General features: G+C 37.7%; 6 protein-coding genes and 1 long non-coding RNA gene across 10 annotated transcripts in view; 3 read left to right on the top strand and 4 right to left on the bottom strand.

The window, feature by feature from the left end:
• Positions 1-3643, bottom strand: part of LOC131332111 (novel plant SNARE 11-like) — a 10808-nt gene extending 7165 nt beyond the window's left edge. Inside the window, exons 1-5 of the mRNA XM_058366181.1 lie at positions 3125-3643; positions 2346-2438; positions 1532-1625; positions 1388-1425; positions 1073-1161 (exon numbers count right to left, since the gene is read on the bottom strand). Of these exons, the coding sequence (XP_058222164.1) occupies positions 1073-1161; positions 1388-1425; positions 1532-1625; positions 2346-2438; positions 3125-3192 (382 nt within the window). The 5' untranslated portion in view covers positions 3193-3643. The remainder of the gene's footprint in view (positions 1-1072; positions 1162-1387; positions 1426-1531; positions 1626-2345; positions 2439-3124) is intronic.
• A 14269-nt stretch (positions 3644-17912) lies between these two features.
• Positions 17913-29571, top strand: LOC131332110 (SNF2 domain-containing protein CLASSY 4-like). Its single transcript, XM_058366179.1, has 4 exons — positions 17913-19701; positions 20293-20517; positions 26678-26836; positions 27341-29571. Exons 1-4 carry the CDS (start codon positions 18130-18132, stop codon positions 29273-29275), a joined length of 3891 nt encoding a protein of 1296 aa, XP_058222162.1. The 5' UTR covers positions 17913-18129; the 3' UTR covers positions 29276-29571.
• A 3158-nt stretch (positions 29572-32729) lies between these two features.
• On the top strand, positions 32730-35557 carry LOC131332109 (large ribosomal subunit protein eL43). 2 transcript variants are annotated; one of them, XM_058366178.1, is made up of 5 exons: positions 32730-32865; positions 34522-34561; positions 34820-34908; positions 35037-35119; positions 35221-35557. In XM_058366178.1, the coding sequence occupies exons 1-5, from the start codon at positions 32863-32865 to the stop codon at positions 35282-35284; spliced, it is 279 nt and encodes a 92-aa protein (XP_058222161.1). In that variant the 5' UTR covers positions 32730-32862; the 3' UTR covers positions 35285-35557. The 2 variants fall into 2 exon arrangements, with proteins under 2 accessions (XP_058222161.1, XP_058222160.1); XM_058366177.1 differs by lacking the exon at positions 32730-32865 and having other exon boundaries at positions 34516-34561.
• Positions 35558-37023: 1466 nt separating this feature from the next.
• LOC131332107 (casein kinase II subunit beta-3-like) lies at positions 37024-43923 on the bottom strand. 2 transcript variants are annotated; one of them, XM_058366175.1, is made up of 5 exons: positions 43049-43923; positions 40842-41060; positions 39067-39176; positions 38811-38976; positions 37024-37641 (listed from the first exon to the last, which is right to left on the bottom strand). In XM_058366175.1, the coding sequence occupies exons 1-5, from the start codon at positions 43305-43307 to the stop codon at positions 37511-37513; spliced, it is 885 nt and encodes a 294-aa protein (XP_058222158.1). In that variant the 5' UTR covers positions 43308-43923; the 3' UTR covers positions 37024-37510. The 2 variants fall into 2 exon arrangements, with proteins under 2 accessions (XP_058222158.1, XP_058222159.1); XM_058366176.1 differs by having other exon boundaries at positions 37627-37688; positions 38739-38976.
• A 1033-nt stretch (positions 43924-44956) lies between these two features.
• LOC131332106 (NAD-capped RNA hydrolase DXO1) lies at positions 44957-52815 on the bottom strand. The gene is made up of 13 exons (XM_058366174.1): positions 52335-52815; positions 50590-50822; positions 50134-50199; positions 49928-50006; positions 49695-49774; positions 49557-49580; positions 49173-49297; positions 48279-48495; positions 48136-48189; positions 47076-47122; positions 46785-46869; positions 45493-45556; positions 44957-45347 (listed from the first exon to the last, which is right to left on the bottom strand). The coding sequence occupies exons 1-13, from the start codon at positions 52720-52722 to the stop codon at positions 45244-45246; spliced, it is 1566 nt and encodes a 521-aa protein (XP_058222157.1). The 5' UTR covers positions 52723-52815; the 3' UTR covers positions 44957-45243.
• A 6456-nt stretch (positions 52816-59271) lies between these two features.
• LOC131332105 (uncharacterized) lies at positions 59272-61452 on the top strand. The gene is made up of 4 exons (XR_009201594.1): positions 59272-59401; positions 59499-59698; positions 60379-60450; positions 61092-61452. It is a non-coding gene; the product is annotated as an uncharacterized LOC131332105 (long non-coding RNA).
• Positions 61453-63442: 1990 nt separating this feature from the next.
• Positions 63443-69300, bottom strand: LOC131332104 (calcineurin B-like protein 1). 2 transcript variants are annotated; one of them, XM_058366173.1, is made up of 9 exons: positions 69081-69300; positions 66900-67025; positions 66540-66622; positions 65587-65646; positions 64772-64880; positions 64620-64672; positions 64430-64510; positions 63822-63934; positions 63443-63733 (listed from the first exon to the last, which is right to left on the bottom strand). In XM_058366173.1, exons 2-9 carry the CDS (start codon positions 66976-66978, stop codon positions 63670-63672), a joined length of 642 nt encoding a protein of 213 aa, XP_058222156.1. In that variant the 5' UTR covers positions 66979-67025; positions 69081-69300; the 3' UTR covers positions 63443-63669. The 2 variants fall into 2 exon arrangements, with proteins under 2 accessions (XP_058222156.1, XP_058222155.1); XM_058366172.1 differs by having other exon boundaries at positions 66900-67030; positions 69081-69242.
• Between the last annotated feature and the right edge of the window lie 705 nt (positions 69301-70005).

The following is a 70005-nucleotide window of genomic DNA, read 5'->3' as shown; positions in this document are numbered from 1 at the left end:
GCCAAAACGTTATTTTTTGCAGGAGCACAACTGGAAATTGAACGGTTCCAATAACTGCAGGCCTACTGGAGATGCCAGGATGAGATGCAAAATCTCAAGTGCCTGATGGTCCCGCTTGACACTTCATCTGGTATTGCTTCTACTATTTACTTTCCAAACTTTGCTCACACAGTTACCCGTGCAAGTTTGTTTAGTGCCTCTTCTTTTTACCTTTTTGGTCTTTGGATAATAGATTCTATAGCTACCAACCAAACAACAGGCTATTCCAGTCTCTCCTGCCATTACTCTACTTGCTCTATGAAGGATGAATAAAGTGTACCTAATGGTTTCTTTTGTATTTTATTATTTGCTCCCCTGTATATCACTTCTCTTTGTTTTACAAACTCCAAAATTTCTACTAATGGCTAACCTACTTTCTCTTAATGATCTTACCAGTTCCTTGACTTGCTCAGTGAGTCTTTTCCATGCATATAATGAATTCAAAGAAAAAACAACAGGGAGAAAGAATGCAATGTACAGCACATTGTCGTCACTGACTCACAGGTACAATTTGGATGCAGTTTCTCCTCCTCTTGCCCAGAATTGTTATCTGGTCAGTAGCACTGAGGACATCATTTTGTTTTAGAAAAGCTTTGTTAGTTCAGCTCAACAATGTCACTTCGTTTCTGATGAAAGTAGCATTATTCCTTTAGCTTATTCATTACAATGTGAGTCTTCTTATGAAAGCTAGAGTTCAGTTCGTATGCCCATTGTGAGATCAAAGGATCGGTTAGCAGACATATTCAGTAATGGACACAGAAGCAAAGGCCTTTCACCCCATAGTATGGGAGAAGGGAGGGGTACCTATGCATCAACTGAAAAGGGAATGTATTTTATGCGGTCAGTAGCAGCCAGCAGGAACCTCCGACTAGGAGAGACGTATCCCATTTTAGTAGTTATTGGTTATGCCACAAGTTGAAGCTCAGTAGCTTATGAACAAAAGTTTATTAACTAGCGTAAATGGTATGCACAACTTAAGAGCAGCATACATGTTAAGGAAAATTGCATATTATTAAGAAGGCCATATGCTTACATGAAGCTAGCAAGCCATTGTCCTCAGCCAACCCTTCGCCAGGCCCTTCAAACAGATCAACTCGCTTGTTGTCAAGATTGCTTGCATATCTATACCACCATCCAAAAAAATATGAAAACATGACCACACAAATATACAAAATACAACAAAGAATAACAGCATAAGCTCCAAAAAAATTGAAGAGTAAACATCTTAAAAATTCTTTATTTAACATTAAAAATCATGAACAAAAAGATATACAAGTTCATTAACTTCAGAAAGATGTATTTGGATTGACAAGATTCAAAAACATGAGCATATATTATGTCAACTTACTGCTTTTTCAGAGCAACATATGAATTCAACTCTTTGACCTGCAAAGAAACAAACACAACAAACCGTTACTGCACCAAGAAGGCTATAGGCGCAAGTATGCAGCTCAAGTACAAAACCCAAATAGAAGTTCAGAAATGAGCCAACCATTGATTGTTTTTTCTCATTCAGCATCTTGTTCGTGTCCGGATCATTTTTGTACTCCAAATCCTTCACCTCTCTATCAAACTCTTTAATAAGCCTGGAAAAACAACCAGCATTGTGTCTCTGAATGATTTAACGAAGATAAAGAGGAAATAATACTCAAGAAACATGATATAATCCATATAGGATGGTTGGTCCATCATGTTTAGCTGAAACCTTCAAGCATCAAAAGGCCCAAATTATTACGCCAAGAGAAAAAGAAAATTGCTTCTACTGAATTTGTTGATGGTTTATAGCACTAGATATTATTGACAAAGAGAAAAAAAAAAAAAAAGATCTATACTTATTGACATTTTATCGATCATTCTAGCCTCAAGGCATAGGAACTGGAAATCCTTTTTTTTTCTTTCGGTACATTGAAACTGGAAATCCAAAAACACTAAACTTCTTTTTCTTTTTCTTTTTGAAACGAAAACACTAAACTTCTTGCTAATACAAACTTATGAGAACCCTGATTCTTAACAGTTGCTCTTCTGTTGTCCAATCTGGTCAAATGAATCGACGTCATAATTCAGGTAGAATAATGTAGAAAATAAACATTACCTCAATAGTTATGTGCAAAATTTTAATTTTCAAATATGCTTATCTTCTCTTCCATGCCTATGCACCATTTCAACCGCCCGCCGCCACCCAAAATAAAAAATAAAAAAATTTGTCGACTTGTGGCACATTCCCTCAATAAATGTCCATGCAATATGCAAGTGGGGGAGGGGCGATTGGTGGTTGGAATGGTGGTTGTCATCAAAAGATCAAGTACCTCTTGCACTCCCGCATCTTCCCCGTGAGTTCTTCTAACTGCCTACTCTGCCTGTTGGAGTCCTTAATCTTCTCCAATTTCTGAAATCCATTTCTGCATAAAAACAAATGACATTGTTCAGCACACGTATCTAACCATTAAATCCCAAGTTTCACAAGGTACATAAGAGCTCTGATAAACACCAGCATACACATTCAATCCCAAATTCTACTTAGTTAACGAAATCCCAAATATCAACACAAATGATAGAGGTTTAGCAATAAGTTAATTGCGAACTAGAGTGGAAGACGGATTGGAGGTAGAACTGTGGAAGATAGCTTTTTTTATGTTCCTTTTTTTATAACTCAGGAAGTCCAGGCCAGCTTACGCGCAACTCGACTGATACGGGGGACCCAATCCCACCTTTGACCAGGGGGGGGGGTCTGATTAAAGCTGGATTGGCCCATAAGAGTTAATAGCACCTGAGGGTTTCAAACCTAATGCCTTAGGAGGTTTTAAGTCCCAAGTTTTGACCATCGGGCCAACCCCTCCTTAACCGTATGATTTAAAAATCGCTCCTTGCAAATAGTAATTCAAAATCCATCTTAAGTTATCAAATCTAAATTCAAGCTACTCTCATTCAATGACAATGTCAAATCTCTATCTCTAAAACGGATCCTTATCCTCCTATCTTCCATTGATTGAAAAAACAAACACAACCACCGGACCGAATTACGATGAAACTAAAAAAACACCGCATTCACATAACACAAGATAACAGCTGAGATGAAAATGCTTACGATAGAGCACGGAAAATATCTGCGATCTGCCCGTCGATCTCCGCCAGCTCCTCGCTCATCGACGCCATCCCTTCAAAACCCGACCGAATCGAGAATCGGAGACCGAGGAATTTGAAATCTCAACCAACTCGCAACCAAATTCCACCCTCAAATCTGCAATGCGGTGCAAAAGAAGGTGAAAACGAATCGGAATTTGGAATTCCCGATCGGATCGGGGCAATGCAGGTCAGGTGTTCGTGGATCTGATCGAAAGGCCAGGGGTTCTTCGTCCGTAGATTTCGGGGGGCTGGATACTGCGGCCTGCAGAAGAAGGATTGCTCTTGATTTACAGAGACATTGTTTGGATTTTTTTTTTTTAATTTTTTTTTTTGAAGAGAGGTTTGAGATTTTGTGGGAGGAGGGTATTTGAGATGTTTAAATAATTTACCGATATTCCAGCCGTTTAAACCGGGAGCTGTGAATGACTGTGAGTGTGGGGTCAACGACGTTTCCTTTCTCGGAGTTGGGATTGGCTGTAGCCAGTTGTGAATTTTAGAAAAACTTCAATTTTATACTACCTAAAGTTTTCTTTCCTCTCAAGTGATGGCATTCCTTTTCGCTTAATAACTCCTCCTTTGCGGCGAGGATTCTCTCTCTCGATTTCATATTTGAGAGTTTCTTTGCGCTTTTTTTTTTTTTTTCCCTATCGACTCATCCTTCGTCATTGAGGTGACGTTTCAGGTTCCGACAATGAAGTTGTTGATGGTCTTTTGACGAAACAAGGTAGCGATGGTAGATTCGATGACGAATCAGATCAATTGGACTGCTCGCCATAAGTTTATGGACGTGATTATTGAGGATATCCAAATCCAATGTCTCAATTGAAGAGTTTGAGTTTTTCTTTTATGGTTAGGAGTGCCAATGGGGCACTGGCAGCTCTACAGCCAACCTAAGGTGGTCACATGATCACCCCAAATTTTTGTATATATTATACATGCAAAATTTATAGGTTAGTTCATCATTTTTTGTAATTTAACCTCTCTTTTCTTTATTTTTAATATTTTGAAAGAATCTTGGAGGGCCTCATTATCTTTTTTTTTAGACAAATGGTCTCCAAAATGAAATGATGGTCACGAAAGTAAACTTGAGACCAAATCTCTAAAAAAAACGTTGGATCCCCCTTATGGGATAAATTACAAAATCTCTCCTCCATATGTTACATCCATTCTCTATTTTGGAGATGGGTTGGAGATGCTCTGAATGAGTTAGGGTTCCCTGCTTACTTATTTTTTTTCTCCTTTTAATATGACTATCAATTATGCATAGTGTGATTGTGGACTTAGGATTAATTTGATGTAATTTCAACGCTTGTAATCTTCTACCGATTTGTAATTAACAATAATAGATCAAGCTTGTCTTCAGTTTTTTTTTTTTTTTTTTTTAAATGCACCATTTTTATTCACGATGGGTATGCCTGCTGCTTAATTGGATGATTTGAAGTGTTTATGACGCAGTAATCATGTGTACTCTATTAGTATTTTGTTAAATCATTACAAGATAAGACAATTGCTACAGTTAGTAGTAATTGTTAAAACATTGTAAGATAAGGTACTTAGTCGCTACGGTTCTTCATGAGTTGTACCTTTAATCTCATTTTTTTAACAAATACAGCACTAGGGACAACAAACACTCCATATATATACTAATATATATAAATCTCTCCACCCACCTTATTGAGCAGATTGACCGGTCCGACACCAGAGCTGACTTCACGCAACTTTTCTTGTGTTTGTTTTGTTGAATTTTGCTTTTCTTTAGTTGTCTTTTGTTTTGTTGTTTATAGCTAGGCCCAATGGAACAATTTGTATCTGATTTTATCAATATAAATTGTGTTTCCGTTTCCCTCGAAAAAAGGGGGAAAAAAATCCCTCTAGAGGTTGTGTTTGCTCTCTTATGTTTTTTCTTCTTATGTAAATATAAAACAAGATCTAACCCCATGTATTTGTTCCCCAAACAATTTACCAATGTTCAATTCTTGAAGTTGAACCGCAAGAAAGTAATTTCTCGTCAATTCCCTAGTCCCGAGGTGGATAGTCTGCCTTTGACCGAACCTAGGAGGGAATTAGTTGGAGTGCACATAAACTAACCCAATATAAAATAATGAAATAAAACAAGTTCTATGCACCAGTTGCTGATAACGATTTTTCATCATAAGTTGGTGTTTGAGCTAACTTGGACGTCTACACTCAAAACTCTTAAGCAGTAACTAGCTAGAAGGGCGAAATTATGGTAGTCTGGTGAACAAAAATTGTTCACGAGATATTTGACGAAAATATTCACTCGTTGGCCTATACTTGACGCATATTCCTCCCCCTTTTCTCTTGGTTTGGGGTAGACTAGAAGTCTATATCACGACACGTGCAAAGTAATATCTGGTGGGTCAAGAGGCTCGGGACGCCCTGCATTACAAAAAGAATAAGTTATAAATTCAAGATAACTGGCAAAATGGTATGATTGTCTGGATTATTGTTTCGCCGGATGCATCACGTTCGAGAAAATATAAGAAACAGAAAAGTTTTCAATGAAATTCAAAGAAGAATATGGGAATATAACACATGCCATTACATAATTAGACATCTATTGGGGAACAATAACAAATAATCATACATTACACCAAATTACCGATTTGGCAAAATTCAGACGAGCTCGGAATAGGCCCAAATTTGGTAGGCTGACTTATTTTCGTACTCCGGTCAAGGCTCACCACCCTAAGTTTGTGAGCCCATGTGTTTTTCGGCCTAATTCATTCATTTAGGCTTTCAGTTGCGTTATTTTACCGTTTTGGGAAAGTTTTGTTTCGTTAACTCTTAGACCGTAATTCATTTTTAGTTGATTTTTTTCGGGAAAGTCTTGTTTTTCTTTCCCATTTTCAATTTTAGGACAAGTCCTAAATTCTGAGACTTTTTATTTTCCAAGTTTATTGTAATGACCCGAATCTCGGGCCAAATTTTTTTTTTCCCGAATAAAATTAAATATTTTATTGAAGTAATTTTTGTAGATATAATTGATTTTGTTAATTGATAAATCTAAACCTAGACTTTCTAAGAAACCCTAGCCCTACTTCATAATCCTAAAAATCTAGGATAAGATTATATTAGATTTTATTAGGATAAGATTAGATTGGATTTTGTTTAGATATTATAAGATTATGATCTTATCCTCTAGAATCCACCGGATTTTGTAGGATTGTTTGTATGAATAGTCTTCCCTCCACTCCCCTCCACACACCACACCACTTGGTGCTTTTCCAATTTTAGAGTTTTTAGAGAAAGAGGAAGGAGAGAGAGAAAATTCGGTAAGGGAGGGAGAAAGAGAAGAGGAAAAAAAAAATAGTTTGAGAGTTTATTTTATAAATAGATAGTGATGTCTTGGATGGTGGATATTGGTGGGCTAGTGGTGTATTTAGTTCAAATGTGAATTTTTTTTTTTAAGGCATTGATTCATGGACAAAATGGCCGGTCATATTTGAAGTAATCCGGAGAGTATACGATATGTTTCCCACTTCCAGAATCCTTTCTTCACTCTCGTTTTTGTACTCCTTTTGTTTATCTCGTGATATTTATTCAATCTTGTGGATATCATTGGAAAGTGAAATAATTGGTATCGAATATGATGTTGTTCGCTGAGTACTATAGAACTGTTTAGTACAGGGATCGAGTGAATTCATGCACCAATAACCTATCCAATATCCAGGATGGGTCGAGGATGACTCGGTGAGGAAGGTATTGGGGGAGGGTCACTGGTCATGTACTAAGGAGGACATGGTATGAGGTCCCTTGTGATTGTTGCTTCGACTTGGTGGTCGATTATTGTAACGCCCCGATTTTCAGGAATAAAATCGGAGGCTTTAAATATTATTTTTTGAAAATTATTTAAATTAAATTCAAAATCCAAAACGGATAATTCATCCTAAAGATTCATCTATTACAAACCATAGTAGAAATACTGAAATTAGTCTTTGTAGTAATAAACTAAACAAAATAATCGAGCCGTCTTCTAAGTTTGATACGGATTCCAAGCATATTCTGGCTCGACTCCCACCTCTGGATTCTCCTCTGCATAAAACTGCTCACCTTCGTGATTCTGTGTCTCTTCCTGATTTTCTGCAACATCTGGCACGGAAGCCAAACAATTCGTACCTGAGTGATAGAGTTCACCACGTAGTATAATCCAACCCAACTACCCCCTTACTTTACATTTAGCAAGCAACAAGATAATAATAATAATGCGAAAAGCAGAATAAGGATTTACAAACACCAATTTATTACTATTCATTATCCTAATGTGAAATCTAAAATCTCTCCGCGAAATCTTTCCTCCCCCAACCGCTAGCCATGCTCGGTCCCATGAGGTCACTTCCCTTTGCTGTCGCAGATACACCTAAATTATATACCGAGTGTGCACCCCAATAACTACAACAAGGGGAAAGCTTATCATGCCTGAATCACAACTAGGGTTCGCCTATCTTATATACCACTTCACCATCATCACTGGACACACGTCAGTTTATCAATTCATCACTGGACACTCACCAGTTTCAATTTCATCACAAATCTCAACATCACGCTTGCAGGCAATCTAGAAATAAAACTTTCCAATTCATCCATTACTTAGTACCGTCTAGGTGAATTCTATTCGCATACCACCCCATGTCTCTAGGGTCTAATCTAGCATTCAAATCAAGTAATAGTGCAATATCCAATTAAAACGAATAATAATTAAAACAATTAGTAAGCATTGCAGTCACGCAACCTTTTATGAATGGGCCGTTGCCCTTAATCTCGTATGGCCAAGATGATAATAAGTAAGAACTTTTTAAAAGAATAAAAAAAATATTTTTTTTAAGCTCCTATTAATTATTTTCAAGTAATTAGATTTATTAAAAACTAATTAAATACATTAATTAGGTAAAAATATTAGAATAATTAATATGACTTTAATAAGAGTCCTAAAGGTCCTATGCAACCAGTTGAGTGTCAAAAGTTGGGTTCGGAGGGTCGCGGAATTAATTTAAATAAAGACATTAAATAAAGTGGCCGGAATTGAAGTAAATAGATAATAAATAATCTAATAAATAAAATATGTTGAGATTAACAAATTTTCATCTTCGGAATGTAATGAGTCTAAATAAAATTACTCGGGCATTAATAATATGGTTTATAAGGTCGTAAGGAATTTTTGATTGAAAACGCTATAGAAATAACAATAAATGGTAAATTAAATAAAAAAAATTAATTTAACAAGATATAATCTTTGAGATACAAGGAGTCTAGAAAAAATTAGTTTGGGTGTTAAAACGTTGTTTGGAATGTCGCAAAGATTTTTCGTTAGTAAACTTTGATAGATAACTAATAAATAATTCAATAAATAGATAATTAAATAAAAAAAATATGATCTTAACTAGTTATGATATTTGAGGTGTGAAAAGTCTAGGAATAATAGTCTGGGCGTCAAAAACGATGTTCGGAAGGTCGAAAAGTCGTTTCAAACCAAAACAGAACCTGTCGCAAGGTTTGACCGAGTCAACCTTGCGGCTAAGCAGCGAACCGCAAACTCAGGCCTGGTTCTTGCGGCCCGAAGGTTGCGGCCCCAAGGTCGCGTCCAGAATCTGTTTTTTTGTCTTTTCGTCATGGTTTCGATGCATGGGTTCGTTCGGGCTATTGGGTTACGCATAAAAACACTTAGTAAACGTAAATGAGTGTTTGTTAAGTGTTTGGAATGGATTATAATACCTTGAATCGGATCGAATTGATTTAAAACCGAAACTTGAATTTTTTGGGAAGATGACTTCGGTTTCTTTGATCGGGGAACCTTGGGATCGAATTGGACGATGTTTGGTGATGCTAGGAGTTGTGGGAAGAGTTTGGAACGATCGAATTGGGTTTCGGTCGGGTCTTGGTACAAAATCCACTTTTCTCTCTCTTTCTTTCTCTCTCTAAAACTCCATGGATTGGAGTTTGATTTTCTCCGATTTTCCTCTCTCTTCTGGACTGGTTGGGTGTGGGGAATATTGTGGTATGCCCTAGGGTCGGAGTGATGGGGTATTTATGGACGAATTTTGAAGAGGGTGACGAAATTGAATTTAAATAAAACTCTACCTCTTGGGCTTTGAGTAGGAACGAGATAGGGACGAATTTAAGTCAGGGAGGGAGCAGTAACTGAGTAGGAGAGGGAGAGGTGGAAGGAATTCGTATTTATGCATGCATCCAATTTGTAACAAAAGAAATAAAATAAAAATAAGGTAATTAGGATAAATTAATTATAATTGTATATATTTAATAATAAAGAGAATTTTATTATTAAGAATAAAGCTTTTTAAATACTATTATTATTGATAAAAATTACAAGTTGTTACAATTATCGCTTATTGATTCCACTTAAACATGAGCTTTGTTATTCTGTTATATCGTATATATACTTCCCGGATAATTTTTTTTTCAGGTATGGAGCTAGATTAGTGAAAATTGAATCGAAGCATATAAGGATTAATTTGGAGAGGTTTTTGAAGAGTTAGATAATTTTGGAGCATTTAGAAGATTATTTAAAATGCGGCTTAAGTTTATTTTTGTGATGTAATTTATTTATGGAGAAAATAGGGGCCTATAAGTGTTTTGAAATACAATGTATTTTGGAGTTTATTTTTAGAAAATAGCGGGGCGTTACATTTATTTTTAGGGTTTCTAGGGTTTCGGCCTATATAAGAAATTGTAACCTAGAGTTTAGGTAACTTTTTATCAATAATATTGCAGAGTTTCTCCCTTTCTTCATTGTGCGCAAGGTTTGATCATTACTACGAGTTGTTTATCTTGTTTGAATTGGTACACTAACTAGTCTCTCATGAATTTCGCTGCGTCAGGCAGATTGAATTTTCCGATTGGACCCTGAAGGACAACATCTAACGAGTGACAGAAATTAACGTAGCCAATTAAGTTAATACTGTGTGCCGAATGAAATGATTCTCAAATAATTTACATCCATTAAGAATGACTAATTAGTGTTGTATTGGGGTGGGTTGAATCTTCTCTTCTTCTTTTTTTTACAAAAAGGGAGAGGTATTGCATTGATAAAACCCAACGGAACTTACACAATGAAATTCATTACAAATAATTTGGACAAAGCCAAACTAATCATCTAACTGATACAAAACGAGAAAGAACGAGGCGATTGATGACTTTCATCCCCAGCCCAGGCATGGCCTGACGCACATTCTGCTGAATGGAAAATTCATATATCCTATAGCAGTCTCAAAAAGAGATACATTGCTAGCCAAGAAAAAAAAAACAACAAGAACTCAGACGATCAGATGAACTTCAACTAGAAATGAACACACTAATGAATTTCTAGCAAACCACCAATAGATGCATATTAATCTTCTCAAGCCCGAACAGTAAACAAATCACCCAAAGATGAACTTTATTATTCTCACAATGAGAGACAAAACTCCCCCAGATCTTGCTCTCAATCCAACCGCCCAAAAACCGCAGAATGGATCACAACCCTCACTGCCTCCACCGCTGCTACAAGGGCTTTGGGGACGGATTACATGTGGATAAACGACTCCGGTGACGGCAAAGCCCGCCGAATAGAGAGGGTCAGATCTGAGGAAGGAGCAAACGAAAAGAAAAAAACTACAGGAAAGAGAGAAAAGAAAGAGGAGAGCGAACGGATGGAGGAGGAAGAGCCCAGGTGGGTTGAATCTCAATTGGTGTTTATAGTGTTCCCTTGGTTTTTCCTTAAGGAAATTGACTTCTACACTCTCTTTTTTACCACATACACTCCCTTTTTTGTCATTATTCATGTGAATTTACCTTTTTACCCTTTCATAAGTTCATTTTTTCACACATTAAGGGGCAATAGAGTAAATTCACACCAAATAAATACAAAAAAAGTAGTGTATGTGGTAAAAATGGGAGTGTAGAAGTCAATTTCCTTTCCTTAATCCTTCAGTATAGTCCTTTTCTCCCGCTCTCAATTTTCGTTACGCGCTTGCACTTCCAATTTTTGCTCTCATGAAATTTTAGTACTTTGAAATATTTTTCAAAGATATTTTCACGCTTGCAATCACGCACGCACATATTATGTGACTTAGGTTTCTTCTACGATAGTCAAAAGTAGGTGCCAAACCATAAGTATCTTTCAGTTTGGACCATGCATCAGAATATGGAACGAAGGAATTGAGTTCAATTAAATGGACTTTTAGATGTTGACGTGGCCTTAAAAAACGGTTTGTTTTTAAGCCGTTGGCCAATTGGCCTGACTTTTTATCTTTTTGTTCTAAAGCCTTTAACAGACAAAATGCATCACATGGAAATGTTCGGTTTGGGACTTTTTTTTTGCACGGTTCCCAAAAAAATTTTTTCATAATTATTACTCTCATTTTTCTTTCTATATCTCTCCTTCCAAATCTAAAATCTCCAACCAAACAAGGAGAGGTCTTCGGTTTGTACAGTAATTAACGAGGGGTAGTGATACCGGATTTTCCAAATGTGACGGAAGAAAAGTAAAAAAAAATGATAAAAGGGATAATCGGTCACCATCCATTGTTAATATCGAAGGGTTGCAGATTTCACCACCAAATGATTAACGGGGATACAGGGCATTAGGATCGCTCGTCATTCTAAGGAATCAACCTAAGAGATATATAAATGAAATAAGAAGTAAACTTCTCACTAGCCAAAATGCTATTTCAACTCAAACACACTCTCTAACGATTTCATTCATAGCAAACGATATAAATACTAAATAGGACCTGTTGGAACAACTATCCAAGAATAGGAAAATACACTCATATTTTCAAGACAAATTAAAAAAGACTTGACCATGGACTAATTGAAATATGTGTTTGATTCTTGAAACTTAAAAAACACTTGAAAACTTAAAAAGACTCTTCGATCGACGCAATGACTTCAATGACTTTGACCGGCATCAATAGTGACCTTTTAGTCACATAATCCTTTAAGATGTCGTGTGCTCCCGCTATCAATTCTATGTTGCTCTCGCATTCTTAATTCTCTTTCTCGAAAATTTTAGTCGTTTAGTATGTATTTTAAATACACTTTTACGCTCGCACTAGCCATTATGCACCCGCACCTCACACGAATTAAGTAAATTTGACGGCCTGTCAATGTTGTCACTACCTTACTCTAAAAACTTTAGGTCACCATTTTAAATTGTTTTTGAGGTAATGTTTGGGAGCAATATCCGCCTTTGAACATGTATTTTTAAAGGATCCTACCACCGTTTTTATTTTTCGGATTTACAAAAAAAAAAAAACTGTTTTTATTTCTATTGGGCCTATGTAGGCAATTTCAGGGCCTCTTTTGGACTACTTGTTGTGGCCCTTTGAAAATAGTGCAATTTTTGAAGTCCTCATATTACATTACTATCCATAATTTGGAGGACGTATAGGATTTTTCAAAATCCGGTATGTTTAGGTAGTAAAATACGACAAGAATCCTTTTTAAGACACAACACTCCCAAAGTACTACTTTTCTACAACTATGTGTACACCAAACAAATGGTCCAAGTCATTTAACTTATTAAAATATTTTAAATTATTTGTGTAAAAAATTAGTTCAATCGAATATCGTTAAGAGCTAGATCGATTCGTTTGATTTTCAAGCAATGAATTCGCAAGGACCAAGAATCGAATGAATTGATCGAGCTGGTTTTTTTGTAAGGGACCTCCTAACGATATTTTAAACGCATCGAATGGCCAGATCATTTTTGTGAGACCTCGAGATAAGTCACACACAAACAATTTTGAGTACCAAATTGTTCCAAGAATTGAGAGAGAGCAAAATTATTATTATTATTATTATTATTATTTTTTGAAAATGTCAATTTCATTTCATAACAAGCCCGAAAGCGATACAAGAATGAATCAAAATTACCAAAATTTCGACACAGGCACCCCCTGCAAAAGCAAGACCGACGAAACGCCTAGATTAGGAACCAATCTAGGTCTAGGTAGTAGATAATCCCAAAGGACCCCAGCTCAAACTCGAGAAAGCGCAAATGAAATTTGGACACCGAAAAACTCCCAGCTATAGAAACTCCAATCGCGCCTGAAGCTACCGGCATAACCCAGAAACGTAAAGAGGCCCTAATCGCAGCTGAAAACTCCGGCCAAACACCCAAACCCTAACTAACAGAGCTTATTCATCCACCACCAACACCCACCGGATCTAGAATCTAGACCGATACAAACCGCACAGGGGAGACCCCCCGGTAGAAAAACCAGGCCAAAACAGCCGGCAAAGAGGAAAACAAAAGAAAACCCTAAAACCCATCCTCACATTTATTAACTATCCAACGTCCGCCGCTTGCCAGACCACCATACGCTGTCTCCTCAGCTCCAATCTGTATCGAAATTGCCGAACAACACGGACGAAACTTTGTCACTAGAGCCAGACCACCGGATAGGAAAACGGAAACACCAGAAGAACGGACAGGAGGGAAAGCGGAGAAGAAACGGTGAATAGAGATCTAGGTGAACAATTTGTAAGCCGTTGCCAATAATCGGAACCATTTACTTTTTTAGAGTTCGCCAAGAACATCGACCACGTTGAATGAGCGGCTGCTCTTTGCTAGGATATCGAAATGCATTTAGCGCTAGATAATTGTGTCAAATAAGTTGCAATCCGGTATTGCACATTTTTTTTTCCACAATCTTATTACATTTTGATAGTGTATCAAACAGCATCCGATCAAAATGATTTTCGTTGAGGTCGATGTTCTCGGTGAGCTCTAAAAAAATGAACGGTTTCGATTATTGTTTTGGATAGAGAAAAACTGAAATAGAATTTGGGTCCCTCCCTCATCAACAACATGGACGTTGGAGTTGTCGGAAGAAATCACTCGGCGCTTTTTTTCTTAACATGAAAGGATAAGATAGTAGTTTCACTTACAATTCGCACTTGGGTGGCTAATGAATGCTTGAAATTTCTGCTTGACCACAAAAAAAAAAATCTATATATAAAAAGAAATACTCCTAGTGGTAACATATAAACAGATAAATTTTGTCAATATGATTATGCTTAGGTTATTTTTATTTTTTGAGAAAATAAATTAGTTGTGCGTTTCGAGTTTATAATTAAATGGTGGACCTTTTTGTTTTTAACTAATAGTATACTTTACTATGAGAAGTTGAGAACTCATACTGTAAAACATAAATTGGGCCTTACTAAGAAAAAATAAAAATTAGATGAGCCTAAAGCAAAAGCTTAGACATATGCTTCAGCCGGCCATGATTTTTGTGACCAAATCCACAATACGGAATCTTACTGACACTTTTTTTTCGTATATCAATTTCCAAAATTTTTAACTCTTTTCCAAAAAAAAAAAAAACAAAATTTTTAACTCTACAAATGTTGATTTTCTTTTTGGAAAATGATTTTCGCACTCCTTTTTTTATGATGGCGTTTTAAAACTTGTCTTTTAGTGTAAAAATTGTACATAGTAAGATACACTAAAAGACAAATTTTGGAATGCCACCATAAAAAATCAAAGTGCCAAAATCATTTTCCTTTATTTATTTTTATAGGCAACTAGTTTTACAAAAAAGTTTTACTTTGGTTCTTGTAAAACTAGTTGTGTTGTAAATTGTAATGAACTTAATACATTACACTAGATACTAATTAAGTCTAATTATTGGAAAATAATCAAAAGACAGAATTTTTTGCCCCCTTTTTTCAAAATTTTAATGTTCGGTATGATTTTATACTTAAAGATTCCTAAAAGAGATTAAATTATATTCACTGCCTGTGTAAACTCTACTTTTTCACCACCGTCCTATTAAGGGCCCCGCCGAGTGTCTATTGTTGTAATCTGAACCGTTCGTATTTTAAGACCCGTAATATAATATTATCATACAAAAAATCAACTTGATCAGAAGTCGATAGATATATCAAAATTTAAATTTTGGTTTATAAAATGGACGATCTAATTTTTGTCAGTAACAATAAAAATAAACTATCCATTTTACGAAGCAAAATTCAATTTTTGATACTTCTATCAATGTCCAATCAACTTTATTTTTTGAATGGCTACACTATTATGTGGGGTCTACAAGATGAACGGTTCAAATCAACAATAAATATACAGTAGGACCGAAAAAGATGATGGTGGAAAAGTGGAGGTTTCCACCGCTGGTGGAAATAATTTAATTTCTTCCTAAAATTTATGTAAAACTAGCAAAGGCGATTATTATTTTTAAAATAAAGACAGCAGCACATAATCCAAAAAGATGATTAAGCTAGAACACCCTTATTCATTTATACTCCTACTAGCTAGTTATTTGGATTTAAAAAACAAAACAAAATCTAGCTGGATATCAAATAAATACCAGTAAATAGGGCCAAAGTAAATGAAAATCCTCACTTATTAGGATTGACCTGGCAAGTAAATAGTACTAAAACTTGTAAATTAATTCTATTACTACAAAAATCAATGGGTGCATTAATAGTGGGAGGTGAAACTTCGTCTTCCTCTTTCTTGCACTAGGCCGACAAGGGAAAAAGGGCAGAAGATCTCACAAGATTTCATGAATCCATTCTAGTGTGGCTGAAGAATCTGAAAGGATCTCATTAAATTCCCTGGCTCACCCATTTTAATTAAGGGAAATGATATTGACACTCCAAAAATTGATGCAGGCACTCCAAAAAACAAAAGGAAGTGGCTTTGGAGTTACACTGATTTTGGAGTGCCTGCATCAATTTTTGAAGTGCCAATATCATTTCCCTTTAATTAATGACCATTTAATTATTTGCAGGGCATAAAACAAATTACTATATTAATTATACATCTTCTTCTTCTTCTTTTATTTTGTAAGTTACTTATTTTAATTATCTTTCCCTCGTAGTAGTAAGGTATAAACCCTTTCCAATTGGACCACCATCTGTCCCATTTGTCATCTAATACCAATTTCAAAATTTCTTGCTTATTACTCCTGCTCTCCAAAATGCTACTACTAGCATCCAATTCTATTGACAATTCAGAACAAACAGCCATTTTCCAAAATGCTTTTCTAACATCCGAAAACAATTTTAATAATGAAGTGAACATTATTCGATTTTCGTTATTAATGTGACCCATTCTTCACGGCGTTTAAGCTTTTGAGCGTTATACATAGACCCAAAAATCAGTGACGGAGCTATTTTTGGACGTACCAGTGGGGGGCCTGGTGGCACAGGCCCCTACCTTCATCTCACCTTTTTTTTTTTCTCTTCAGATTTTGCATTTATCTTTTATAGATTGATTTCATAAACTAATATTTGTTTAATCGCATTAATAAATAAATTTTGTATATCATTGCACTCAACTTTTTACTTTAAAACATCCTAACAATTACATCACACTCACTAAATGAGATGTACAATGAAAAAGATAGCCTTCACCTACCATTTGAAAAACTCTAATCGTAGTGTCCAAATTCAATAGCAATTAAACATGGGCTATATGCATTGTACTTTATAATTATTTACATTTTATTTTATAGTAGTCTTGTTTGTTGTCTTTGTCGATGGAACTAATAACGTAATACAAATTTGGAGGTTTAAAGATAAAATTTGAAAATAAAATTCATTCTAATTGGATTAGATTGCTAATAATAACATTTTATTTTTATGTATTGAATTGCTCTTAGGCTTGATATTATGAGACAATTAAACCAATTAATTAGTTTATTTTGATACTTTATGTAATTACTAATTTTCTTAGTAAACATGATAGCATTTTTATAATTTTTTTGTAGCACAAACTTTATTCTATTATTTCACATGGCTTATTGCAATTATTTTTCTCGCTGTTGTGTGTTTAAAAGGTGTCCTAATTGTCGTTAATTCTTAGCTCCGCCACTGGCAATAAATGGATACAAAGTTTTGAATCTCTTAAAAAAGAAAATTTATATACATGTATATATATACATAATTAGGTGTAGTTTATAATAAGTTAATTATATTTTGAGACAATGTCTTATTCGTTTTTAGTTTTTCACAAACAATTAATAAAGCTAAAAAAAAGAAATAACATTTTGAATTCGTCTTGATGAGCGAAATAAAAAAAGTAAAACTACGGACAGAACTTTGAAAAACCATATGTTAGAATTTTTTAAGTATTTTTTTAATATTGGTATTTTTTTAATTCTAAATTATAATTTTGTACTTTTTAAATTCCTTTCGTGAATACAAATCGAAAAACAAAAAAATTGACCTAAAATTAACAAAAGCTTTAAAAAGACCAAGAAAACGGTCAAAGTGCTTCTTCTTTCCAAAAGGGCCACCACATTTTAAACTCTTCAATGCCTAATGAAAACGAATCCAGCACCCAAAAAAATAAAAGGGAAAGTACTTAGGCCCGTTCCAGAACATCTTCTTAAAAAATAAATATTTATTTCACATTTTCAAACTCAAAAATAATAAAAATTAAAATTAAAATTTCGAATTTTTTTGCACCGTATTAAAGATCTCAATGAGATCTATCAAACAAGATCTATATTGATAAGAAAATAATTTGAATAAGCACATAATTTTTAAGCTTAAAATTGCCTACTTAAAAAATAAAAATTTATTTTCCTTTCCGGAACGGAACCTTAGCATATGGCCTAATATATAAAATAAAAGAGAATTAATTAATTAAGACCTACTTTATTAGTATTTTTAGCTATCCTTTACTATTATATTTCCTAATTCCACTTGTCAGTAGACTTCTAAAACTCTTCCGATTCCTTTTCCTTTGTTGGGTGGTTAATCAATGCTTCTTCGCGCCTTGCATTCTTATTGCGTAATCTCTCTCTCTCTCTCTCTCTCTCTCTCTCTCTCTCTCTTGCCGCCGCTTTCAATCTCCTCCTTCCCGGAAAATTCCCAGTCCGGTGACCTCTCTCTCCCTCTCTCTGTAGATACACACACACACACACACACACGTATATACACACTTTTACAGACACAGAGCTCTCTATCTCTCTACAGATGGATTACAGTAAATTGACTCTGGCGAAGAGAACTCGGCTCCAAGAACAAGTATTTTTCCAGCAGTACAACGAGGAGAAGAAGAAGAAGAAGGCCGCGGAGAATCAGAAGGCCGCGGAGAAGCAGAAGGAGCCGGAGTCCTCGGCCGGCGATCGAGGGAGCAGATACGGAGATTCCGGCGACGGGGCCGCGGCTGACGGCGGCGATTCCAGGTACGTGGCTGATTCAGGTCAATTCCAAGCCAACGTTGGGAATGTGGGTTTTCAGGAGGGTTCTGGTTCTGTTTTTCATAAGGAACGGATGGAAAAGAATCATGGGGTTTTGATTGATGAGGAGAGAGAGAATCAGGGGAATGTGGGTAGGGTTGAATCGGAGAAAACGTGTGAGTCTAGGAAAAAGATAAGAACTGAGAAGTTGAAGAGAAACAGTAAAGTGGTTGAAACGTTTGATGATGATGATGATGATGATGATGATGTTGTATTCTTGCGGGTGGATTATAGTAAGGCAAAGGTTGGAGTTGAACGAGGTGCGGCGGGTTCAAGTTGTGATGGTGGTTCTAAGGGTTTGAAGGGGACGACGGGTGAGAGTACGGAATCCAACGCCAGTGGTTCGGCGGAGTCGGTTTCTGGCCCGGGGGACTCGGAGGAGTCGGAGAGTGAGGAGGAAAGCGAGGGTTCCAGTGACCAGGATTATCTTGGTTCTGGTGATGATGATTTGGATGCTTCAAGTTCATGTAGCGATTTCGCGGAGGAGGATGATGAGCCAGGTGTTCGGAATGGAAAGGGGAAGGAAAAAGCGGCTGGAATGGGGAGAGAGGAGAGGGTTAAAGCCGGATTGAAGAGGTGTCGGGGAAAATCGCCGGAGGTTGTCTTTTTGCGGCAATCGGGTGTGGAAGGAGAGGCAGAAGATAGGGTTCGATTCAAGAGGAGACAAGAGGAATCGCCCGAAGTTGTTTTTCTAGGGCAATCACGCGGAGATGGAGGAGAATTGAATGGTGATGATGTGAGGAAGCGTGGGTTTGTTGAGGGGGATGGAGAGGAGGAATCAACGGAGAGCCGAGGAAGAGGTAGACCCCTCGGGAAAAAGAATTATAGTTTAGTTGATGGGGAAAGAGATGGGTCTGGTGGGTTTAAGAGAAAGAGATATTCTGGGTTGGATATTTTGGTCGGTTGTGACGAAGAACAAGATGGGAAGGAAGAAGAGAGTGAAGGGCCAAAAAGTGTAGCGGAACGACTTCGTTTGCGGCCGCGACGTGGGAACAAAGAGGAGCTTGGGGGCGTTAGTTGCCCTTTTACTCTTACCGATGAGGATGAGGATCTCGAATCCTCCTCATCTGGGGAGGATGAGGACACAAACGAGATCAGTGATAGGAGTGAGAAAAGCAAAGGGAAGGTCGGGAGGCCGCCGGGTAAGGGAAGGCGCGATCATGGGGATTCTACTGCTCCAATGTCGGTCAACGTTGATGAAGATATCTGCTGCAAAGATGGCGAACCCGTGGGGAAAGCTCGTGAGAAAGCAAAAGAGAAGGTCGGGAGGCCTGCTAAGAGAAGGCCTTCAATACCTGTGGCGAAGGTGGAAATTACTCTGCCTAGTTGAATTTCATTTTTATAAACCAAATTAGAAAGCTTAGAGCTCGTACCTATTAGATTTGAATTATTTGTTTGTAACGTTTTTCAAAACTGACTATTTACAAAAGTTGATTTCAAGAATCGGAACTCAAAAGCATAGAAAATGATATCTCTCAAAATAGGCTTAAGCAGCTTTAAAAGATGTTTTTTTTTACTCAAAAGTATAAACAGAAGTTAGTGGCATATACACTGCCATAACTTCAGAGGTGCCAAAATGTAAAAACACTCCCAAAAGCTAACACCAACACATACGTAGTATTTGATTCGCTAGAATGATATTGGAAAGGAATGGAAGTGCTATTCATTGGGTATTCATTGTCTCCTTTTGCAATGCACTTCTGCCATTTTTTAGCATAGTATTTGTCGGAATCAACATTCCAAGTGAATGACTATTCCATTCCAACTTGATTCTAGTTCTAGTCTACCAAACACTGCCTAAATTCTTTTCTGAAGAATGGTAGTAGTATCTCTTTTAACAGACATGTCTTAGATATTAAGAACTTGAATTGAAAGATATGTTCGGTGTTTGTTGAAGATCCTTGCAGATTCCATTTTGCAGAAGGGTGATGTGCTTGTGGAGGAGTTGGTTTCCTCAAAGGCTCCTGATATGGAACCAACACTACCACTCAAGTTCAGGTTTTTAGACGAGGAACTGATTACTCCAGAGAAATCGCCTTCGGATACAGAAGCGGATAAACTTTTTGCAGAGATGGATTTCGTTCTTGCAGCTTGTGCGATTGGTGACTCAGATTCTTCCATGGTAGGTCACATTAAAAGTTAAAAGGCACAGGAATTATGTTTGCTTTCCCAGCTTGACTTAGTTCTATGAATTTTGTCTATTTAAAGTACTTTTCTGTTTCCTATCTTGTTTCTTATGCAATTGTTTTTGCAGTTAGTAAGTGTTTAGGTTATCTATCAACTTTCTGTGATTATTCTCATGCTTTATGTAAACTTCCAATTTGTGTTGTAGCCCCCGGCCATTTCTTATTTTATATCCTGGTAAACATACATTCCATGGAATATTTGATGACTTTCAAGTCATTTGTATTCTTGCAATTGCAATATGTAGACCAGTGCTTTGTGTTCTATGCTATTTTATATTTATCTTCCTCAGTTCTTGTTTTTAAATGACTGATTTTGGTGACTTATAAATGCATACATAAGTTGGTGCAAAGAATCTGTTTATATCGGGAAAATGACGGCCAATGACGTGTTTTGATAATTAATACCCTCCAAGGACATTTTCAGCATTAAGAAATGTTCTTAGCTTGTCCTTGGCGGGTATTAATTATCAAAACACGTCATGGGCCGTCATTTTCCCGTTTATATCTGGAGTGGATCCTAGAATAAAAATCCCTTACTTATCCTGGAGGTGAATGACAAAAAGGACATTGTTGAATCAAATTGGAAGCAAGGATGAAACTCAGATCAACTTAGTTAGAGTATGCTATATGTAAGGGTTAATGACATTCCAATCCAAAAAAGACCATCTATTGAATATTTAATTCCAGCCAATCAAATTTATCAACACTTTTTAAAGATACTAATAAGTTTCATCTCCCGTAAATCTACCACGGGTGGCTGTCATATGGCTATAAAATGGCACATTGAATTATTGACTCTGATGAAGCTGTAGAACAATTGCATTGTGGAGGCCTAATAGTTTGGGGAATTTCATTAGACCATCCACTTGTCATATGTTTTTGTCCATGACCAAGACCACAGATGCCCAAGACAACCTTAAGATACTCTTTTCAACTTGTTGGCCAATCTGTTATTCACAAGGATAGTCTCCAGTGGTTTTAAGATATTGATCACTGTTTATGTCGCTAGTATTGCTTTAGGAAACTTCTTGGAAATTGCTTGTCTTGATTGTGAATTTTTGTGGTCATGGAATGGCCTTCGGTCCACATTAGACTCACTGATGGGATTCTTGGGTTTCGTTGCTTGAAGCTTGGAGGTAGAGTTTATTCACAGTCTTGTGCTAGCTTTGGATGCTTCTTGGTGTGTGAAACAGATGCCATGTGCCTCTTAGATGCGTGTCTCAGCCCACGTCTTTGTCTCTTTGATATGGGCTATATTTGTAATGCCCCAGACCTGCATTGTTCGTTAATGTCTGCTTTGGGACACCCTCACCTCTTTAAAACAGATTGTACTGTGTCGGTTTAGATCTCACAAGGCACACGAATTTTCACTTACCAAGGACGTGGGACTGGTTTAAGGATTTGGTAAGAAACTTCACCCCACCTCATAATTCCTGCCCTACCTCAAGAAATTTTGGCTTTCAGATCTAGGTCACCACACTTCACCACCTCGTAAAGCGCTGCTCATTCCCGTGTAGCACCCAGTCAACTATGTCAAGCTCCTCAAACTCATCCCATTTGAACCGGCCCAAGTACATCACTTATTGAATCTGTTCTGACTTGACTCCACATGGGAATCCCTCAAGCATGTCTCCATTCGTCCAAGAACATCTCCTTGTGGGAACTATCCATTGTTTCATGTTGATGCTAGCCCTGATACCATTGCAGCACCCTAGCACTGCATTGTGCTGATTGTCTGCTTGGGCTGCACCACTTGTGACTTCAGAATGCACCATACATTGCAGGTTCAAAAACTTACATTTGGGTTCATGAACTTTCACTCACCACAGTGTGGGACATGTTCATGGACTTGGTAATCACTGTCATCGAACCTCTTATGTCTTGGCTAAATGCCTTTCCACAATGTCTACAATATGTTCTCACTTTCTCCACTCACAAAGCTCTCTGTCAATGGTGGCTTTGACCATTCTATTGCCTCTTATTTTTCTTCTATGCCACCATCTTCCTTTTGCTCCTATAGAAGGAAAATTAGCTCTAGTACATGTGCAAATATGATGGGTTTCACCAGCAGTCTTGCAATTCCTGAACATCTAGTACTTTGCCACCTTTCATTAGAGATTATATAATTTCCATCTTTCAATGATGTCCATTTGGATTCTCAGTTTGGTTTCATTTAGGTTGTGAATTGTGATCTACGCATTTGACCACAAACTGTTATATTCTATATTTCCCTTCTGATTGCTTTGACTCCTTGAGCACGACAAGCAGACTCCTTTAGCTATAACAATGCTATATTTTGATCTCTCTCTCTCTCTGGCTTTGAGTTTCACTCAAGTTTGTCCTCATCTCATCTTTGTAGGGAACGAAGCTTGAACCACATACTCTTTTGCTATATGTAAGAGATACCACCAGAGATGCATCATGTTGTGATGATGATGACAGTGTCATGTTTCAGAGCAGTTTATGTGGTTGTAAAATAGGACTTGTACAAGTATATAACATTGCCACAAGTTTTGTTGAAATCAGCATGGTAAGGCATTTTTAATAACTTCTCGTGGCTTCTAACATGCGTCACATTCATCGGTAATTCTTCTACCGTAGCTAGGCCAGGCGTCCCATGTGAGTTGACTCAAGCATATGAGCATGCCTTAAGGGCAAGGGTACTCTGTGCTGAGTTTTCTGCATGCGTTAATTGCATGGATATACTTGCTAGCATATGTGTGCTTTGTCATGAAATCTAGGCACTTCTGGACTTGGCTATCATCCTAATTTTAGGAAATTTTCTTGATCTTTCAGTTGCTTTGATTGCACATACCGTATATTTATAAGTAGTGGAAATAAATTCCCACTATGATAGGGCATGCTTCAATCTACATATTTCCAGGAGAGGGCATAAGTACAGTTAATGTACAATGTCGACTATGATTTTTTTTTTTTGATTCTTCACAACGTCGACTATGATTGATAGAAGCATCAAACATATCCCGAACTTCTTGCCTCCACCGGTCAGCTAATGGAACTTGTCTATTTTACGAGGCCTTTCTCTGAGATAGTGGTCAACTGTTAGGTGTTTTGTGTTTTGTGTTTTCAGAACTTATTGACTCTGCCAGGTGGTGGACGATTAATGCATTCGCATGGCATGGAGAAGACAGGTAGAGTAGGTTATGGTCATCTATTATAAGTGTAGCCCAACATGTGCAATACGTTACATACTTTATTTGTCCTAAACAGTGTTTGGGGGAGAAAGAATATAAGTTGGAACCCATTAGTTTGTGCCATGGGGTAAGGAGTGGTGTGTAAAAGAGGTTGACTTTTGTTTTGCTATAGCTTTGTGGGAGAAAAAAATAGTGAGGAACAATAAAGTCCATGGGACAAATGGCATCACCGGAAATTAATAAAGATGTTGGGAGTTGGGACATACCCACAACAATCATCGTGGCAAGACAGAAAGAGGCGCTCCTTCATGCAACCTAACCAATTCATAAAGGCAATCATGCTTCAACAAAATATAGAAGATTTATGGGAAAGACCTTCTACTCCTTGATGCTTAGAAAAGGTTTCTAATGTGGAGATATTTCTTCGGTTTTGTCTTGAATGATTCAAGTTTCATTCTGAGAATGGAAATTGGTGGAAGTTGTACTCCCTCCATCCCTTTTTAAGAGTCTCACTTCGTAAATTCAACTTTTTATGGAGACATCATCATTAGACTCTAAAGTGGTAACATTTCATACTTACCCTCTATGGATGCATTATCATTATACTTTATCCGCTAACTTTCCAAAATAGTATCTACTTTTATGGGCAAAATGGAAAAAATATCAACTTTTGCCCATTAACTTTACAAAATGGACACTTATTAAGGGACAACCCAAAATGGAATAACGTGCTCTTTTTTTTGCTCCGGCATGGAATAATGGACTCTTAAAAAGGGATGGAGGGAGTATCTCGCATAGGTATACTTATTCCTGTACCCGCCAACCTTAAAATGGCACTAGTCATGGCTTGAAGTGTGACAACATAAGGACTAAAGCAAAGCTGCTGTTTTCCAAGTCATCCGCTACTTGGTCGCTTTCGCACATATTTTGAACAAACCAATTCCCAAAGAATTACAGAAGTATTCACTTTTATTTGCACTCAAAGGTTACATCAATCCTCAGATAAAATAACAGACCTCACATGTATGTCCTCCCATGAGACACTCGGATGGAAATCCCCAAGCATGTTCTTTGTCCTTGAAGAAATTTTGTGTTGCATGTATGGTTAAATAAGTCCCTTTTTAATATGTGACCTCATGAGACCGGACAGTTGTAAGTTTTGGATTTTTGCAGGGAACATGTCTCTTAATATGGAATGTGTCTTTCTTGGATAATCGTTTGTCGTTTCTCTTTTGGTAAACGTACACACCGAGCCAAAAATATTCCATTTACTTAATACAAGTCTATGGCAACAACCCAAATCGTCTCTGTAATAGTTTAGCTTATGACATCAATTGGGTACATGCATGCGGGATCTAAGGCATGGCATGCGGTCGTGGCAAGCTTCCCTTTCCCTCCCCTGTTTTGGCTAAGGGCTTAAACTAGATACAAGTATGTCGTATTTCTTTGGTCATCCCTAGAATAGAATGACCCCTTGTTATGTTCTCTTGAGCCCACAATCATGTGCATGGTCTCTGCATTGTTCCTTCCAACATATCCACGATCTCTATCGCCAGCTCAGGATGTGGGACAAAAGACGGGTTCACCTGGGTCGAGGCCATGACATATATCATGCAAGTAGCCCTTCAAATGTGGTAACACAATGTCGTTGCGCCTTAAATGTGAGAAATCAATCATAACACTAATTGCATGAGTTGATATTTCTTATTATGATATCCCAAAAATTACTTGTATAAACACAATATCAATGTGTGGAGTATGAAGGCTTATTTGCCTTGTCCTTCTGTGACCCTTGTTATCGTAATTTACCCCCCACGGACATTAATGAGACCCTTGATTTCATAATATCTACACGAGAAGATCATGTATGTTTCCTTGTTGGTGACTGATTACTTAATTAGGCCCTGATTCCAAGAAGTGAGTTTTTATGTTCAAATATTAGCTCATATGTTTCTGTCAGTGCTAGTTATCCAGGGCTACACCTGTTTGTCTGATCATTTGCCGGTATGTCCACTGTTTATTGCTGAACAGAAAATGTCCTGAAACTTTGTTAGATGGGCTATTTCTCGTCATGTGTAGTCATATTAGGCATTGATTTCAGCATATACGTCTTCAGTTTTTATAGAACTTTCCCTGCTAGAATTCCTTGTGGGAAAGACATGTTGATGTTCTTCCGTACTCTACCCCTTCATTCAAAATTTACTTTCTCATGGTCTCCATTTTTCTCCCCATGTTACTTCCGTTGTTGGTAGTTTTCTTACTTTGAAGATACTCTTTCACATTTTCATGGGGTTTTTTTTGTGTTCCCAGTTTCATGTTTTGACCCTTCATAGCAAGTTAACTTGCATGGGCCCCTTTTTCCTGTTATGAGTTTCTCCCTCATGACAGAAAATTAGTTTTCCCTGGTGGTTTAGGTGCTTACATGCAAAATAGAGGTGCTGAATATTTTTAGGGCAGCTGACTGAAGCTGTTGTCAGCTACCGACGTGTATCTAAAGGTCCTAAACTGTCATTAGTTTTCTTAGTTGGGTAAACAGCAGTTTTGTGACAACTCCAGCATTGCAAAATTTCTTCATCTGCATTTTCACTCTTAAGTACAATTAGTATGATGGCAATGTTGGTCATGGTGTGAAATTTGTTTCTTATGAGGCCTGAATGTGTTTACTTCTTCCCCTGTTCTCTCTCTCTCTTTACTGTGGTTTCCTTGAGCCTTCTACTTTATATGCCATTGACCTGCTTGAACTTATGATTCACAGAAAACTCCTTTCTTGGGTTCTTATATGCGAATGGCCCATCCATAACATCTTATTAGTCCTACATAATCTCATGACTGACTATTCATTTGTGAAGTTCTTAGTTGCCATTCATTCTTCATGTCGTACTTACATGTGTCTCTTTTACTTTCGCCTTGAATTTTAACTATTGCCATTGATGATTTGTAGGTTGACAATGAGGATAATTTTACTGAAGAGACTGAAAGTGATCCAGCAACCTGTTGCCGTCAAGGGAAGCATCAGCTTGTTCTTGATGAACAAATTGGCCTTAAATGCAAATTCTGCTCTTTTGTGAAGTTGGAGATTAAGCACATTTTGCCTTCTTTTGTAAGTAGTCTGCTTTATCATTTCAAAGTTTGGTTACTCGCAAAATGTGGTGTATTGGCAATGAACTCAGTTTGAATTTTCTATGAGTTCAATAAGATGGTACATTGTTTAATTTCAACCTAAAAATTCGGTCAGTTTTACTGCACCAGCTAGGTTGGTTGGTTGGTTGAAGTGGAATTGCGGCTTTTAGTTGGTTGAGTTGCAGTTTTTATTCACCAGCTAGGTTTTGAAAGTGGTGGGATTGCAGCTTTATGTTTGTAGTCTTCATCTGGATAGTGGAGGATTTTTCTAATGTTGCATTCTTGTATCTCCTTCATGTTCGATTGAATGACTTGGTTATAGAAGCAGAAGGGAATTATAGAAGTGAAAGTGCTAGGGGAGCAGGCTTTTAATCTTCAACTCCCCTCGATAGTATAGAAATCTGAGCTCACAGTTCTTAACTCCCTAGAATTCTTTCAAAAAAACACACTTCGCTTATATGTATAAACTTTTTTTTCCATGCAGAGTAAGCATCCGCTGGGAAGGCCGGACAAGAATTACTGGAACAGCAGTGACCATTTCAATTTCGACAAGCTGCAGTTCCAAGACTCTGCATCTACATGCAATTCTAAAGGCCACATTTGTGCTGAAGGCACAGTGTGGGACACAATTCCTGGGACTAAAACGAGTATGTATGCACATCAGCGGGAAGGTTTAGAGTTCATTTGGAAGAATATAGGCGGGAGCATTTACCTTGAAGAATTGAAGAACAGTGCATGTGATGGTGGAAGCGGATGCATCATCTCCCATGCCCCGGGCACAGGTAAAACCCGTCTTGCCATAGTTTTTCTCCAGACATTCATGAAATTATATCCAGAATGCCGGCCTGTAATTGTCGCTCCAAGAAGCATGCTTCTCACATGGGAAGAAGAGTTCAAGAAGTGGAAGGTTGGGATTCCCTTCCACAATCTGAATCAACCGGAGTTTTCTGGGCGGGAAAATGAAGCAGCCTTAAATCTGCTAAATAAAGCCGGACGCCAAGGAAAAAATATGAATTCAGTTCGTCTGGTGAAATTGTATTCATGGAGAAAGGGTCAGAGTGTCCTGGGGATTAGCTATAGGCTATTTGAGAAGCTTGCTGAAGATGGAATTGTTTCCACAAATGACGAAGGAGGTAGTAAAACGAAAAGAAAATTTAAACGATATGCCGAAGCTGAGATGGTTAGGAAAATGCTTCTCGAACTTCCAGGGCTTTTGGTACTTGACGAGGGCCACACTCCTCGCAATGACCAAAGCTTAATGTGGCGAGCCCTTTCGGGAGTGGAAACCCAAAGGCGAATCCTCTTATCTGGGACTCCATTTCAGAATAACTTCGATGAACTCTTTAACACGCTCTGTCTAGTTAGACCGAAGTTTTGTGACAGAATTGTCACCGGAATTAAGGGAGATTCCCGAAGGAATAGAGGGAGGGAGGGGAGGAAAGGTAGAGGGAAATGGGCTTCTCTGACCAAATCAATTGGAAAGGATGCGGGTGATAAACTCAACGAACTCAGAGCCCTGATTGACCCTTTTGTGCATGTGCATAAAGGTATGATACTTAAGGAGAATCTGCCAGGGTTGAGGGATGCTATGGTCTTCTTAAATCCAACTGAGTTTCAGAAAACTCTAATTGGAGTTATTCAAGGTCGGCCCAACGTATTCAATCGGGACCACCTAGCATCTTTGATTTCTGTCCACCCTTCCCTCTTGCTAGGACATGCCTTATCTGATGAAGAAGGGCTCTCCATTGATACAAACGAGCTAGAAACGCTTCGGTTTGATTCTAAAGCCGGTGTGAAGACCAATTTTCTAATGGAACTAATCCGCCTTAGTATGGCGGTGAAAGAAAAGGTTTTGGTCTTCAGCCAGTTCATTGAACCACTGACTATCATCAGAGAGCAGTTGAAATCGAGTTTTGGTTGGACAGAAGGAAAAGATTTGTTGTATATGGACGGGAAGATTGAGGCAAGACATCGCCAGTCGTCGATTTCTTTGCTGAATGATCCGGATAGTCAGGTTCAGGTACTTCTGGCATCAATAAGGGCTTGCTCTGAAGGCATAAGTCTGGTTGGGGCATCAAGAGTAGTCTTGCTTGATGTTTTATGGAACCCCTCGGTGGAAAGGCAAGCCATAAGCCGTGCATACAGGATAGGGCAGAAGAAAGTGGTGTATATCTACCGTTTGATCACGTCAGGAACAATGGAGGGTGAGAAGTGTGCAAGGCAGGCCGAGAAGGACAGGTTATCTGAGTTGGTATTCTCTTCTGCGGATGGAAAACTTCATAGGAAGGAAACCATCTCACGTGCAGTCAATGATGATAAGATACTGGAAGAGATGGTTCAGCATGAGAAGATCAGCTATATGTTTGAGAAAATACTCAACCAACCGGAAGAATCCAATTTGATCCACACTTGTGGTTAGTTTCTGAGAAATATCCCAGCATTCTGTTTCGGGGTTATTGATAATCTGCATAGGTGGTGTTTTGAAGCCTGAAATTTATGGCACTGATGCAGAAATCGGTGCGGTTTACAACGGTTGAGCATTTCTTACATCTCTCTATCGCAAATGGGTGATTCTTTGTAAGAATTTTTTGATGATATCTTGTGAATAACACTATGATTTATAGATTTTACAAGGATTTGGAGCATGTTCATAGATGAAGTTTTTCTGGGAATATTGAAACTTCTAATATGAAAACATCATTCTTTGCTTGTCAATAATGTTCTCTGGATCTCACTAGGGGTGCACACGGTCCGGATTGGTCCGGTTCTCTAAAAAATCAGTAACTAGACCATTTTAAACGGTTCTAGAAAATTGGGAACTAAAACCTAACCAATATATGCATGGAACCTAACCAGAACCAAATCGCAAGACTGGTTCGGTTTTTGTTCGGTTTCGGTTCTATCCAATAAGCATCCAAACACTTATTCACAAAATATAAACTCATAAAATTAAAAAAATAGAAAGATAATATGTGGAATAGAAAGGAAGGAAGAAAATAAAAACTTTCCAAACAAATGAGATTTCATCTCTTAATAAATTAAGTTTAGCAAGGAAAAGATTAACCTACCAAATTCAAATAAATATTTAATTACACACACATATGTATTTCTATATTTATCTTGGTTTTAAACGGTCCGGTTCGGTTCGGTTCTAACCACAGTTCATTAATTGAGAATCAGTAACCAAACCAAAATCAATGGTTTTTATTTTTTTGGAACCATAACCTGAGCATAGAACTGCAGAACCGAACCAAATAGGACGGTTCGGTCTGGATCGGATCAGTTTTGCGGTTCGGACGGTTTTCTTGAACCAAATAGGACGGTTCGGTCTGGATTAGATCTCATGGCAACTATTGCTCTCTCTCTCTCTCACACACACACACACACACACACACAGAGGCGCACCCATTATTCCTTTTGCTTGTTTTGAATGACAATCATCAGGAGAGAGTGGTTGACTATATGAACAAGAGCGAGTTCAGCAATAGCAACCATACTTGTATATTTGTCCATCTAGAAAAGATGCAATATTGGAATTTCAAATGAAGGCAGCCATCCCTTGGTCGAGAGGAAATGTAATTGGCAGTATATGCGATCCGGCTCTACCAAAAGCGAGGGATTACAATCGTCGTATCTCTCTGCATAACGTTATGGGGCTGGCATTCAGAGGAAGAGACCATAACATAACTTCGTGACATTCAAAAAAAAATTCAGTCTTAACATGTAAAACAAAGCTCTATGGGCAATTTGGGGCTAGCGATGCATGGCTGGCTCACGGTGGTCTCCTGGCATTGCGGCGGTGCGCTGGTGTGGCCGATTTGATCTGGGCTTACTGTTTTCAGTGGTGCTCAAAACTTCAAAGGGTGATTTCGAGTTGCTGTTTTTTGGCCATTTTGGTTGGCATCGGCGCTGGTCATCGGCTACGGATCTGGTGGTTTTGATTGCGGCCTATTTCGGGTTTCAGGTGGTGATTGTTTGCTTGGGTACGGTGGTAGGCAGTGTTTTGGGCTATGGCGTCTGGTGGCTGTGTTTTGGCTAGGTTTAGGGTTAGGTTTGGGGTTTGGGCCAGGTTTGGCTCCTCTTGGGTTTGGCCCATTGATGTGCGTTATTGTTTGATTTGGGCATTTTTGGCCTTTTGCTCTTAATTATATTGATCAGGGTTTTTAGACGGAGATTGGGCTTCGGCCTTAGGGGAGCTTCGTCCCATTGGGTGGTTTTGAATTGGCTTCTTGTCAATTTAGGTATTGGGTCTTGGATTGGACTAATTGTTCTTCCGAACAAGGTGTTATTTTCTTCCTCTTATGAGTCTTGTAACAATTTCAAGATTAATATAAAAAAAAACCTGTTCAAAAAAATTGTAAATTGTACCATGTGTAAATGTTGTTGTGTTCTCAAACATTCCAAACCTTGGGCCACTGGAGGGTTTTGCCCGGTTGTTAATTTCAGGACCCCGGAAATAATCGAGGTGCGCGCAATCTAGTCCGGACATCCTGTTATTAAAAAAAGAGAGAGTAAATGTTAGTAGTATTGTTTTGAGTTGTCTGCTATTCTTGTTAGTGTATAGGTTGGTTGTACTCTGCTGTTTTTGTAAGGTCTGTTGTATCTTTTTTGAGCTCCATTGCTTTTGTCCAGGTGTGAGAACAACTGAACATGTTGTAAAGCCAGGAGTTGTTCCTGGGCTTTTGGTTTTTGGTTTGAGCTTGAATATAAAGAAGTAGTACTTATCAAAAATAAATAAAAATAAGACCAATGGTTTCTTGACACGCCAATTAACCGTTGCATCAGTAGGAAACTCAACGTATTTTTAAATCTCCGAATTTATCGATGCTTGAGTTTTAGCTTATTTTACAGTAATTTCCTTAGCAATGTACATTAGCAAAAAGTCCCTGGCCCATTTTATTTTATTTTATTTTGCATATAGAACTATGTGGGGATTTAGGAAAGATTCTAGGAACATATTTTGTTATTCTTGTTTTTAAGAAAACTAATTGTGGTCGTATAAACCATCATCAATAGATTTTGAGAATCTATATCTACATTTAGAAAGTAGTACAAATTTGGTGACTTTTTGAAATGTGCGAAATGCCATGGCTCCTATAGCCAACCTTTTACATTTGGCTCTAGGTAATGCATTTATGCAAAGAAAATCGTGTTCAAAAAGAAACATCACATGTTTAATTAAGCCAATCACGCTAAAAAGATATTTTTTGCACTCTATTCTTTTCATAAATGCACTAAACAATGTGTCTTCTACAGTTGTAATACTTCAAAAAAAAAAAAAATTACACGCTACACAATTTTCAATGCACATGAGAAGAGAAATTTTGGCGGTGTTCATAAGGAAAAATAGAGTGTAAAAATTATTTCCTTTATTATTTATTTGAAAGGAAAAAAACTCACTCTGAAGGAATAGCAATACAATAAAAAAATATTACTCCTCTATGTAGAGAAGAGTTAGCTTTCAACGGTTGATTACTCACTCCGTTCCGAATAACGTCTGGTCCACGTAACGAAAACTTAAAATAAATACATTTCAAAAAAATGTTCAAAATTATATCTATAAATTAGAAGAACTCATCTATATTTAGTAACTTTCCACAAAAAAGTTTGATTTGTTTCAATAAAATTATACTCTTTCCATCTCAAATTATTTGTTCGGTCTTCAAAACGACAACTTAAGAATAATACATTTTTTAAATAAAAAATTCAATCTTTTTTTACAAATTAAAAGAACTCATTGATATTTAGTAAGTTGCTAAAAAAATTTCGAATTTTTCTTGCAAAAATTGTATTATCTATTTTTTTAAGTTTCCGTTTTGCGGACGGGAGGATGGATGGAATAATTACTTTAGTCTTCATCATTGCCCGGTTGCATCCGGACCATGTCTCCTTAACGAACCAAACCCGACCCGAACTATTCTCTATAAAAGCCCCCGACGAAGCAAATTTAGGGTTTCATCGTAGTCTCCCTCCGCCAGCCGCTGCAGCTTCCATTGCCAGATCAACATGGTACTCTCTCTCTCTCTCTCTCTCTCTCTCTCTCTCTGGATTTCTGCGTGCGTAGATGTGTATGTGGATATCCTTGAATATCCTTATAGATTGATAGCAAAAGTTTGACGACTGTGATTTGTTTGATCAGAAAGTCCATAAGAAAATGAACTTCCTTTTTAGTTTTTTCGTTTACTGGTTCGACGTGGTATAGCAATTGGAAGATGGAGAGGAGTATTCTAGTTGTATTTTTGAAGTGAATATTTAAGTGTATTAAAACGTGATTTGTCGGAGAGATTTGTCTGGCAAATGAAGCTTTTGTTCACTAGAGAATTCCACTTCTAAGCCAAGTGGGATTTGAACTCGTGCCTTTTCTGTTGGCTTTCCTTTTTGGTTTATGATTGGGGCTACGGGGACGGGGGAGGTCTCTTCGTTTTGGACATTTTGGTGACTTGTTTCGTGTAAAGTCCACTGTGAAGAAATCAACTGGTTTTTTTTTCCTGATTGGTGATAAGAATTAAATTTGTAAGTTGTTCGAACCAAGAGATGAGTAAATTGTGTTCTGATGTTGGGAGCGGGAGAAAGAGTTGCTGTGAGATACTGAGATATTAGTTGTACTTGCAAATTTACAATATGCACCTGCTGTGGTAGTCAGTGGTACCATTTCATGAACATGTGATGTCTGCAACCTGAACAAACGTCATGAAATTGTTTGTCTGTTTGAACTTTATAAAGGTGCTGATATTGCAAGTTTCTAGTTGTATGCAGTTTATTGTCCCTAGAGAAAATATCGAAAATTTCTTTCTGCACGTGTGAAATCAACTAAAAGGAGTTGAAACCATTTTTTTTTTCCAGGTTGTGAAATCATTGTGTGAATGAGTGAAATAAACTATGTATTTCTTAGGTGTCCTATCTTCCCCGTTTTTACATGATGAAAAGTAATAAGCTTGCATGCAGTCATAATTTTCTAATCCATACATGTTTGTGTGGAGTTTTCCAGTATTTTGCACTGTTCTTTCTAAATCTTCATTATTTCGTTCTTTTTTCTCACGTAGAAGATTCTCTTTCTTTACTGGTAAAAATCTTTGTGTTGCTAGTGTGAATTGTTTCATGCTAGGATGTCATTGACTGCTTTTCATGATGGTAGCAGCTCCAAAGTTCCTTGTATAATTTATTGGGTTTTTGTGTGTGGTTAACCTCTTAGAGCATCCGTAATGGGAATAATCAAAATCAATAACCAAAATGTGCCACGTCAGCATTTGATTATCCATTTAGTGCATAATCAAACTTAACAAACTTTACCTCCACATTGGTTATTTTTGCATTCCTATAAAAAAAAACCCCCACAATACGCAATGCACCTATGTCCAATTACAGAGGAGTTCTAATCACGCACCCGACCACACCAAATTATTCTTCTCGATGAGACGATTTTAATGTGGGGTGTTTTTTAGTTTTGAATTTGATTATTGGGTTTGATTATTGAGTTTTGGTTATTGGTAAAAGTTGTTAAGTTTGGTTATGGAATGGGTAGAATTTGGTTATTTGCTAAAAGACTTGTAACTTTAATTATTACAATGTGAGGTATTTTTTTAGCATTGTTGTTAAGTTTGTTTATCCATATCAATTTGCTTATTACAATGTGGATGCTCTTACGAATGGATTTCTTTTATGCAGACTAAGCGAACAAAGAAGGCTGGTATTGTTGGGAAGTACGGTAAGTGATCATAGATTGCTCTAAGTCTTTGCTTGGAAAATTTTATGCTCCATTTATCATGATTTAAAATAATCAAGTTACTGCAAGTTTGCAACTCTAATTTGCTCTTGGATTCTTGTAATGTCATCACAGTTCTATGTTTTTTTTTTTTGTAGGGTAACAGTATGCCTTTATATGTCATTTTCAATTTCCTCTCACTTTTGGTGCTTCCTTTCATGGTGTCATACTGAGTTTTCCTATTTCTCATTAATTGTATAGGTACCCGTTATGGGGCTAGTTTGCGAAAGCAGATCAAGAAGATGGAGGTTAGTCAACACAGCAAATACTTCTGCGAGTTCTGTGGGAAGGTATGTCTATTCTGAGTCACATCAACTGATTCATTATATTACTGCCATTGCTGCTGTTTTTTTTTGTTATATGCATGTCCTTTGGTTTGAAGTGTGGTGGTGCTAATCAAATAGTCAACTGTCTGCAGTATGCTGTGAAGAGAAAGGCAGTGGGGATTTGGGGCTGCAAGGATTGCGGCAAAGTCAAAGCAGGCGGTGCATATACATTGAAGTAATTTTCTTTTCTTTCTTTTGCTTTTACTTACCTGAACTAATTTTCCCTCTGTTTTCGTTATTGGGAACTAATGCCTTTTTGTTTTATTTTTGCTATAGCACCGCTAGTGCTGTGACAGTCCGAAGCACAATCAGGAGGCTGCGGGAACAGACTGAGAGTTGAGCTCTGGCATTAGCTTTTTCAATGTTGACTGAGGAGAAAGATAGTCTTGATGTTCCATTGTCGTTCAAGTTTTTGATGTTCCATCCAGTTTAGTGAAAAGCTGTGGAAATTGTTGGAATTATGTTTTGTTTGAGATAATTGCAGTTTTTCTATTGTTACTAAGTGTTGTGGTTGGCTTCAGAACCATTTGAATTTCCCTTTTACACTCCATTAAATTAGAATTGTCTGATTTGACAAGGTTTATTCTATGACATATATATTGCCTTGGATTAATGTGGATTGTGTTATAGGGTTCTGTCATCTTCTCTTGAAGGTGAAAATCTAACGAGATTGGCAGATGGAAGAGATATTTTGTTTATGTGGTTTCCAAATTATCCCAGGGTATCAGCATATGCATAATCATCACTACTGTTGTGATTAGTCCACTGTTTTAACAAAGAAATATGAACCGCCAATGAACTCGAACTCGGAAGCTGACAGATATGGCGTCTTTAACATTATCTTTTAATGGCGAGCAACTGTTAGTGAGGATGGTAAAAGGCAAGATGGCGTTTTAAAAGTACAAGGGTGTCTATTTTTGTTGGTTTGTTGTAGGGGATTTTATACATTGCGGTTATTTGGAAATTTTGATGGGCAGGTGGAGATGGGATTGAAAATGACGGGAGAGGCCAATGTGTTCTTGTCCAATTTGAAGTTCAGATTCTGATGCAACTTACTTGCAGGAAAATGGAATTCTTCTCCTTTCCTCCTACGTTCTTTGTATGCACACACACACACACAGAGATATATATATAGCAGATCCTTGTTCAAATGTTTCGAACTAAACGTTTCTCTATATGTGCACGTACATAGTAGATTCACGTTGTGTTAAGATGATAAGAACTAACTAAACGTCACGATGTTGCATACAGGATGCATGCCACAATTTGGTGATAATAAAAAGTTGAAAAGTTAGTCACTGCAGACATCTAAAGAAAATGTATCTAATTCGCCAATGAAGCAGATAATTTTGTAATTTCATACAGATTTTGGTGCAAAGAAAACGAAACAAGAGTAAAGATGTGACACATTTTAATCTCTGCGTATCACACAAAGGACAGTTCGGAGCGAGAGAACACACGATCCTGCTAATAGGAGTAACAATCTATTGGGCAGTGGTTGAAGGGCTAGTAATGCCAAATAAAGTTAAAACATCATACACAATTCATACCCACAGATGTACGAGTTAGCAACTTCCAAAAAACATACATGAGAAAGGGATAGAACTGGAATGATGCCAAAGAATGCTCAAGAATGAAAACCCCTTCCCATATCACATATGTTTCAAACACCATGAATGGGAGCCAAAACAAATGTCCATACAAAATCCATATGAAAAAAAAAATACTCAACAAATGTCTTCCCCATAGCCATTAATAGGATACCAGCATCCATTTGAAAAAAAAAAAAATAGTTCCACAAAAATCCAAAACCACCCATAGCCATTAATAGGAGGATACGGAGACACAATAACAGCTAAACCATTCTCTTAATACTCTGATTAACAAAATTCTTAATCTGAATAACATTGAAGCAAAAAAATCATACTATAATTGACGAGAAAACCAAGAAGAAGATGACATGGTTATGCAGATAAGGCAAACCTCTTCTCCTGATGCTAAGATGAAGTAATAGCGAAATTTCTCATCCGAGGTAAACTTATACCGCAGAAAAAAGAGGTTTTACATGCACCACATGAATTTAAGATTCAGCCAAACTGTCAATATATTCCTGAATTCTGAAACTTATGAATTACAACAAAGTTGTTGATCTGGAACTGGAAATGGTGACACTATTCATAAAAAAAAAATTTAAATCAAGAATACAAGTTGACACACCTACGAAAGCGCAACACATCCATGGAAATTGAGCGGCTACATTAAACTGCCATTGATCCAAATGTAGCGGCAATAGAAACTACAACGAGGTTATAAAATACACATTAGACCAACAAAAAAATGTAAAATAAAAAGATAAAAGAGGCAACTTAGCCTTTTCCCTCGGATACTTTCCATATTTAAAAGAGGAACCTAGTTTGTGATAGGTTGGGGAACCTCTGAACTCTGCTTTGTCAAAATCACTAATTCCCAAAATGAAGAGAATTAGTAACGTACATGCTATGAAAGGAACTTCCACCCGATCAGCAGCCAGGAAATTCAGCCCCAAAGCCAGCTGGGAACTCCAGAATCATGGCTTGTGCAGTTTGAAACCAAATACTCTTGGAACATAGCTTTGTGACGCCTTTTGTGGGTTGAGGTGCCCATAAGTCATCAGAAACAGGTGAGCAAATGTAGTTCCAAAATAGGCTCCATCAATGTCTAGGTACAGTTAGAGAAACAATGACTGGAGTACGGAAAGTAAAACTCTGGAAAGCGGTGAAAACTGTCGGTCATGAGCTTGATATTGTTGAGTCTTAAGAGACTGATAAGTGATAACACTTTATATGGAAGACAAATCATTGGTTCAATGTGTTTGAACTATCCAGTAGCAGACATTAGATAGAGTCATAGACCACACAAGACATCAGAATGATACATAAACAGCCCGTGTTGAGAAAAAAGTACAAACCACTGCTGGGAAGTAATTTGGCAACAAGACAGCAATAGGTTTCATATTTACCCATGTTGAGATAAAAGCAAGTACAAACTATATTCCACGAAGTAATTATGATATAAAAATTTGCTAAATTTACTATGGTTAATAACCTTGTCCCTATCAAAAGAGCTAAACTGAGTGCGCTTTCCACTTAATAAGTGAACCTTTCAAACACTTTTTCTCCAAATTACTGCTACCAACCAATCATAAGGGAAGCCAGTAAATATTACTTCATCAATTGTGCTCATATGTACCCAATAAATCCAGAAAATGTCCCATTTTGCGCGTCTCTGTTTCCACAATGGGATGTCCCAAAGTGCAATTCCAGTTTGGAAATTCAAAGTGTAAACAATTTCTTTTCAGATTTCTCTCTACTGATCGGTTATGAGTCATTTAATACGAGGGGCAGTGTTTGTTGAAGGTATAAGTAATAAAGTTGCCCCTCTCTCTAACAACTTAAGCTTTTAGATGAGTTGGTGGTTAACAATTTAATATGGTATCAGAGCAGGTAATAGATCCAGTGTTCGAACCTCACCACCTACCTAATGTTAAAATATTTACACGTGTTTAGCCCGCTTATAAAGGAGAGTCTGGCTACACGTGAGGGGGCATGTTGAAGGTATAAGTAATAAAGTTGCCCCTCTCTCTAACAGCTTAAGCTTTTAGATGAGTTGGTGATTAACAATCTAATAGTGTTAAAAATAAATACCTTCTAATTTGAATTTGAGCACGTTAAAATGCCTTGTCCCATTTAAAAGAGAATAAAATTGTAAAACGGACAGAGTAAAAGAGTACAAGAGCTCAAGAAAAGATTAACAACCAGCACATTTCAAACAACTCCCACGTGTCAGCAGTACCTTGACAACCTGTGCATAATTTATATAAAGGATACTGTTTTGGAACCTAGATCGGGGACTGTAGATATCTTCACACTTGGGACAATAGATTTTTATGGTACTTTGCCGAGGAATGTCTGATTGACCAACAGGAAGGCAGGGTTGCCCACAGCAATAAACTCTCGGGCATCGCCCAAACTCGGCATTTTTGTACTTCTCTAGCTGTCAGAAATTTAACCAATGGACTTAAAACATCTAATTGAAGCATAAAACTACGAAAACAAAATCGTGAAATTATAGAAGGGATCCCACCATAGCAGCCATTCCTTTGGTTGTCAGTATGTATCGAACGTGAATTAGACCATAGAGCATCTCTGCTGCTGATTCAACTAATTCATTCTGTTCCTCTGTAAATGAATCACCTACGCATTCCAGCCAATCAAATTTCATTCAAAGATCCAACGACAGAAGGAATAATTAAGTCTGACATCTACATAAGATTTAAAGACTTGCGTTCATAAAAGATACATCAAATTACCAAAAGGAATAAAGGAGATTAGATTTCACTCACGACATAAAAAAAACAAAAACCAAACAAAACTTAGACAACTGGCTGAGAATAAATCTTGCTTTTGGCTGCATCGAAGTTTTTAGGATGACATGATACCCACCTATAAGCCCCAATAATTTGTCGGTCTAAAAGATCCTCTGTGTGTGTGTGTGTGTGGTGGTGGTAAGACCTGCATACAAAAGGGGAAGAAGATATGAGGGGAGTGCTCTCCTGAGGGATCTAAACTGCCCTGATTCCAACAGCACTACTAAAGATATGAGGGGTAGTTTTGATCATTAAGGTTTTTCCTGACCTAGAAAAAACAAAGTTGCAATGAAAACATGGAAAATGATATATGAAAACTATGAGAGACGGATGGTTATATATTCGTCCATAGTGTCCTATATTCACGGGAGGAACTTTTTCCACTCAACTGAAAAGAACATAAACATTATAAAATTTGCAGAACACTAACTTTAGGCTAATTTATCTAACGTGTCACCTCGAAACAAGCATGAATCATAGAGGCTGCCCTATCTTAAATTTTCTATTTTTGTAAATTCTCCCTCTCCTGTTTTTATTTATTTATTCTTCCTTTCCTTCTTTTATGGATATACAAAACCAAGAAGAAAAAGTAAAACCAGTAGCCAAATCTTCGAACAAGTGCATTGCGCTCTTTGGGCATGCAATAAACAAATCTGTCATTATTCATAGTGAACACAGATGTTGCTATCTTGCAAGGAACCATTATACTGTGAACAAAACAGTGTAGATGAACATTGTGAAACTGGTGATAAGGCTACTCCTGACAAACAAATGGGAGAAGAAATGCAAAAGAAATTTACACCGTATGATCACAAAAAAAAAAAAACGCACTTGCCATCAAGCTTAAAATGGTGAGGATGCAACTAATCACCACAGGTCCACAGATCTTTGAACTGTAGGCCAAATTTTGTGAAGCATGCAAGGCTTATGGTTAGAGATAGGAGGAGCGTTATACTTCCACGACATGCCTGATAGGGAGACATTCTAATCAAACATTTTTATGAACTTGTTTTCCATGAAATGGTTTCGGGGGGGGGGTGGGGGTGTGGTTGTTTTCTCTCTGAAGATAATAAAATTTTATTGACTGTGCAAAAAAAGAGGCAACATCCAATCAAATAGTCAGTTTTGCGTAAGACAAAACCAAGATGGACACAGATCTCCCAACTACACGGACGGTCCTGCCCCTTGCACTGCCTTCTAGGCCAAAGAATTGGCCACCCCCTATTAGCTGCCTCCAAGTTAGTCAGGAAAGCAATCCGTCTTTTCTATTTATTGTTACGAAAAAGAATAGTGTATTTTTAATGCAGATTCCTCCGTTTAAGCACGCATCTGATCTTTTCAATTCCAGATTTTAGTGTGAGACTTTAGAACATACAGACAATAAAAAGTACCATAGACGGGTTTCAAAACAAAAAGTAACACGAAAAACTCAGTAGCATAACAATGCTACTTGCATGAAAAGCATGAAATGATTTTATAAACTTAAGCTTACCATGAGAAGATTCGACATCCAGAATCAAATCGAGTGCATAATCATAATAAGGAACTTGACTGCTTAACCCACAGAGGTTAAAATCATCCTGGATGTAATCATCATCAACTTCACTAAAAAACTCATTCCCACGCAAATTACAGAACCATGCGATCCACGAAGTATCATCCCCCTCAGAACCACTAACATCTGACTCCTCACTGTCCGTTTCAGATTCCTCTGCAATTAATTCAAATTGGATGTCTGTCAGTGAACATGAAAACAACTAATATTTAGGCCCCATTCCGGAAACCTTCTTAAAAAATAAGTACTTATTTTGCCACTTCTCATTCAAAAATAAGAAGGGTCATTCCACAAAACACAAATAAAAAGTTCCTTTCACATTTTCAAACTCAAAAATAATGTAAATGAAAAAAAAAATTCAATTTTTTTTTGCACCGTATTAAAGATCTCAATGAGATTTATCAAACAAGATCCATAATGATAGGAAAATTATTTGCGTAAACACATGATTTTTGAGCTTGAAGTTGCCTTGTAAAAAAAAAAGACTGTTGCTATGATAATGGGCGCCGGCGGAGGGAAATTGTACCGGCGGCCGCGCCGGGCCGTCTCCGGCCACCGGACGGCCGATCCGAGCCGTCCAAAAATTCTAAAAAAAAAAACCAAGGGGGCTTACGCGGAAATCAACGGCATCCGAGGTGTGTAAGGTACAATTTCCCTCCCGCCGCCCATTGGTACCTATATAAATTCTACCAAAATAATTACCATCCTTCTTATTTTCCGGAACAACCCTTCTTATTCAACAAAAAATAAGTTCTTTTTTTGTTTCTGGAACCCAGCCTTAATAGATTAGAAAAAAACAACAAAGAGAACACATAACAAGAAATAATATTTTCCACAAAGAACACATTTGGTCTAAACTGGTGATAAGCCAGCAAACCACTTAATGTTTCACATGAACAGAACAATCAAACTTCAACTTAAAAAGGTGATACACCTAAACTGGTGGAGTGATAATGTGAATCAGAATTCATGAGGTGTGGGTTTATGGCGTGTGATTAAATATGAACCTAAAGCACATCGTAGTCAAACTTTGAAGAGGATTATAAAAGTAAACTAAAGGCTGCCTTGAGATATATTCCTACATGGGTTGATCAAAATAAGAGCCAACCATCTTTTGTGGTGATAGTAAGTAAGCATAATGCCAATCCAAGAATTGAAAACTTTCTGAGCAGAAGTCCATGTGTGAACTGCAGACAACTTACTCTTAGTCTTTCAACAATAAAGCACACCAAAAGTTCCTTCTCCATCAAAACTTTTTGAAAATTTCCTCTCTTACCCCACGAACCCAGTTTAACCAAATTTCGATGAAAGAACTCCATGCTACAATCCTTAACCTTTTTACAAAATTCCAAGCTTATCCCAAAAAGCTTCTTTCTTCAAATTTGGTGAAATTCTTAACTTGTCCTTGAATTTATAAAAAATAAGGTTCACATTAGTGAAAGGCTCGGATCTCATCTTTGGCCTTCTTTCATCAAAATGACTTTTGAAGAAACATCATGTGAGTGGTAGGAGTTGCCCTTACCACATAATGCTTGCAATTTACTAAAACTCAAAACCGGATTGTTAAGAACCAACATTTCAACCGCAGCAAGAATGCAAAAAACTGATCACATATCAACAAACAAACTTCTCACTGCAACTTGACCTTAGTCACATAATCCTTCAAAAAGACCCTCGCTTGCGCTCTCAATACTCGCGCTGTGAATCCTTGCACTCACAAATTTTAGTTGTTTAGAAGGTTTTTGAAAGACACTTTCATGCCCGCGCACCCGCATTATGTGACTTAGAACTTACTACCACGCCTGCGCACCGCATTATGTAACTTAGAACTTGACTACGACCTAACAAAAATGTACACTGATAAACACGTATACACGTAGGAAGAACGAGAAAGAGATGCGAAAATGCATAACTGAATGCTAGCAACCTACTGAAACTCAAACGAAATAGTCAGGAGCCAAGATTTCGAAAAAAATCTAAGCCACATCATCAGACCCTTCTCAGTGTAACTTGAATGGTGCCTAAACAAAGATATACCCACATACAGATATACATACATATAAATTCGTCTGTATATATATGTGTATACATAGAGAGAGAGAGAGAGAGAGAGAGAGAGAGAGAGAGAGAGAGAGAGGAATGACCATCCGAGCGTTTGTTTTCGGGCTTTAAAGGCGCAGGGCGAGGGTCCCTACGATCGGGCGGCGGCTTAGCAGCGGCTAACATAGACTGTGCCAAGAGGCGATCTTTGTCTTTGGCGTTGTTGTTCAAAGCCCTAGATGACGTGGACGGGGACGATCGCTCCAGCTGCTTGTCAAGGGCATCGTTGATCCGCTTCCGATCCACCTGACCTTTCTCCGACCTCGATCCACCACCGCCACCGACTCCTCTCTCTCTGTGCATTCTTGCCCCTCTCTCTCTCTCTCTCTCTCTCTCTAGAGCCGTCAGTTTACCTTTTTTCTGCCAGCCCCGGGGGGAAAAATCAATGCCCTTTCCCCAACAAATAGGCACGAAAAGACCAAAAGAACCCTAGATTTTAGCCCAAAAGATCTAGTATATGCGTGGCCAAATTCAGGGCTTCGAGGCGGATTATGTAAATATAGCTATACTTTTATATTTATATGGAGAGAGAGGGAGATAGGAGAGGTTGAAGTTAGGGTTTTGGAGGGTGGGTTGAGGACGGAGGAGAGAGAGCCAACCGTTTCTCTCTCTCTCTCTCTGGTTTTATGTTCTTCAAATCAACAAAACCTAGAGAGCGAGAGAGGATGTACGGTTTGTACCGGAGAAGTTTGGCTGGCGATTAACCGGCGGGAGATATGGGAAAACATTTGGTCTGTTCTGCTTGGACTCTTACCATAGGTGTTTGGACACGTGGAGGGGGATGAGTGGTTGCCCTTTGCCACGTCACCATATACCCTTATTTTTGTGTAAACGAGTGGCTAGGAAATTGTGAAAAGAAAGAGAAAATAATTAAAATTAAATTAAAGAAAGAAAAGGGGAAAAAAAAACCAAAAAAACAAGAAGTGGGAAACACCTGAACCTGTTTGGCTGTCTTCTCAAAGGAAAAGTGCTTGTAGTACCTAAATAATGGGCTGACTTTTTAACATGCATGTTTCCAAAACATTTTTCAAAATCAAAAAATTTAAAGGGTTTGGATTCTCGGTGCAGTCCGAATCTGAACTATACGTTTGTATAATTAATGGTTTGGACTAATTCTTACCGACAAGAGTTTTTGAGCAAATTCGAACCAATAATTATAAAAAATGAACTTTTACAAATTTGGACGGCCTCGTCTAATCCAAATTAAGGACAACATAGAATCTAATTCCTTTCCAAACTGAATGCAACTTCACAATAAACCTACCAAAATGTGAAGGGAATTGACGAATGTTTGGTGTAATCATGAATTTAGAAGAGTATACCAAAATGACCCAACCCAAGAAAATACTCCAATTATACCAAAATGACCCAACCCAAGAAAATACTCCAATTTTATCTCCCACAACCCAAGGTTATTACTACAATATTACTTTTCTTCTTATGTTTTCCTTTACTTCTGTAAATCCCTTCAAAATTTTATGATCCAGAAATACTCCAAGGAATCCTCCAACTCTTCACTTTCAACTTGTTCCAGGAATGCTCTAAAGATGTGGAAATACAGAACCAGAATGAACCATTGTGCCTTTATTCCTCAACTGACTGGACTAGTTTAAAAGAACATGCCATTTCAGGGGTATTTTGGTCATTTTCTCCAACATTCCCCGATGGCTAGCACTGAGGAATCGAAGCCAAACGGCCAAGCACACGTCAAGCACACGTCGTGTTGGGCATGCCAACATCGTGCTAGCCACTCATGACACTACATGTCCTTGTCGCTAGGCATTGCAAGAAACATAAAATCCAAAAGGCCACAACATTCCAATGAGACAAACTAAACTGCTACTCAGAAAGAGGTGTATAGGATTATAGAACTAATAAGAAAATCATAAGTTTCCACCATATATCTGTTTCGACACAAATCTGGAAATCTTGAAAATTATTCAAAAAAAAAATACTCACAAAGCGAAGGATGATTACTATTGACTAACATTGTTTCCCGTACAATTGGAACTGTACAAAGTAAAATCTGCTTTCATTCACCAAAAGTAATTCATGAATAGCCATGGTGACAGTTGAAGAAGAACTCAGTTCAAATTTATAATTCTCTCTCAAAGAGTTCAGGGAGCTACATTTCTTGTTTATTAATCAAGTTACAATGAAAATTGCATATAACCTAATCTAATCTCTTAAGCACCCCCTCCCCTCAAATCATGTATAATTTGCAGGTTTCCGTTGATGGTTATAACTGCTCAACATGGTTGGTAATTTCAGCAGGGCAAGACTGTGCTTGTAGAAGCTCTAGACGGTTGAAAGGTGGAGCAAACTGCAATATGTAGTCTTCATCTGATGCCAAACAATCAGAAGCACAATTATTATCTGTATATCGATTTGCGAGAGGACTAACAAGAAAAGAAAGCATATGTATTTCTAATCAACCAAAGAAAAACAAAGAGGAAAACGAATGAGTTCATGAAGTTTAGGATCTTACTCTCTTTGACAGTCCCATAGAGCCAGCAAAACACCTCATCGGCAAATGCCAGGCACACTCCTCCCTGCCAAGTGGCAACCAAATGTAACGCATTGCGAACAGAAAACATGGCTAGTCAGCCAGGATTCTCTATTAATATTATCAATACTACTCATAATTCTAGGTGACTTCTATGCTGCTATTGATCTATTTTATTAATTAAAGCTTTTAATGAACTCGGCGATCTGTTAATAACATAGGCGATGTGGAAAATTGGAGCAATAAAAATGATTTCTCATTTTGTGGGGCGGTTGCACTACATCAAATAGCATAATCAAAGAGAGCATAAGGCACATGTGTGACAAATGGCAGGCTGCCCAAATCATCAAGAAAGCATAAAGAATACGTGCTAATGATAATTTCATAAGATGGAAATGCAGCACATGTAGTTCCATAACATCATTACAGCCCCACTAATTTGGTCACAAGGACATGTGATAAAGCTCACAAAGTTATCTTATTCCATTACTGTAATGTTCGGAGTATGAGAATGTCTTGATTTGTTTTTCACCCACTGTAAATTGCAAGCAATTGAATTACAACTTGCACATTGAGTGGAAATATCTAGTCTCACATATCAATAAGGGAAAAATAATAGTACTAGGTTTAAAAAGCCAATGATTTAACTATTGAGTGTATAAGGGTGGCATTCCCTTCACGCCTTTCTTATATTTAACTTTTACTAATGAAAAATAATTTAGCTGTTCGGCGATCTCTGAGTCCTCAAAAACCAAAAATCTATTCAATGGTCTTGGGACACTGCCACGTCGTGCCCCAACACCCTTCTCCACCACACATTCTTATGGGGCCCAAAACTAAGTGTATGGACCCCACAAGAATGTGTGGTGGAGAAGGGTGTTGGACACCATGTGGTAGTGCCCCAAAACCATTGAATAATTACTCTAAAAAACCAGACTTTCTTTCCTTATCCACCATCATAACCCAAGCTTCCACATCATGTTTTTGTATTTAAAGGCATATTTTATTGCCTTTATAGGCTATCTGTAATCTGATACTTTGTTGAGTTTATGGAAGAGTTTAGTTCTGTTATTTGACCAATCCTTGTCTAGTGCCTCAGCTGCACTTGTATTCTATCTAGGATATTTGTGCTATGGTCAACTCATTGCTTTTTTTCGTATGAAGTGCGACAAAGTTGATGAATCATAGCTCAAGTGTACTCAAGCTCACAAGGCTGGAGAGGAAGATACAAGGCATGGGCCCAGTGTGCATGAATTTCAGTGAAGAATATTCACCTGCCAATAATTCTTCATTTTTACTCTCTGCGTAATATCTTTGGTTCTTAGTCTCTCCGTGCGGACAAGTCGGCCTGCATCATTCCTGTGTAAAGGCGACATATCATTAGTTCATAATGTAAACCAAGATTTGAAATAGAATAACTGGCCATGACAAGGTACCACAGCCATGAAATTGCTAGGTACCACAGCCATGAAATTGCTCATGACAAATATGTCTGCTTGAGGAGGTGAGAAACGTAGAGTCATGAAAGCATGAGAACTGATGAAATGGCAAATAGTAAGACTTACCTAAATCCAATGACAATATAAGGCACCCCAGCTAAAAATGATTGAATCTGTCACATAGAGATCAGTATTGTTAAACTTCGCGCACAGAGCAGTTAAACAAAAACTATACAGCAAACAGTTATATAGCAGGAACTTCCCGTTCCAACAACAAAACTTGACATCCATCAAAACAACTAAAACTATGACAAAGTGTAAGCTAAATGGAACCTTTTTTTACCAAAACAACACACCAGGTTATTGCCAACAACTTTGAAAGGGGAGAAAAAGACATTAATAATTTCACAAAAAATTGGTGCCAAAAATGAAATAGACATGGATTAGATACCGCCAGCTCTATTGTGTGACGGCAAGAATTTCAAGAACTGAAGCACTATTGTCCTTCGCAAAGGGCCACAACAATTGTAAATACTGCAAGGTCTCTTGATTTAGCTACTCGATAGTCTCATTTAATTCGAAAGATCCTATATCTAATCATCCATTCCTTTCATCCAGTCATTCAATGCTATTATGCTATGTTTGGATTGAGATTTGAAATGTGAAATTTTTTTTGAAAAATAGTAGGGGTAATAAGTGGAGAGAAATGTTGGAAGTAGGGAGAATCTAGGGGGAATTTTTTTAAAAATGCTTTTTAAGTTGTGAAGAGAACAAAGCATAGTAATTTGCAACCTTTCTCACATCTGTGGATTAACTGAAAAAGAAAGATTGATAATAAAAAATTCAAGTCCCCAACTACTGGTTGTGGTTTACCAATAGGGAATGTAAGCAGGATACAAATATGTCTAGAGGGCTGTGTCCACAAGTGTCATAAATTACCTATAACTTCAATGTAGAAGTACAAAAAAGACAAGAAAACAAACAGGCATACCATCTGGGAAAAATTACACGTTAAGAGTCTAAGACAAGCATAGGCACCTAGTTAAATGCCGAAATGGTGAAGATTAGCAAAGATTAAAACTTCTAATGACAAACTAAAGGAGAGAGAGAGAGAGAGAGAGAGAGAGAGAGAGAGAGAGAGAGAGAGAGATTCATCGCTAATCTTGGAAGCAAAACAAAAAATTACCCAGAACTTGAGCAATTTTTCCCTCTCAAATCTTTCCTCAGTATGATAATCCAACTGCGGGTAACAAAGAAAAATCAGTACAGATCTATAAGTTGCTAAACTATAGATGCAAACAAAAAATGAAGCCCAGCTGGCATCCCAACCTCTCGGCTTGTCTTTAATTCCACATAAAACCTCCTGCCATCATCAGTTGAATCACAGCAATCCATTTCAGCACCCATCAAAACACGATGAGCGCCTAATTTGGTTTTTAATACAGAACAAAATTCAACATTAGCATCAACATGATGTATCCCTTCTCCATCAGCTCTGCTAGGATCTTCAGTGGCAAGGCTCTCAAAACAATATCCCCAATAACATCTAGTTCAAGAAAACACAATTCGAGGGCAATAAAAAGGCGTAAGCATCATGAAACCAGGATGAGTTAAAAAATTTAACAATCAAGGCATCAAACAAATCTTTATCAACATATACCTCAAGAAGTTAAGCAATGTTTCACCAATTTCAAACATATACAGCTATAAACCTACAATACCTCAAGTTGATCAACGGGAATAAGTTAATCCAAAGACTTTCAACCCATCTTCTTCTCTCACCTGTCATTCTTCTAAATCAAAGAGACTCGGGATATTTTTAGAAACCTTCCCACTACAACTAAAACCGTTCCAAAGGCGTGACATTTTTCCTTCTTCTTTTTCCCCTCAAAAGAGGATGAGAAAGATGAATTTCTAGGATAAGTCATGACTCAAACATCAATCATGAACATCTATCAAATGACCTTCTAGGCCTTTAATATACCTATGCTTTTCATATCACAAAAGAAGTTTCCCGACATAAAGCTGAATGCAAAATAAGACCATGGCAAATAGGGAATGATGCATCCCAATTCCCTTGATCAAGGCAATATCACAAGATTAACTTTGCATTGCTGTAATATATATATATATATATATATATATTTTTTTTTTTTTTTACAGCTTCTGATACCACACAACCTTAAAATTCTGGAATACAGTTATGTGTAGTCGTTCTAGTACCTCCGACGATCCAGCTCACTTTGAGGACGTTCTGGTAGTTTATGAACATCAAGATACACAACCCCTTTCCTTTTATGCACCCCCATTTCCCAAGGTTCGTGCCTGACATAAGCAGTAGCCAATATCTGCAGATGAAAACGATGGACAGTATTACCCACGGTTCACAAAAAACAAAAACTTATATTCAAAAAACTTAAACAATCCTTCTGGTCCATGATGCAAGCACTGTCAGATATAAGAAAGTATTAAGTTGCTCCACATAGACCTTTAAAAATACATTCTTTGAAAATTCGTCACAGCAATTGTTTCGTTTGAAAGATGGTAATTTTGACTTAGAAGTATGTAACTAGTAGGAACTACCATTCAAAAGGATCAGTGAATTACCTTATTAAGGTTGTTACGATATGTCTGTAAAAGATAAGAAGGGGAGAGGGTTAAATAAAATTAAAATTGGGCAACCTGTGGGTAATAACATGAATACAGTTAAAACATGAACGTGAGAAATATAGCAACAACTCTTACCACAAAATGCATATTTTCAAGTGGGATCTTTTTATCTCTTACACAAGCAAGAAGGTCGCCAAAACCTTGAGACCCCAAATCTGAAAAATGGAGAGAATAATAATAAGTATTTGTTACAAACTTGCCCCCCCAAAAAAGTAATTGTTACAAGAAAAACTTCAACAATGAAGCTCTCAGAGTAAATCCTATCTAATCTGGTCTAGTTTGTCTCTGTTCACAGTTATGCGGCATACCTTTCTTCTCGATAAAAGTATCAAACCCTTCATTCAGGTCAGCTCCAACATCTTCAGAAATAAGCCGCTTGAAAAGCCTCTAATAGTGTACAATAAAGTCGTGTAAATCAGCTAACAATCAGTATGACACTACCATTTATTAGAAAAACCAATTGAGAGATACGGGAAACAAGGAACTACAGACAGATAAGGGTCTGGAGGCTTACCAAGCTGCGGTCATCAAAGAATACATCTCCACCTTCTACCCTACTGTAGCAAGCAAGTTCACATGGCTAGTGCATCATGTGGCAATCACAGAAACAGCGGAAAAATAAGCACAAATAAGTACTCGAGAAGAAAAGAGAGGGGGCATCTAGGTGCAACCACTGGGCAGCGCAAAAGGATTTTGACCTCGCACATTTGTGCTCATCAACTGGGCACATTTTACATCCACCAAATAAGGTAAAACGTGAACCATACAAACAAAGTAAACCATGCACTCTGTGAAGCTTTCATTTTCCTTATTTCTCTTTTCACTGGTCTTTACCACTGCAAAAACAGTGGTATCATGTGCAGAAATATTGCTGATACATAAAGTTAGCAAGATTTCTGCACGGGATCTCCAAGGGAGATAATGAAATCTAATTTTGCATCAGTACTCGCACATTGTTGGTAAAAATTACCTCTTGGATAGTTATGCATTTCCTAGATAATGTTTCTTCACTTTTTGAAAGCTTTAATTCAGAGACAAAGCGTTCATCACGACCATTATAGAACTTGGAGCCATAACCGAAGTTCTGCCTTTGGAGATAAGGTCCGGGTCGAGGAAGGAGGCCGGCTCCTCGATCATTTTGCCAACGGCCACGCCCAAAACCACCTCTGGTATGGTGGTTAGGATTTCGTACGGTCGGTAGAACTGTAAAATGAAGTCATTAGAGGCAAGAGACAAAGAAAATGGACACACAAACACAGAGGGGAGGAGGGAGGGAAGGAGGGGTTAACAGAAAACCAAAAGAATGAAAGAACAAAAACTGAATGCAAAATAGCTGCCTATCCAATTCCCGAGGCCTCCATATCCGACACTCACAATGCTTGCAGCTCTAAGACTAGAGACCCATTATTGCAAAATGCTTTTGATAACTAATCTTCCTGGCAACGTATCAGGAACTCAATGCGCTGATCTTTTAACAAGCCATTATTTAAACCAGATATACAGTAATTGTATCTACGGTTTGAACTTTGAAGATTTTAAGTGCGGTTCTCATAACATAGAATTCAGTTGACATCCACCGTGCTTCAAAAACTATATAAAGATAGATGTTCAAATTATACTATTTAGTTCATAACACCAACACAGATGGAAATGCCCACCATTGCTTTCATCAGGTGCCTTGGAAGCACAGATGCAGAGTTAAGAATTTCGCCACAAGCTAAAAGGCTACAAGTAAAGATCAATTTCTTCCCCCAAAACACAAAAATTCCCTACACCCCTCGTCAAGAAGAATGCAACGAAACCCACAAAGTTGAGTACCTCTAATTCTCCCCATCAACTACTCCATTTTCATAAAACTTGTACATACTTATTGGGGACCAACAAAACTTACCCTTTCTCTTGTCATAATAATTTTTGACCAACATTCCAGGGACGGATATAATCCTCATACTCTCATAGCATGAGCAAATGGAAATAAAATGGTAAAACGAAGTCTATGACAAACAGCAATAGGGCACTACCCAGAACAAGAAATTGCAAGAATCCAAAAGGGTACAACTCAACCTCTGAGCTAAGCTCAGTTAGCGCTCAATTCTTGCCAAAAGAACCAATTTATCATTTCTTCCCAAATTTTAGCCATCCTTGAATTATCCATTTTATTGCCATTATGGAGCATGACATAGTTTCTTGTTGGGCTAGTAGCTTTGTGTTGTTCAAGTGTCGTCCAATTTGATGCAAACCCTAATGATACCCTAATGATACCATTAAACAATATCTTACACCCTAATTGTAAACTCACAAAAGCAATCCCTCCCTCCCCCCCCCCCCCCCCCCCCAAAAAAAAAAAAAACAAAAAAACAAAACAAAAAGACTCCGAATAAGAAATTTTAAGAATCCAAAAGGGTACAACTCAACCTCTGAGCTAAGCTCAGTTAGTGCTCAATTCTTGCCAAAGGAAAGTAATTATCATTTCTTCCCCAATTTTAGCCATTGTTGAATTGTCCATTTCATTCCCATTATGGTCCATGGATGCTGTTGGGCTGGTACGCTCGTTTTGTTCAACTTCCGTCCAATTTCATGCAAACGTTAATGATAGTTTTAAACAACACCCTATCTGCCAGCAACAAAACAATTGTAACCTAATTGAAAACCCACAAAAGCTATCAAAAATTTGGATTTTTTCCCCACAGCCTTTTGAGGAAAGTAAGAAGTTACCAGGCACAACGAAAGGACTAGTGGCAAGGGTTTTGCAGTAATCTTCATTATCAGAACCAAATAGATCCTTATCCTCATTTTCAACACTATAATAGCCAGACCTCACTTCTCCTCCATTATCATTATTATCTTCGTCGTCGTCGTCTCCGCCGCTTGCGCTCCCACTTCCGCTGCCGCTGCTCCGGTTGGACGACGAAGCAGAGGAAGAAGACGCCGCGGCCGAGGAGGAGGAGGAGGAGGAGGCCGAAGAAGATCGGCGGCTCTCCTCTTCTTCTTCGTTTGGTTCTCTGGCTGGTTGTTGTTGCTGCTGTTGATCGTCGCCGTTTTGGTAATCTTCTTCTTCTTCATCGTCTCCGAACAAGTCTACTTCTTGCTCTGAGAAATCCATTCGATTCCTGTGTCTCAAAGTTTAACCAAACACAGCTTGAGTGTCTCTCTCTCTCTCTCTCTCCTCTCTCTCGATTTCGATCTCTCTGCTTTTAGATTTGTGGGTTTTATATTGTGTGTTTTAGGGGAAATGGACTCGGGTTTGGAACTCGGTTGGACTCTAGGCCTTGTTTAGGTGCACGAAAAGAAAAGGAGGGGAAAAGGTGGAAAAAACAATTTTCTTCAATTTCCTGTGTGTACAAATTACCAAAAAGGTAAGAATTCATAGTTTCAAGTTCCAACTTTCTCGCGAGGGAAAACTTTCCGGCAAAATAAATTTTGTTCAAAAGAAGGAATTTTTAGTTTTTCTGCAAAATTTCTTATTAAAAGAACAAATATAGAAAAAAATTTATTTTTTCTTATTTTACCTCATTTTATTTTTCTTGAGAAATCATTTCTCGCTTAACATTTTCGACAACTTAACGGAGCCTTGAGAGTTGCTATGGAGTTGGCACTTGGCTCATGGGGTGATGGTGGCGTAATAAGAGGCTGGAAAAAAATAAGAAGAACTATCGAATCGCTTTGGACTGGACCGAACCAAACAAAACGTTTTGCTCTGAATATGTGGATCATTCATCCGGTCTGATGCCGAACATCTCAGAGTCGTTATATATGATTCGGTTCATAACCAAATCAAACCGTTTGTGTGTGTTCATATATACACTCTTGGTTACCAGCACATCTCATTCAGTGGAGGCATGGTTCGAGCCCCGCGAGGTGCGTTTTGAGATTCAGGGCTATGGACAGCTTTGAACTTTCTGAGGACTCCGCTAAAATATATGAATTCCTTTCTTATGAGGACCTCCTTATTTTAATAAAATACGGACCTCCCTTTCCCGATCGAATTTCGATGATCCGAGCCGCTCAATGTGTTCAGAGCGTGATTTTAAAGGTTTTCGCGAGAAATCAACAAAAAAAAAGACCGGGAAGGGCTTCATCCGAGCAGTTTTTGTTTATTTTTTTATCGAACAGTTCAAATAAAAACTGCTCAAATCAAGCCATTTCCGGTCATTTTTTTTGCCGATTTCTCTGAAATACTCTTAAAATCACGTTCTGAACACATTGAGCGGCTCGGATCATCGAAATCCGATCGGAAAAGGCAAGAAATGAGGAGGTCTGCATATAAGATCCTTATTTTAAGGTTCTTGCCTGGAGATTTATATATATACTAGTGTAATTCCGCGTGCTTCGCACACTGTTGTGTGCTCATTGGTGTAACTATTAACTGTTCATGTATGTAAGATAGTTTAGATTAGGATATTGTTATGGAAATAAAGAAGTCGTAAGAGTAAGTAATTGAATGAAAGGTCATTTTAAAAAAGAAAAAAGAAGAAGATAGTATTTTTAAGCAATACAAAAGGAGTTCTTGTTCGGAAAAAATAACATATAGAACACTATTTTGGAGTACCAAAATATTTTTAATTTTGTAGACTCAAATAATTAACTAAGACTATTGTAATTTCATAGATCATGCAAGTAATTTAATCCAACATATGCACTAAAACTGAAGAGAGTCACAAATAGTTCAACCTTGTTAAAAAAATAGATTATAAGGAACGGTATTTCTAATTCCATCAGGACAAATTAAATATTGCATAAACATAGATCAAAGAAATAGGTCTTTGGATTAAAATATAAATTCATTCTCAAACAATAGCAACAATAATCAAGATAATGTCATGGATTAGATTCTAAAATTGTGCAAATAATGAGGCTTTTTCGTCATTGTGTTTTGGAAAATAACTATAAAACCTTACCGCAAGAGAGCCTTTCTCCAAAAATATCGAACAAAATTAGAGCTCGGTTTGCTAAGAGCACACAACAAACTATCAAGCATTGATGTTGAAAAAAAATAGAACCATAAAAGTAAAACAATTAGAAAACCCCAGAAAGAAGAGACCACTCAAAATACTTATGATTTGAAGTTCTAACAAAATCATAGTCTAGGGTTATGAAATCTAAGAGAATCTGACCACATAGTTGCTTCTTTCTTTGTGCATAAGAATCTACGATTGAGAAATTGATGCGTCTATCTTCATCTGAATTACAGAGGGATCGATGAGAGACAGATCGAGGGAGATCTAGGAGGAACGAGAAAAAGAGAGATAGATTTCTTTCTAATGGTTAGATTGAGAAGATGTATAAAGCTTTTTCTTCTTAACAAAGCAAAGAGGGACCTAAATACCTAAAATACCTATGAAATGACTTTTCTTCTTGACTAAGCAAAAAGGGACCTATAATACCTCCGAAAATCATTTTCTTCTTGACTAAGTAAAGGAGGACCTTAAAAACCTAAAATACTCTCGAAGAAGCATTTTCTTCTTAACTGAGCAAAGTAGGACCTAAAATATCCCAAAAAAGTCTTTTCTTTTTGACTAAGCAAAGGAGGATTCAAAATATCTAAAATACCCTCTAAAAGCCTTTTCTTCTTGACTAAGCAAATTAGGACCTAAAATAACCTCAACTCAATACGTCCAAAAAATATTTGAAAGACGAAATCTACAAGGGTAATTTTGTCTTTTAACTTGGTAGCTTGGCTTGCCTTAAATTAGGGAAAAGAAAGTTTTTTTTTTGTACCTATAAAAAACAATATCCCTTAAATTAGGGAAAAGAAAGATTTTTTTTGTACCTCATTTTCTTCTTGACTAAGCAAAAGACCTAACAATGAAATGCCTAAAATACCCTCATATCTTAACTCCACCGTTGACAAACTATAAGGACAAATTGGTAATTTCACATTGTGGCTTGGCTAGCCATCCTACATTCTTTTAGATCTTTCAAACAAGACGAAATGACGACCATATCCTTCAACTCAAACTACAAGGGTAATCCTACGAGGGGTAATTTCGTATTTTCACGGCATGCCTTGGCTTACCATCCTATCTTCTTTTATTACAAGTGTATTGATATATATACACACACTCTTGGTTGTTGCCCTTGATTTTTGATTGAGGGTCCCCTTTGTATGTTTTGTTTTGATGTTAGTGTTCTTTTCATTACTCTAACAACTCACAGTTTGTTAGCGGGAAATGTTTTAGATTAGAGAAGATGAATATATAACATAAAGGGAATAAATATGTGGGCATCGGAGGGGGAACTATTTTACAAGGGGATTAAAATTTACTTGATTTGTTAATTCTATGAGGTGGTGGATGTGCCAAACCAAATCTCTCTCTCACTCTCTTTCACATACACCCACACAAATCCATCTTCAACCTCTCTTATTTCTCTCTCCTCCCATGGCTCTGTTGTTGGATTTTTCTCACATGTGCAAGAAGGACGGGATCCCTCCCTATGCCTTCCTTGTTTTCTTCTCTCTTTCTCCCTGTATGTATGTGACTGAGAGAGTAGAGAGTGGGGAGAGTGCAGCCATGTGAGAGAGAGAGGGAGAGTGAGGGAAGGGAGACTAGAGGGGGCCCAGTTGTGGCCTCCTCAGAGCGGAACCGGTGTTAGTTCTCGAAGAATTTTTATAGCTTGTATGTTTGTGATTTATATAGTACATAGTGATTTTTTCTCTCAATCTCTCAGGTATGTGCGTGTGCTTGTTGTTTGCTTGCATGTAGAGTGTGGATCGGGGTTGGTCTCGACCCAACATTTGTTTAAAAAAAAACCCCATAGAATCCCTCCTTCGTAGCTGAGATTGAAAGGCGTACCCACCCACTCCAGCAACAAGTTCCACTGCCCCTACATTTTCCTCCGTCATCTTCGCCGTATTCCGCCCTTTTCTATCTCCGTCTGAAATCCCTTTTGCATCAAATTGCAACACCACGATATTACACCAAATCACAAAGGTTAAAGCCATGAAAAAATTGCGAACTCGTAACATCTTAATTCCTTCTTTGGTTCTCCGGAAACCAAATTGGTCCTTGATTTTGATTTGTCCGAATAATTTTTGATTAATAATGTGCTAAGTTTGTCTCGATGCTAGCAGAGAACCATAAGGGCAGCTAATGGTTACCCTGTCTAGACCAAAATTCCTATGAACCGGGCCACAACTAAATAAATGAATCACGATTTGGTTTTGATTTTACAAACCGGCTTTGGGGGTGTTTTTTTTTTTTTTTTTTGAATATTTTCGAAAATATTTGGATAATGATAATAATTTTGGGTAAATTGAGTAGGAGGACATACTATAAGAGTTTTTGCCATGATAAGGATATAAATATTTTCCTCTAAAGTTTAAAGGACATCTTGTCCAAGATTTACAAATAACTCCGTCCAAAGTTGACCGGAGTTGACCAAGGTTGACCGGCGTTGATCAAAGTTAACCGGCGTTGACCGACATTGACCGGCGTTGACCAAGGTTGACCGGTATTGAAAGTGCCTAAAACCCTAGGGTACCCTATAAAAGTGCCTAAAATCTTCGGGTACCCTACATATGAAAGTGCCTAAAACCCTAAGGTACCCTATGAAAGTGCCTAAACCGCTAAAACCCTATAATAGGAAAATGAACCCTAAAATCCTATAAAAGTGCCTAAAACCCTAGGGTACCATATGAAAGTGCCTAAAATTTTAGGATACCCTATATATGAAAATGCTTAAAACCCTAGGGTACCCTATGAAAGTGCCTAAACCGCTAAAACCCTATAATAGGAAAATGAACCCTAAAACCCTATAAAAGTGCCTAAAACCTTAGGGTACCCTATGAAAGTGCCTAAAATCCTAGGGTACCCTATGAAAGTGCAACAAGATCGAAAAACACGAAAAAAGACATATTTTGTGTTAGCCAAACAAGGCCCTTGTCTCATTTAAGATCATTTAAATTAAAAAAGATATTTTTTGTATTAGCCAAACAAGACCCTTGTCTCATTAAAGGCAATTTGGTCTTTTCACGGACCTTAAACTCTAAAATATTTTCATTAATGGACTTTACACATCACTGAAACTTAAGCTGGACTAAATCTAGTTTGGGACCTCTTCTTTTGGACTTTAGACCAATTTGCTGAATAATTTTTTAGTTGTTCGATTATTTTATTCGAAAAGAATTAATAATCCGCAAAAATTAAGCATAAAATTAACAAACGTTAAAAAAATTTAAATAAAAACAGAATAATAAAAAATCTCAAAAATCTTAGCAGAACTTAGCCTAGCCTAAAATGAGTATCTCATTTTTATTACTAATACTACGCACGAACAGCTTTGCCTTTTGCCTCCCTCGTCGCCGACCACCTCCCTTCTCCCCCTTCGCCGGCGAACGAACGCTGCCCTCTTCCCTCATTCCTACGAGAGGAAATCCTACGCTCCGTCCCACGTGCCTCTCATTTGTGAAGAACAGAATTGGAGAGAGAGAGAGAGAGAATGTAACCGTACTACTAGTAATAGCAGACGTCCCTATAAGAGACCGAGGCACCGTTCGCTATCCCCAGTAGTACTATTCCATTACCCCAACCTTAATTCTCTTTCTCTTGACAAACGCCACTGCTCCAGGACCAGCAATGACCAAGGTGACCTCAGTCACATAATCCGCCTTCGCTCCGCTCTCCAATCCTCACTCTGCGCTTTTGCTTTCAATCTTGGCTCTCGAAAATTTCCGTTCCGTGGTACACGTTGAAAACAACGTAATCACGATGGCACGCACACGCGCGCGTTATGTGACTAAAGACAAGTAAAACCATCTCTCTCTCTCTCTCTGAGAATTCCTATCTGTACATTCCTCTCCCTCTTCCCTCACGGTCTCGCTTTTCTTTTTATACGTTTGCCTGTGGCATCTTGGTGTGCGAACCGAATTGTTTTTTTATTGAAAAAAGACAAATTGGATGATCTCTGAGCGCATGATGTTTCTTCACTTGAATTATGCTTGTTGATCTCTCACAATGCAGTCAAAGTCGGCCGCCTAGACGCTAGGTTGTGGTCCAATGCCTTAATTAGGCGCCTAGTCCACGCTTAGGTGATAGGTGGGGCCAAGGGCACCCCTTTTCTGCCCGACCAACGCCTAGCGATTTTTAAAACATTAGCTATGAGTTTCATGCTTTCATCTAATTGCATAATCCTGTCATGCCATATCATAGGTATATATACAGGATTTGGTGATGGAAAACCATGAATCTGAACAGAAGAAGAGATTGGCAGACCGCGGTGATGATTTTTGTACTCGAAGAATGACCCCGCGGTCTGCATACAAGCAGATGATGTTGGAAGATGATTTTGCTAATCTCAGAATCACCCGTCCTGCATTCAAGAAACAGCAAGGAGGCGGAAAACCACAGCGTCGGTGGCAGAAGAAGCAAGAAGCAGCAGCAGCAGAAGGAGGAGAAAGAGGAACCAGATGACGATTATGAGGATTACAGAACAGATCTACAGGAGGAGAGTGCCATGGCTCCGGTTACAGGGATAAATAGAAAAGTGCGTTCTTTTACATCGGAAGCTTACATAAAGAGGGTTGAGGAGAGCGAGGCATGTATAGGCATTCCTTTGAGTGTGTGTACTTGTGATTCCATTCATATCATATAGGAGTAAATCTGTTCCAGAGAAAATATGAAGAAAGCATAGGTATAGGTGGTTGAATGACGTTGGTAATCCCTTTGAGGTTATATTAAGAAAACCTATTACAGAAATCTCGTTGGAAAAACCTACCGAAGCTACTGGGTATTCATTCCACTAGAGCAGCAAAGAAGGCTCTCAGAGGTTACAACAGAAAAGAGGTGTGTTTCTCGGCTTTTCGTTCAGTAAATACTTGCCATTCCATTAGCTCCTCTTTCTTTGGGAGTGTTTGTTAATGTCTTTTTAACCCAATTACAGCGCACCAAATACAAGTTTGTCAAGCTCGTCAGGCTGTGTATCAGTTTTCGCACGGGTGCTATGTATTATGTTACCTTTCAGGCCAAGCAGGATGGGAAGGCTCCTTCTCCTCCCTGTAACTTCCAAGCTCTAGTTCGTAGGTTTATGGGGATGCATATAAAGTTCTGCAAGGAGGAGAAAAAAACCCAAATTAACAGAAGGTATTTGTTGATTCAGTTATTTACTTGGATTAAGTTCACCAAACCAAACAAAGCCTTAAGTTAAATGCAATTGGGTTCGGCTATTACATTTATTTTTTTATGTTGCTCCCTTCATTTCTATTTCTCTGGTCATTTATATGTGGTCTTGTTGCATATATGTGGTCGACGTTGCTGCTGGCTCAAGAGAAAAGGTTGTTGCAAGTTGTAGTGGTGTTACTTCATTTTTACGAGACATAAATGAAGTACGTTCCATATACAATACACTGCCAGTCTACTGCAACTAGCATTCCCACTAAAAAGAACGAATGACGAAACAGCTAAAATCTTACAACTTAAATATTCTCTTGTGATATGCCTCATAAAGAAGAATGCTTCTTCGAGCAATCTCATTGCTAAGTTGGAGTGAAGTTATGTGGTTGGTACATATAAACTAAAATATAAAGTGATGAATTGACATTGAGGCAATTGACTAAGTTTTAGGGAGCTTAAAATGATGTACTGATTGCAATTTTGCATCCAAGCTTGATAATTGTGGTGCTTGAAAATTGGGCGGTAGTGAGGTTTTATATGGATCTTGTCACACAATTGTGGCCTTTCCATGGAGAAGATTGTCGTTATTAGACTACTTTTCATTTTTTGGTCTAGTTTGTTAACTTATCATTCTGTGGGGCTATTTGTAGGTCCTGAGGAGCTAGACATTGCACGAGCAGTAGCATGCTTGTCATTTTGAAGCTCATGTTGATGGTATTTTGGTAAGTGGATCATTACATATATATTTACTTTTGGACATAAACATAAGTCATTTTAAGTTGGGGTTGATGCTTTCAAAGTAATTGCAAACTATGCGTATTATGGTGTACTCGTTCGTAGCATAGCTATTATTGCTTTCACTGTGACTGAAATATACCGCAGGGTTGTTATAATTGACTTTGCAGGTATAGCAAGATACCTATGTTAGTTGGTTCTGCCAACATTATTTCATTGTTGTGCAATTGTCTATTTTCCGTGCGCATTTTCTCCAAAATTGCAAGGGGTATTGTATACTTTGTCTCTTGTGGATTGGCCCGACAGGCGACAACACGTGGCCTTCATATGGTTTGAAACCAAACACATGCCCTTCGTGTTTGGAACTAGGATGCAAAATATATGGGATCTATTCAACTCAACGGTGCTTGGTGTGGACTGTGGAGCATACATTCCCAAAAGGCTGTGGATGAGTACTTGCACTGTTATTCATATGTATTCATATAGCATATGTGCCCACGTGTACGTGCTTGGGACTCTGCGATTAGTCTTGAACGGGCAATTTAAAAACTTTCTTCTATTATGCATTGGAAATGTAGAGCAAACAATCACAACAAATTCGCTAATCAAGAGATTATTTTTATTTCAGAAACTTTACGGGTGACTACTCATACTTTGTTAGATTAGATTCTGGAATAGTTTGTACTGTCAAGTAACAAATGCTGCATAGCGAATGTGCCAAGGGAGAGCCACCCAAGGAAAATAGAAGGAAAAGAAACTACCACAAAAGGATGAGTCACATCTCTCAAGTACCTCTTCTAAGACCCTTATTCATCCACTCTGGATTTTCTTTGTTGGTTCGATTTTTTGCACCAACTTCACGCAATGGCCTCCTCTCTGCTGTCTCGAAGATAAATTCCGACTTATACTTGGTAAAGCCTTTTTGGTTTTCCAAAAACCAACACCAACAGAAAGAGGAGTTAAGGAAGAAGAAAACCTCACGAGAGGAGAAGGGTTCTTCCTCACGAGAGGAGAAGGGTAGCAAGAGCACACGTGCAAGGGAGAAGCTCTCAGATCTGTCCCCTTGCTCCCCCTTGCTGCACAGAAGGAGAACAAAACTCAACCGATTGAAAGAGGGTAGAGAGAAGAGAATGTCAGTTAGGAAGAGTAAAAACCTGACCAGAATAAATTCAAATTATTTCTGCATGACTGTATATAATAGATATTGAAGCTTCTTATCCGGATTCCTGTATCACACATCAAATTTTCCCAATACCTTGTTTTGTTTATTTGTTTGTTTTCGCAGCAGCAGGGCTATTGTAGGGCTAAGGGCGCAAACTGAAGTTGAGCTATGATGTCAACGTTTTCATTGTTCAGTAATGAATAGTGAATGTTTTTAGATAGTCTCGAATTCATAATGCTTTTGAAATAATCTCATTCCCATTTGGGTTTTTGGGAGAACCAGTGAAAATTGAAAGGCTCCGGAAATCGTTGGGATTAGGTTTCATGCGAATTCAGCCCAATATATAGAGTCTAACGTTGATAAATTGTGATTATCTATAAGAACTGCTCTGAATATATGATTGAGTTTGGCTTTAGTTGTTCTTTTGTTTATTTGCCATAGTAAGGAATCGTTTGGTTTGATTGAGGGTCTGATTCCTGTCTACTGCCTTGGATCATACTGTATCATGCATTTCTGCTATATTATGTCCTCTCTCTCTCTCTCTCTCTCTCTCTCTCTCTCTCTCTCTCTCTCTCTCTCTCTCTCTCTCTCTCTCTCTCTCTCAGATGAAAATGAACCACTATAATTATCAGTGAAGTTGCTCACGTATCTTATGGTTGAATCGATGTCCCCTTGTGTTCTCATTTCTCATAAAAGTTGAACCATGTTTGCGTTTTGTTTACGCGATCAATTGGGTCGATAAGTAACTTGATCATTTGTTGCGAAAGAGTAAGAGTTAGAAACTAAAATAATTTGTTGCATATCCTATTCTACTCTATAACAAATCCCAAATATTTTGACATCACCATTGTATTTGATAAATCAAACTAAACCGAACCAACAGAGTTTTTAAGTCTCAATCAATCAAGGTCGGCTACATAAAAGCGTTTTTTTAGTGAGCTCTGTCGAATAAGAAAAAAGAGCTTGGAAAATGATAAAGCCACGAAGCATTTTTCTTCTGCCACAACAGGTTATGCAATCTGACTATAGTACCCTCATGCTCCGCAAAATCTGGTGCAACCGAGTACAGAGGAGACCCATTTCCTCCTCCCTGATTGCATCTCTCCCTCTCTCTCCACTATGTCATCGTCCCGCTTAAAAAGGACATGCCATTACATCCATCCATCTACACGCACACATACATATACATATATGTACCCATGGATATCCTCTCTTTTTTTCCTGAAAATAACTGGCCTCTTCCAATAATAAGAGTTAAACAAATCCAACATCACCACTACACCTTCCTGCCGACTTTTTCTTTTTTCCTTTGCAAGATTTCCATTTTCGTGTGAGGTACATCCAGGAGATCGAGTGATTAGGTCAGGGATTTTTAGGGATTATAACATTGATCTTTGTTGGGACGAATATTAGTGACAATTCTGTCTTTGTCGAATGAATCGGTCGAATTGGCCCCTAAAAACAGATCCGGTCCTTGCCTTTCGTGATAGTCTCCACGAAATAGGTATAGATGAGAAAGCACTGGAATGGATTAGTACAGGAGAAAAAAGTAGTAGTTTGTGTCACCAAGCAGGTAGATTGACCAATTGGGGGGGGGGGGGGGGGGGGGAGGGGGGGGGTTCCATGGAGAGAGTGGAGTGTGTAAAGTGTGAAGAACTGAAGGGAAGAACATCCGAGTAGAGGGTAAAAAAGTCACCCCAGGTGAAGAAGTCGTGGCATTAAAGTAAGTTGTCGTGGATTTAGATTTAGAGGCACCCAAGAGCTTAAGAATCTTCTGAATCTACAATCCTACCAACGGGCAAAAATACGCTAGCAAATGCCGGAATTGGAAACACTTCACAATTGTAAGATCACAGCTAGTCAAATTCAGCTGCGCCTCTTTCTATTTAATTCGCGTAATTTCTGCATTTAAATCGTCGAACTCAATCCTTCTAGACAATAAAAATACAAAACACCTTCCGAAACATAGAATTCCTTCTAACAATAAAACAAGAAAAGCCGAGCAAACTAGGAACATGGAATTCTAAGCTGTGTAAATTATCTGTTACGTAGCCATCTCCTCAACCTCGGAATGGAAAACAAAGCTTGGAAACGTCGTGGTTATATCCCTGCATTTTACGAAACAACACAAAATTGTTAAACCACAGTTATGAACCTCGTGAAAATACGGATGCAAACTAAACAAAGCTCACACACCTCAGGTATGGGAGTGTCATTATCTTCATCAGTGAAGGGTTTCGGCTCACAAAATTCTGCCACTCAGATTTATCAATCTTCCCATCCTGATTTACATCCGCTTCCAAAAATGTCTGTATGCAAAATACAACCAAAACCTGATCAACAGGAAAATTTTGTGCTTACAACAAAAATGTCTGTCGCCTTTTGCCCGCCAGAAGATAAAACTAATGAAACCTGTCCAAGCGTAAGAACATAATGTAGGATAGTTTAGGATTCATGAAATCAAGGCCAATGACCACCTTTGTTTCGCAGGCATTGCAAAATAAGGAAACTTCCTCATTTTTTGTTGTGCTTTGCCATTATCAGAGCATACATATGCCACGGGACTTTCCATCCTCTCTTTTTTTCCCTTCGGTTATAAAACTGATATACATCGGTATAAAACCCGGTCTCTTTTTTTCAGTTGTTTTTCTTTCTCTTGTAAGCATGATGATCAATATGAAAGTTCAAATTTCAATGACGTTGAAATGGTCTTTGTGAAAAGGAAATGGCACAATTCTGCAAGTTCTCAAAAGAGTAGATCTTTTGCTTCGAATTGTTAAGACAACTAACCAGTAACCACTCACCTTATCAATTATTATCTCAATGGTCTCATCAGCCAACTTCATGTCAGACTCGCTTAACAGCGCAATTAACATTTGCTTGACCTGCAATTATAAACAATTAACATAATATCCAATAGCTTTAAAATGAGAGTACCAAACTCTCTCCACTCTCCAGAATATTTCTAATGAAAAAATAAAAGCAATAATATACCTCTTGCCGCTCAATAAATCCCGTGTTTTCCAAATCATAGAGTTTGAATGAAACTGCCATGAAAGGGATATATAGAGTATAAAGGAATTTGTTTTGCATTCCAAAATCTGGGATGCAGTTCAAGGTTAATCCAAAAGATCATATCTGCTTACAGTCGATTTTGTCTTCTTCTGGGGCATTTGGGTGAAAGACATTGAGTGATCTGACAAAATCACCAAAATCAATGACCCCCTTGCGCTTGACATCGAATTGATCAAAGATCTGCATGCAAAATCTATCACTATCAAAATAAGAGCAAAATCATTGACGCAGAAGAATCTTACAATAAAAAATTTAGCTGCAGAGAGTGCTTTCACTAGCTAGCACAACATCCAGAGATCACCACACCCTCAAATAACCAACTTAATATCTAACTTAGCACCTACTGACCTGCAAAAGTCATGTAAAACATCCAAAACCAACGTCCAAGCTATATCCAAATTGAACGCCAAACTCCCCAGTATGTTGACAACATGTATAACAACATACAAACTGAACAAGCGCACACAAATCCAAGACCTACAAATAAGCCAACAGGAGCATGCATCTGACCTTGTTCGCGTGACTCCAACAAAAAATTGCACACGCTTATTACACAGACCTCAGCAAATTTTACCTCATGCAAGCACAAGCGTTGTTGCAAAAGCAAACACACAGTGATAATAAAACTAGCTAAATAGGTGAAGAACAAAATGGCATGCCTCGTGGTTTGAACCTAAACAGATCCAGGAGTCACCTAGTTTCACTGGAAAGCTTCAATAACAACTTATGAGGCAAAATAATTCCCTCTGAAGTTATTTGAAAGCCCATTAACATTAGATATACAGACTTGGGTTAGTAATTTTTTTATATTACAAAATCAACGCAACATTTACAGCACTACTACAATCAATTGTTCCAACTGAATACAAAATGACAAACACCATACCCTATTTGCAAAAAGGTTCTCCTTCTTTCCTTTATTGAATAGAGCCAATTGAAACTCTTCCTGCATATTCAGGCAAAATATCCAATATCACATCAGAACTGAAATTCGCATAGCAAGAAAATTATGTCGCAATGAAAACATACTAAAAAATCGCATGCATGTATTCTGTTATTCACAACACAGCATTATCAAGACACAAACAACACACGAGGATGACTGATACATAGCTCAAAAGTAATTGGCACATTTGTGGACTAAAATTTATCAGGTTTACGCATTTTCTCCACCACCATTCAAAGATCTCCATAATACTTCGATACAAGAAAGGCTGCCTACCAGGGCTTGTTAGCAAAATATAATAAAAGGTAGAAAACAACCAATAAATATCAAAGGAGGCAACATTCCCAGAATAAAAGTTAGTTCTATAAATGATTTTACTGGCAATAGATGCCTAAGCAGCCTAACAAATTAGTAAGACAACAAGAGATGGATAACATGACTGGTCTTCTTGATTTTCACATCCCAAGTTCTGAAATGTGTGGAAAACGTCTTTATATGGATATAAAGACATTTCTCATGTTCACATGAAATTCAATAGTATGGATATATAGGCCTGAACCAAATTGCTCAGTATGTAAACAGAGAGCTTCGCTGCCGGATTTTGTCAATGTCAATGCCTCTCAGAAAGGACAATGAAACATGTCACTCACTTACTAGTTGGACAAATAATTGCTTTTATTGTTCCATGATTAACTGGTTGATAGATTATCAAAAACACCAACGTTGAGCATGGGAACCCTAACCATTACATATGTTAAACAAAAAAGGCACCCCAAATCTCCCATGTATTTACTGATATAGCAATGTAGAAACAATTGATAGAATGAGTTCGAGAACATAAGCAAAAATATGAAACAACAGAAGCCTTGGCTACAAATACCAGGGCACATTACCTTGTTAATAAGTCCGTCGTCAATCAAGGAGCTGCTAATGCTCTTATAAAGCTCAAATAATGCTTCAACTTCACTTACACTAACTGGAAAACCGGAAACAGCAAATAAACAAGCTTGCTGTCAAATTGTCAATAGTAGGAAAAAGAAAACAACTACATAGTGAACACCATAAAATAAAATTTAGTGTCGTGGTTATTATGGATCTAAACTAACAGAAACTCAGATATTCAGGACAAACTTCTTTTCATTGCTAAATGGATCTAAGGTCGACTTATGGAAACTCAAATCAATAACACATGAACATATATACCCCAGTAGAGATAATCATTTAACAATTCAATGTAAAAAGTTTTAACTTACAAGCTGTTTGTGAAGCCAGAAGTACTGGGTCCTCGTGTCCAGGAAACTGCTTTCTAGCCGTAGACTGAAAACAGCCCATTCACGAAGGCGATGGAAGAAGCACACCACACTAGACTAGCGCCTAGGCTTCACTACAATATATCATCAAAACCATCATAACCTTGCAAATTATACATCCAAATGCAAACCCACAGTGCAAAAAAAATCAGCTAACTAATATTAAATTATTACTGACATCATCTCTCATACATTCACCAAACTTCCAGATTTAAAGGGACCCCAAGGTAAAGTCAGAGATCCAGAAATTCATCACAAGAGTATGAGTTAGTTATAAAGTCAACGGGATTCATATCAATACAATCCAATAAGAGACCATATATTTTAGGGATGGCAATTTGAACCGAACCGATGGGTACCCGAACCGATAACCGAAATTATCCCCGAACCATAACCGATATTTTCCCCGTGGGAACGGGTATGGTTGGCACACAAGATAACCGAACGGGTTTCGGTTCGGTTTTGGTTCAGCTGATACCCGAACTGAACTGAATTAGTAAATTACAAAATTACCCCTACCTATATATATACACATACGTTTAGGGTTTTTGCAGTCCTATTTGGCTATTTTCATTTCTCACGTCTCAGTGAGGGAGAGGCGGCGATTTAGATCTCTCTCTCTCTCTCTCTCTCTCTCTCTCTCTCTCTCTCTCTCTCTCAACGGCCACAGCGCGTAAGTGAGGGGATCGACTGGAACTTCCTGTGCCAGATACCTTCGTCGCCGCCGCTCTTGCTGCTCCGGTTGGATCGACTGTGATACGTCTCTCTCTCTGTGGTGCATTTGCCATTTTGTGATTGATTGTCATCGATTTTTTACTGTTCGTGTATTTTTGGTACGATTTGTTTGGTAAGACTATGGAATTTATATGTATTTTTCTTGTTTGGTACTTTGGTGCACGTGTAACCGAGGATTTGTGAAAGTTGGGACTCTGATCTGTTCTAGTCTTCTTCTATTCTAGTCGGTTACCCATTCGGTTCGGGGATTACCCGAAAACCGAATGGTTCGGAGATGGTTTCATTTTTCCCTCCCCGTTCGGGGATCGGGGCGGATCTGAGCGGAACTTCAGGTTCGGGGATCGGGGACGGAAAACCCAATTTCCGCCTCGAATGCCCCGAATGCCATCACTAATATATTTGACAACAAATCGGAAAGAACCATCCACTGAAGTAAATTTAACATACCACCAAATATTAAAGAATAAAATTATAGAAAATTTTAATTAGCTGTAAATAAATATGTTGACTAACATATATGAGCAAGAAATATAGAGGTTTATTTATGACGATTGGTATCAATTTTGCTTTACCCGTTTCGTTTTCAGGTTTTCCCATTTCTGGAAACAAAAACAACGTTCAAAAACACCTTGCGCAAACAAAGATTTTGGAAAATTCGGAAACAACCTTTTGTAGGAGTTTTCAGAAATTTTCCCCAAGAAAATTATTCAAAAAGATTGCAAATTCAAGTGTTTTCTGAAAGTAACAATGGAAACAAAATCAAGTCAAACAACCCAAATCCCAATTATTGGAATACCAAGAAAAATGAGGAGATAACAGATAAAGAGACCTCAATCAATTTGGGTTAGCCTTAGACCCTTTGGATTGAGGGTTTTGATGAGAAAAGAAAAGAATAGAAAGGAGAATCCACCACTTGTTTCGATAAATAGGCGAGAAATGAGTGTCAAATTAAGGCATAATTTGTTTCTTAAAAAAAAGAAGAAAAAAGGATGAGATTTGGTGAGAAAGCATAACCCTTTCTTTTCTCATGAAACCACTCAATCCAAAGGGCTGTAAGGAACAAATATTGGTTAAACCAAGAACACCGCACATTCTTTTTCAAATGGCCACAATGCCAAGAAGAGAAGATAGCAATATCAAGAAAATCTCAAGATTTCCAAAAGACAGTTCTTTTTCCATTTTTAAAACAAGATAGGCGGAAAAAGGCATAGAATTTCAAGGTAACAGAAAATACAAATAGAAAAAGCACCAAGAAAACAACCGAATAGAACCCAGCAAAATCACAACGCCAAATCCCTCAAATTTGAAATTGTACATTCATTCATTCATCAATAAAGCGGTACACGATAGAATGAAAAAAAAAAAAAAACAACGAAAGTGATACAGTACCTGAGTAACCGACCAGAAGCAGGGGCCGGCTAAAGCCGGTATTCTAGAGAGAGAGAGAGAGGCTCCGTTTTAGAGAGAGAACAGCTGCGAGAGGCTCCAAAGGAGGAGGAGATATATATAGTGCAATTTATAGTCAATGAGGGAGACAGAAAGTGACGAACAAATTACTCCAACAGAGAAAGAGATTAGGACAAAAGAAGGAATTAACAGCTTGCTTGGAACCCTACTGTATGGTACCCCTTCTTCTCAAATTTTTTATCCGGTCCATAAAACGGAGTGTTAAAATTAATACAATTTTTGTAAGAAAAAATCAAAGTTTTTCAACAATTTACTAGATATCAATGAGTATTTTTAATTTGTGAAAAAAATTTGAATTTTTTTTTTGAAAAAATTGCATTATTTTTAACACTTCGCTTTGCAAACTGAACAAAAAATTTGAGACGGAGGGAGAAGAAAGGAATGAAGAAAAGGGAAACAAATAAAAAAACAAAGAAACCCTCGGTCCCATTTTGTTTATTCATTTTTTGACTTTTCATTATTCAATTTTAAATGACCAAAAAAGAAATTCTATAAAAATATCCTTTTACATTTCTCTCTTCTTTAAATTGATGTGACAAATACATTTTGAATTGAAGGGTATTTGTGAAAAATTTAGTTTTCGAAATGTAATTATTGTGTCCCATTAATAAATTTGATTTTTTAAATTGGATAAATAAATCGGAACGGAGGGAATATAAACAAAGGATCCTCCCCCCATTTTTTCCATAATTTTCTTTTCCTTTCCCTCTTTTTTCCCGAGTTCCAAACAGACTGTAAGAGAGAGAGTAATTTGTACTACTTAAGCGTTGAGATTTCTTAGAAGGAATATTCCGAATCTAATTAAGAGAGAGTTAGTACTATGTAAGGTATATGCCCGAATCTAATT

The sequence above is a fragment of the Rhododendron vialii genome, chromosome 7a, assembly GCF_030253575.1.
Source record: "Rhododendron vialii isolate Sample 1 chromosome 7a, ASM3025357v1".
NCBI lineage: Eukaryota > Viridiplantae > Streptophyta > Magnoliopsida > Ericales > Ericaceae > Rhododendron > Rhododendron vialii.
The sequence above is the reverse complement of the archived record's forward strand: the minus strand, read 5'-3'. Positions and strand labels throughout refer to the sequence as shown.

What these genes read in the sequence shown, in the direction of transcription:
- LOC131332110 (XM_058366179.1), top strand. Translation starts at nt 18,130, where the DNA reads ATGGATTACAGTAAATTGACTCTGGCGAAGAGAACTCGGCTCCAAGAA. An exon ending in GTGACTCAGATTCTTCCATG is followed by an intron (nt 20,518 to 26,677) that starts GTAGGTCACATT and finishes GATGATTTGTAG; the next exon opens with GTTGACAATGAGGATAATTT. An exon ending in AGCACATTTTGCCTTCTTTT is followed by an intron (nt 26,837 to 27,340) that starts GTAAGTAGTCTG and finishes TTTTCCATGCAG; the next exon opens with AGTAAGCATCCGCTGGGAAG.
- LOC131332109 (XM_058366177.1), top strand. Translation starts at nt 34,516, where the DNA reads ATGCAGACTAAGCGAACAAAGAAGGCTGGTATTGTTGGGAAGTACG. An exon ending in TCTGCGAGTTCTGTGGGAAG is followed by an intron (nt 34,909 to 35,036) that starts GTATGTCTATTC and finishes AACTGTCTGCAG; the next exon opens with TATGCTGTGAAGAGAAAGGC. An exon ending in GGCGGTGCATATACATTGAA is followed by an intron (nt 35,120 to 35,220) that starts GTAATTTTCTTT and finishes TTTTTGCTATAG; the next exon opens with CACCGCTAGTGCTGTGACAG.
- LOC131332107 (XM_058366175.1), bottom strand. Translation starts at nt 43,307, where the DNA reads ATGCACAGAGAGAGAGGAGTCGGTGGCGGTGGTGGATCGAGGTCGGAG. An exon ending in CGAAAACAAACGCTCGGATG is followed by an intron (nt 41,061 to 43,048) that starts GTCATTCCTCTC and finishes AATTAATTGCAG; the next exon opens with AGGAATCTGAAACGGACAGT. An exon ending in CCAAAGGAATGGCTGCTATG is followed by an intron (nt 38,977 to 39,066) that starts GTGGGATCCCTT and finishes AATTTCTGACAG; the next exon opens with CTAGAGAAGTACAAAAATGC.
- LOC131332106 (XM_058366174.1), bottom strand. Translation starts at nt 52,722, where the DNA reads ATGGATTTCTCAGAGCAAGAAGTAGACTTGTTCGGAGACGATGAAGAA. An exon ending in AATGCATAACTATCCAAGAG is followed by an intron (nt 50,200 to 50,589) that starts GTAATTTTTACC and finishes ATGATGCACTAG; the next exon opens with CCATGTGAACTTGCTTGCTA. An exon ending in AAAAATTGCTCAAGTTCTGG is followed by an intron (nt 47,123 to 48,135) that starts GTAATTTTTTGT and finishes TCTATGTGACAG; the next exon opens with ATTCAATCATTTTTAGCTGG.
- LOC131332104 (XM_058366173.1), bottom strand. Translation starts at nt 66,978, where the DNA reads ATGGGCTGTTTTCAGTCTACGGCTAGAAAGCAGTTTCCTGGACACGAG. An exon ending in AGAACCTTTTTGCAAATAGG is followed by an intron (nt 64,881 to 65,586) that starts GTATGGTGTTTG and finishes TTTTGCATGCAG; the next exon opens with ATCTTTGATCAATTCGATGT. An exon ending in ATGACACTCCCATACCTGAG is followed by an intron (nt 63,734 to 63,821) that starts GTGTGTGAGCTT and finishes CGTAAAATGCAG; the next exon opens with GGATATAACCACGACGTTTC.